Below are 72,089 nucleotides of genomic sequence, written 5' to 3'. Positions count from 1 at the left end.
TATTTTTGACAGATTCTGTTCTTCGTGTGGTGTTTGCTTATTTTGATGAATCTATGGCTAGTAAAATAGTTTATAAATCATAGAGAAGTTGGAATACAGTAGGTTTAACACCGATATAAATAAAGAATGAGTTCATTACAGTATCTTGAAGTTGTGTTTTGTTTTGTTTCGCTAACGAATCTCACGAGATTTTCTACTTTAAGTTTTGTGTTGTGAAGTTTTCAAGTTTTGGGTGAAAGATTTGATGGATTATGGAACAATGAGTGGCAAGAGCCTAAGCTTGGGGATGCCCATGGCACCCCCAAGATAATCTAAGAACACCTAAAATCCAAAGCTTGGGGATTCCCCGGAAGGCATCCCCTCTTTCGTCTACTTCCATTGGTAACTTTACTTGGAGCTATATTTTTATTCACCACATGATATGTGTTTTGCTTGGAGCGTCTTGTATGATTTGAGTCTTTGCTTTTTAGTTTTCCACAATCATCTTTGCTGTACACACCTTTTGAGATAGACACACATGATTCAGAAATTATTAGAATACTCTATGTGCTTCACTTATATCTTTTGAGTTATATAGTTTTGCTCTAGTACTTCACTTATATATTTTAGAGCATGGTGGTGGATTTGTTTTATAGAAACTATTGATCTCTCATGCTTCACTTAGATTATTTTGAGATTCTTAAATAGCATGGTAATTTTCTTAAATAATCCTAATATGCTAGGTATTCAAGATTGATAATAAAATTTTCTTATGAGTGTGTTGAATACTAAGAGAAGTTTGATGCTTGATGATTGTTTTGAGATATAAAGATGGTGATATTAGAGTCATGCTAGTTGAGTAGTTGTGAATTTGAGAGATACTTGTGTTAAAGTTTGTGACTCCCGTAGCATGCACGTATGGTGAACCGTTATGTCATGAAGTCGGAGCATAATTTGCTTATTGATTGTCTTCTTTATGAGTGGTGGTCGGGGACGAGCGATGGTCTTTTCCTACCAATCTATCCCCCTAGGAGCATGCACGTAATACTTTGCTTTGATAACTTGTAGATTTTTTCAAGAAGTATATGAGTTCTTTATGACTAAGGTTGAGTCCATGGATCATACGCACTTTTCTTCCTTCCACCATTGCTAGCCTCTCTAATACCGCGCACCTTTCGCCGGTATCATAGACCCACCATATACCTTCCTCAAAACAGCCACCATACCTACCTATTATGGCATTTCCATGGCCATTCCGAGATATATTGCCATGCAACTTACCGCCGTTCCGATTATTACACTACAAGAAATATGTCAACTTATGACCTTCTGTCGTCAGTGACCCTGGAAGAATTGGTCATAAATCTATGACCATTTTAGATCAATTGGTCAAAAGTTGTTCGGGGGGCTCCAAACCCTAAACCATTGCGACCATTTTGGTCAGAAAGGTTGTAATTTCCTTACACAAAATGGTCATAAAGCAGACAACACTAGTCCGATGCCTTATTTCTAGCTGATCATGACCAATATAGATGGTCATAACCTTATAAATTGTGGTGGGTTGCTATGACTAGGCGCCACCTCATCAGTTTTGCCTATGTGTCATGTCCATGTGGCAGTTTTTGCCCTAGGTTGTGAAGCAACCTATATTTCTGTCATTCCCAAAATTCCCAAAAAATCTCATAAATTCTTTGGGTCATATATTCATCAAATATGTAAAATCTTCCTTGCCTAGTTCAAAACTAATTCAACAATATTCATTTTTTCCTATTCTGTTCACAAAAACACTTTATGAAGGAAGTGCTATTTATATATTCTTGATATCCCTAGGAATTTTTGGGCACTCTTTTCTATCCAAATCATTACCGCATGACAAAATTCAGCTCCATTTGCCAGCAAATCTTCCTCGGCAAATTTCCAAAGTTTTTGTCCACCTAGAAGCATTGTGAAGGAAGTACCTTTTTTATATCTCGAAATGACATGAAATTTATACAGTTCCTTCATATGCCCAAATTATCACCCTCCTCCAAGTTGCAGCTCAGTCAAATCATCTATGTGAGCCCAGGTTCAATTTATATTTTATGGCCAAATTGGCACGTTGCAAAGCAAGTGTTATATAGACCCCTCCTATTACCCTCAAACTTTTCGGGCACGCTTCCATACCCAAATCATTGCCACATGATAATATTCAGCTAAATTTTCCTAGTAAATCTTTCTCAGGAAATTTCCAAAGTTTCTACCTCGAGAGAAGCTTTGTGAAGTAAGTACTAGCTAGGCTTACCCAAATGATCTGAAAATTTACCAGCGCATGATCATACCTATGTAACTTACCTACACCAATATTTAGCTCATTTAATTCATCCAATCTCTCTCACTAGTTTTCCCAAGTTTTTGTCCATAGAAGAGCATTGTGAAGGAAGTACTACTTTGGCATGTCCAAATGGTATGAATTTTCTACAATGCTTTCCTATGCCCAAATAACCATCCTCCACTAAATTTCAGCTCAATCCATTCATTATTTTGAGCCCAGCTTCAACATTCATATTTTTGTCCAGTGTGGTACTTTGCAAAGCAAGTACCACCTAGGATCCTCCTTTTGAGCTAAAAAATTGTGAAGACATTCTCCTTAGTAGATGATCATTCTCAGCTAAAACTCACGCCCATTGGCCATGTGCATTTCCCGTACCGCTATTCAAACACTTGGCTGCTTATTCATGTTTGAGCATCGATCGGTCTCCTCGTGAGAATCTTATGTTGTGATTTTCTTCCTATCACCTACCTGGGGAGTGCCCAACCCACTAGACATGTCTAGGCTGCCCAGAACACATGGCAATGCCACGGTCACGCGGTGACCACGCGGCGGGCATGCGAGTTTACGTGCTCTAGAGTTGGGGGCCTCGACCACCACCCAAACCTCGACGTCTCGCCACCAAACCATGTATTTATGATTAAATAGGTACTTATGTAACTAGAAATGATTTTTGGACAAAATAAATAGAAAACTATGAGGCAGCTGCAGTTCAAATTTGACCCGCTTCCTGCTGAATCAACGGGAATTTGTCTTTTTCACCAGAGGTGGATCAAAACTTTTGACACCCAACCATTTTGTCAATTGTGCATTATATATGGCCTAGTATTTTATAAAATTGATTAGGTCCAATTTTGCAACAAATATATGGTAGGTCCTTCACAAAAAAACTCATTTTGGGCACTCAGAAAAATGGAAAATGAATTTTTCGTGCAAAGAAAATGAAAACTTCCTTAGGCAACATTGTTTGGAATTCCAAGATGCACCCTTGTGCACAATATGAGATCATTTGAACAAACTATGCCATGAATGTGGCCATAAGATTGATCATTTGGCTTGAAAGCCATGAATCTTCACGCATGATAGCTCATTTCTGAGAACACTTTTTTTAAAAGAATTGCCGTATTACAAGTTTATTATTTTTCCTGGGAATTTGGCCATATATAATGACACAATGCGAAGGTTTCCCAATTTTTTGATTTTTTTGAACTTTTTATGCCCGTTTCAAAATGTGGTCAAAACGGCGGGAATGACCGTTCCTAGCTAGTGGTTGAATCTTGAATTTTTTTTGGTGTTTCTCTGATTAAATAGATACTTATGTACCTAGAAATGATTTTTGGAAAAAATAAAGAGCAAACTACGAGGTAGCTACAGTTCAAATTTGACCCGCTTCCTATTGAATCGGCAGGAATTTGTCTTTTTCACGAGAGGTGGATCAAAACTTTTGACACCCAAACATTTGGTCAATTGTGCATTAAATATGTCCTAATATTCTATAAAATTGATTTGGTGCAATTTTGCAACAATTATTTGGGAGGTCCTTCACAAAAAATCCTCCTTTTGGGCACTCAAAAAATGGAAAATGGTTTTTTCGTCCAAAGAAAATGGAAACTTCCTTAGGCAACATTGTTTATCATTCCAATATGCACCCTTGTGCACAATATGAGATCATTTGAACAAACTATGCCATGAATGTGGCCATAAGTTTGATCATTTGGCTTGAAAGCCATTGATCTCCACACGTGATAGCTCGTTTCTGAGAACACTTTTTAAAATAATTGCCGTATTACAAGTTTGTTATTTTTCCTGGGAACTTGGCCACATATAATGACACAATGCGAAGGTTTTCCAATTTTTTGATTTTTTTTGAATTTTTTATGCCCGTTTCAAAATGCGGCGGGAATGACCGTTCCTAGCTAGTGGGCGAATCTTGGAATTTTTTTTGGTGTTTCTCTGATAAAATAGATACTTATGTACCTAGAAAAGATTTTTGGAAAAAATAAAGAGCAAACTACAAGGCAGCTACAATTCAAATTTGACCCGCTTCCAACTGAATCGGCAGAAATTTGTCTTTTTCACCAGAGGTGGATCGAATCTTTTGACACCCAACCATTTGGTCAATTGTGCATTAAACATGGCCTAGTATTTTAGAAAAATGATTTGGTCCATTTTTACAACAATTATTTGGTAGTTCCTTCACAAAAAAACCTCATTTCGGGCACTCAAAAAATGGAAAATGAATTTTCCATGCAAAGAAAATGAAAACTTCCTTAGGCAACATTGTTCGTCATTCCAATATGCACCCTTGTGCACAATATGAGATCATTTAAGCAAACTATGCCATCAATGTGGCCATAAGATTGATCATTTGGCTTGAAAGCCATTGTTCTCCACACGTGATAGCTCGTTTTTTAGAACACTTTTTTAAAATAATTGCCGTATTACAAGTTTATTATTTTTCCTGTGAACTTGGCCACATATAATGACACAATGTGAAGGTTTTCCAATTTTTTGATTTTTTTGAATTTTTTATGCCCGTTTCAAAATGCGGTCAAAACGGCGGGAATGACCGTTCCTAGCTAGTGGTCGAATCTTGGAATTTTTTTGGTGTTTCTCTGATAAAATAGATACTTATGTACCTAGAAAAGATTTTTGGAAAAAATAAAGAGCAAACTACAAGGCAGCTACAATTCAAATTTGACCCGCTTCCAGCTGAATCGGCAGAAATTTGTCTTTTTCACCAGAGGTGGATCGAATCTTTTGACACCCAACCGTTTGGTCAATTGTGCATTAAACATGGCCTAGTATTTTAGAAAATTGATTTAGTACAATTTTGCAACATTTATTTGGTAGTTCCTTCACAAAAAAACATCATTTCGGGCACTCGAAAAATGGGAAATGAATTTTCCGTGCAAAGAAAATGAAAACTTCCTTAGGCAACATTGTTTGTCATTCCAATATGCACCCTTGTGCACAATATGAAACCATTTGAAAAAACTATGCCATGAATGTGGCCATAAGATTGATTATTTGACTTGAAAGCCATGAATCTTCACACATGATAGCTCATTTTTTAGAACATTTTTTAAAACAATTCCCATATTACAAGTTTGTTATTTTTCCTGTGAACTTGGCCACATATAATGACGAAATGCGAAGGTTTCCCAATTTTTTGATTTTTTTCGAATTTTTTACGCCCGTTTCAAAATGCGATCAAAACAACGGGAATGACCGTTCCTAGCTAGTGGTTTAATCTTGGAATTTTTTTGGTGTTTCTCTGATTAAATAGCTACTTTTACACCTAGAAATGATTTTTGGAAAAAATAAATAGCAAACTATGAGGCAGCCGCAGTTCAAATTTGACCCGCTTCCAACTGAATCGGCGGAAAGTTGTCTTTTTCCGGAGAGGTGGATCAAAACTTTTTACACCCAACCATTTGGTTAATTGTGCATTAAATATGGCCTAGTATTTTAGAAAATGGATTTGGTCCAATTTTGCAACAGTTATTTGGTAGGTCCTTCACAAAAAAACTCATTTTGGGCACTTGGAAAATGGAAAATGATTTTTTCGTCCAAAGAAAATGAAAATTTCCTTAGGCAACATTGTTTGCTATTCCAATATGCACCCTTGTGCATAATATGAGATCATTTGAACAAACTATGCATCTTCATATATGATAACTCGGTTCCGAGAACACTTGGCTTAAAAGCCATTGATCTTCATACATGATAACTTGGTTCCGAGAACAGTTTTTAAGACATTTACTGTAGTCAATGTTTATTTTTTTCATGTAAACTAGGTCAGATATAATCCCACATTGCGAAAGTTTTTTTGTTTTTTTGAATTTCTTTCAAAATGTTGTCAAAATGGCGGGTATGACTATGAGTCTTCGGTCACCGGGAAGGTGACGACGACAAACTCCTCGCTCGCGACCACCTCCTCGATGCCCTGCTCTTCTACGTGCTGAGGTCCTTGCTAGCAGCCTTGCCGGATAAAAATCCAGAGCTTCTTGATTCAGTATTGCCGCCCCCGCCCCCGATCGCCACCTAAAGCTAAAATGATCCACACACACGGGATCCGACGACCCTCCTCACCGCCGATGACCAAGAGGTCACCGGCGGAGGGGAACCGTCGAAAGACGGCGCCAAAAGAGTCGGTTCTCTTAGCCAAAGAGATTTGCACTTTATTTTCAGCCGGTTACGACCTACTTAGATGGTCATGGACGTCGCACACATGTACTCTATTTTGATTGGTTCAGAGGCATGTCACGCGGATCATGGATCGAGCACCATCCGATCCACCCGGATCCAACGGCAGCGCTCCCTCCTCACCTTCTCAACCCACCTAGCCCAACAACCCACAAGCCACAGCCCGCACTCCTCCCTCGTCCCCCGCAAACCCTAGCGCTCCCCGATCCCTCCCACCTCCCCTCCCCTCGCCGCCACCCACCCCTCCCCTCGCTCTCCTCCATCCCTCCCTCCCCTCCGGCAAGATCCAGCGCGCTCCAAGATCCCCATGCTCTGCTCCTTCCTCCCTCCCCTCCAGCAAGATCCAACGCGCGGCCTCCCTCTCCTCGATCCAGATCAAGGCAGATGCTCCCCATATCCGTCTCGATCCACCTCCCCCTCGACTCTAGCCGCCTCCCTCGGCGCCACCCTCCCCGCCACCGCCGCCGCATCCGCCAAGCCCAAGCCCGCGCCCAAGGTGCCGATCCGACGTCCCTTCTCCCCCGGCACCGATCTTCAAATTACTTGCTTGTCTGATCCACTTTTTTTGGGTTGGATTTGCACCGGCAGGCGAGGTCCATGGACGACATTGACGACGACGACGACGAGGAGGAGGAGGACGACCAGGACATGCGCGACCCCACCCCCAAGCCCGACGAGCTGGACGAGGAGATCGTCGAGTCCGACCTTGAGCTCGACAACGACGGCGTCGTCCACCCCGACCACGACGACGCGCCACAGAAGGTCCTTCCCCTGCTCACCCCCATCTCTGTTACCTTGTTTCCATCGCTGCTCCACTCTGCTCTGCTAGTGTAGATCCGCAGCCAAACTCCCATCGTAGCAAGCGGCCCTGTCGCGGGATCACAGTGGCCTGACCGGATGCAGGAAATGTGCCAATTTCTGTTGGACCTTATACAGCACATGATGCTCTTTTCTTTTTTCCTTTATTAGTTCCTCAAGCTTAACTGCCCTGTTACTGTTCTAGGAGTAGTCTTAGTTGATGCTCAGAATTTAGTTGATGCTCAAAATTCTTCACAGTACTATATGCGCGCGCATGCGCCTCTCACTTTGACCGGTGCGCTAGGGCATGGCGCCGCTGCATGGCATGGTAGCATGGCTGTTTTTGTTTCTTTGCATTTGTAGTACCACGACCACAACAATGGCCCTTTTATTACGTTGGCCAGTACCCAGTAGGTAGTAGAATATGAGCCTGTTGGTTGCGTATATATATAAAGCAGCTTGCGCCCGTCAAGATTTGCACTTGTTTTTTACACTCCTATAACCTATTGCATGAGGGGTAGTTTTATATGCAAGTGGGAACTGCACCGCATGCTAGTTATCAGTAAAATGTTGAGATGCATGCGCGTCAAGATCGTGTGGCTGATGGCGAGATCCACCGCACATATGTATGATGTATTATCGTTTGTTGCCTGACATGACAATGACAATGACGCTGGATTGGAATGGATGCAGGTGGGTGGCCGAGGAGGACCACATCGTCAACTTTCCCACCGTGCGCCTCAAGGGAGGCATGCCCATCGGGTCACCGCCAAAGACTAGCTGTCTGTCAATCGGACCACCGTCCTTGATCAACTCCCCGCGGCAGTCAAGCCAGCCATGCATATACATGATGCTGCTGCTACAAGTATGGTATCTTCCATAGCAAGGTTGAAAGGATCCTTAAAACAAGCTAGCTAGGCAACATCTGATCTGAGAGTACATAGTTATGGGCATGCATGTATAAGTGTTGTAGGGAAGGGTTAATTAGCCATGGAGTAGTTGCCAATAACCTCTTTCTATTTATGGAGTGTAAACAAAATAAGAGCCCACATACACTTGCATCTTTTCTGAACATTCAGCCCGTCCTGTTTAGTCGAACGAAGAAAAAATGCAAGGACACCAAAAGGTGTGTAGATACACAGATAACAAATATGTGGTTCCATACTAGTTGGAACACTTTTCGCTTAAATGATGTGCATGACAGATTTATCCAGCCGCTGCACTTTACTGAACAGTTGTTTCCTAGACATGTTGGGTTTTTCAAACCTTCTCTTAGGAGTAATTATACTTGTTAACTGCTGTCCTTTTGCAAGAAAAAGAAAAGCTGCTGTCCTGAATGAATGTAAAAATACTATAACAAGCCCTTCTTTGTTGCATTTAGGGGCATTGCAAGGCACTGCAATTACCTCAGAGATCTACTCTTGGCGCTGATTAGCTACAGAACCAGAAGGCCATGCTGTATTTTTATTGTAGACCGTGATGATCATGCAGAACTAAATGGCAAGTTCTTCTGTACATTGTTCTTTGATATCCAGTTTTGAATTAAAGTTGCATCGATCTCTAGCTTTGACGCCGCGTTGTGATCTAATCTGGTGCGTGCAGGCGCTGCGGGCTAAGGACCTGAACGAGATGTTCCTGGTGGTGGACGCAGAGGCGGCGCCCATGGAGGACGCCCCTCCACCACTGCTCCGACGCCATCTAGGTCTTCTTACCTTCAGTTTCTTCTTCTTCCCTTACCCTCCATTCCTTTGACTGAGATGTGATGTGGTTTCCTGCCATGAATGAGCAGTTGTTGCCGGATGGATGTAGGACGACCGACCATGGATGAGCAGCAGCAGCACCCCCATGGTGAGCCCCTCCACCCAATTGTTCCCCTCTGCTTTCTGTGATGCTAGAGTTTGGCCTCGGTTCCATGGCTGATTACTTGTTGTACGCCATGTTGAGGACCGAGTGTTTGAGCTGATTTGTGTTGTTGGTGGTCATCTAGCTACTGATTTTCTGCTGCAAGTTAGAATGCATACTGTTCTGTGTTGTAGAAGACTACTAAATTATCTAGTTTGCATCCCTTTGATGTCATGTATGCTACTGATTTGTTGCAGGTAATTAGAATGTTGTAGGTTCAGTACTAACATGGCATAATCCATTGGAATAAATTAGATGGGAATATATCTAGTTTGTTAGTATAAATCTGATTAGTATGTTTGCTGCCATTTTGTATAAATTAGATGGGAATAAATTAGATGGGCATAATCTATAACAAGCCCTAATTGAACGAATCAATCTGATTAGTATGTTTGCTGCCATTTTGTTAGTCTACAGAAGCATATCTAGTTTGTTAGTCAGCCACTTTTTTGCTAGAACCATAAATCCGGATGCATGCTGATTATGGTCTGGTCTGTTAAATATGTTCTGCTGTTGCTTAAAATTTGACTGGATTCTGAATGTGTATCTGCTGGTGTGTATCTGCTGTTGCCTGGATTCTGAATGAACATGTCAGTATACTATATACCCAAAAAAACATGCTTACAGTTCTTTTCATTTCTATGATCAATTTAGTTAGAGTTGCACATGTCAGTATACTATATACCAAAAAAATCCTAGCTAGTGAGAACATTTGTCACTCCATGAACACATACTGGTTAGTGTTAGTCATACTATTTATCTACATGGCATTTGATGTCAATTCTTGCTTATAAGTTATTGGATCACTCCGTGAACACATTCTTATTCTTATATTTTCATTCTTATACTTTGCACAGGTGAAGTGTGAATCCAAGGCCGAAGCTGTGAATCATATCAACAAAGAGGAGCATATTATGTGTTGTAATTGTACGCATATCTGGGTTGTAGTACACTGAATTGTAATAGACTAATGTAGTCTTGTTTTGGACGAATTTCATTTGCTCTCTAGTCTGTTCAAAACAATGATTGTGTATGTGATTTGAATACCCATGAAATGGAAACCTGACAAGAGGGTCCAAGTTATAATGGTTGTTTGACAAATTTCGAAATTTCTGACATGTGGGACATATTTTGAGATAAGCATGACATGTGGGACTGGCTTACTAGTGGTACCCCAATGTATAATGGCTGAAACTAGAAAAATCAATGGACTAAAAAGGCTACGGCCCAAAAATAAAATGGCTTAAATGTTGGGCCTGGCCCATGTAGTTGACCAAAATTAATCAAGAAAAAATATATAAAAAGGCCGAATTGTTGGGCTAGGCCCATGTAGAAAACCGAATTGGACCGGGCTGAATCTTGTGCCACATCAGCTTGCCACGCTAGATGCCTACGTGGCCTGGGGAGGTTGCTAGTGACCAAAACGCCACAGTAGACGTATTTTGGTCATAAACATCTTCGACCATTCCAGAAGAAAGGTCGCTATAGTCAGTTTATGACCGCCAGCTTTTGACCTTCTGTTTTTGGTCACAAAAAGGTCGCAAATGAAAAACCATGACCTTTCAGTGACCAATAGTGGTGGTCACAAGTTGACATATTTCTTGTAGTGTTATGACATGCTCCATCATTGTCATATTGCTTTGCATGATCATGTAGTTGACATCGTATTTGTGGCAAAGCCACCATTCATAATTCCTTCATACATGTCACTCTTGATTCACTGCATATCCCGGTACACCGCCGGAAGCATTCACATAGAGTCATATTTTGTTCTAAGTATTGAGTTGTAATTGCTGAGTTGTAAGTAAATAAAAGTGTGATGATCATCATTATTAGAGCATTGTCCCAAGTGAGGAAAGGATGATGGAGACTATGATTCCCCCACAAGTCGGGACGAGACTCCGGACTAAAAAAAAGAGGCCATAAAAAAAGAGAAAAGGCCCAAATAAAAAAGGAAAACAATAAAAAAATGAGAGAAAAAGAGGGAAGGGACAATGCTACTATCCTTTTACCACACTTGTGCTTAAAAATAGCACCATGATCTTCATGATAGAGAGTCTCCTATGATATCACTTCCATATACTAGTGGGAATTTTTCATTATAGAACTTGGCTTGCATATTCCAATGATGGGCTTCCTCAAAATGCCCTAGGTCTTCGTGAGCAAGCGAGTTGGATGCACACCCACTTAGTTTCTTTTGTTGATCTTTCATATACTTATAGCTCTAGTGCATCCGTTGCATGGCAATCCCTACTCACTCACATTGATATCTATTGATGGGCATCTCCATAGCCCGTTGACATGCCTAGTTGACGTGAGACTATCTTCTCCCTTTTTGTCTTCTCCACAACCACCATTCTATTCCACATATAGTGCTATGTCCATGGCTCACGCTCATGTATTGCGTGAAGATTGAAAAAGTTTGAGAATGTCAAAAGTATGAAAAATTTGCTTGGCTTGTCATCGGGGTTGTGCATGATTTAAATACTTTGTGTGGTGAAGATAGAGCATAGCCAGACTATATGATTTTGTAGGGATAACTTTCTTTGGCCATGTTATTTTGAGAAGACATAATTGCTTAGTTAGTATGCTTGAAGTATTATTTTTATGTCAATATTAAACTTTTGTCTTGAATCTTTTGGATCTGAATATTCATACCACAATTAAGAAGAATTACACTGAAATTATGCCTAGTAGCATTCCGCATCAAAAATTCTGTTTTTATCATTTACCTACTAGAGAACGAGCAGGAATTAAGCTTGGGGATGCTTGATACGTCTCCAACGTATCTATAATTTTTGATTGCTCCATGCTATATTATCTTCTGTTTTGGACATTATTGGGCTTTATTATTCACTTTTATATTATTTTTTGGACTAACCTATTAACTGGAGGCCCAGCCCAGAATTGCTGTTTTTTGCCTATTTTAGAGTTTCGCAGAAAAAGAATATCAAACGGAGTCCAAACGGAATGAAACCTCCGGGAACGTGATTTTTGGAACGAACAAGATCCAGGAGAATTGGACCCTACATCAAGCAACCAACAGGGATGCCACGAGGTAGGGGGCGTGCCTACCCACCCCCACCCCCCAGGCGCGCCCTCCACCCTCGTGGGGCCCCTGTTGCTCCACTGACGTACTCCTTCCTCCTATATATACCTACGTACCCCCAAACGATCAGATACGGAGCCAAAACCATAATTCCACCGTCGTAACTTTTTGTATCCACGAGATCCCATCTTGGGGCCTGTTCCAGAGCTCCGCCGGAGGGGGCATCGATCACGGAGGGCTTCTACATCAACACCGTAGCTCGTTTTGGATCTCAATACAATGTTCTCCCCCTCTCTCGTGGAGATCTATTCGATGTAATCTTCTTTTGCGGTGTGTTTGTTGAGACCGATGAATTGTGGGTTTATGATCAAGTTTATCTATGAACAATATTTGAACCTTCTCTGAATTCTTTTATGTATGATTGGTTATCTTTGCAAGTCTCTTCGAATTATCAGTTTGGTTTGGCCTACTAGATTGATCTTTCTTGCAATGGGAGAAGTGCTTAGCTTTGGGTTCAATCTTGCGGTGTCCTTTCCCAGTGACAGTAGTGGCAGCAAGGCACGTATTGTATTGTTGCCATCAAGGATAACAAGATGGGGTTTTTATCATATTGCATGAATTTATCCCTATACATCATGTCATCTTGCTTAAGGCGTTACTCTGTTCTTATGAACTTAATACTCTAGATGCATGCTAGATAGCGGTCGATGTGTGGAGTAATAGTAGTAGATGCAGGCAGGAGTCGGTCTACTTGTCTCGGACATGATGCCTATATAGATGATCATACCTAGATATTCTCATAACTATGCTCAATTCTGTCAATTGCTCAACAGTAATTTGTTCACCCACCATAAAATACTTATGCTCTTGAGAGAAGTCACTAGTGAAACCTATGGCCCCCCGGGTTAATCTTCCATCATATTAATCTCCCAACACTTAGTTATTTTCTTTGCTTTTTTTACTTTGCTTTTATTTTACTTTGCATCTTTAGCATAAAAATACCAAAAATATTATCTTATCATATCTATCAGATCTCACTCTCGTAAGTGACCGTGTAGGGATTGACAACCCCTTATCGCGTTGGTTGCGAGGATTTCTTTGTTTTGTGTAGGTGCGAGGGACTCGCGCGTAGCCTCCTACTGGATTGATACATTGGTTCTCAAAAACTATGGGAAATACTTACGCTACTTTGTTGCATCACCCTTTCCTCTTCAAGGGAAAACCAACGCAGTGCTCAAGAGGTAGCAGTTGACATACCACTTGAAGACTGCATTGAACCTCTCACTTTGTTGTGTAGACTGCAAGAATGGAAAAATCTATTCCTGAAGTAACATGGCACCCAAGTGTTCCTATATTTGTACAGATTCTCAAAATGGGTGTGTGTAATTATCTCATATTTCATCATTAACACAACCCAATTCTGTTCAAACTCATCTGGTGTGAAACTGAAATCAACGCAAAGGTTGAAATCTTCAGACAATCCCAGGTTTCGACCTAGCAACCATCCAACTTTCTCTTGAGCTTTTTTCATGATGTACCACCGACAACATCGGTGCACGCTTCTAGGAAATATGTTCTTTATGGACTCTTTCATTGCCACATCCTGATCAGTAATGATGTTATCCGGTGCCCTTCCATTCATAGCCTCTAGGAAAGCTCCAAAAACCCAATCAAAGCTGGTCTCCATTTCCTGCCTCACAAACACGCAGCCCAACATGAAAGATTGCCCATGAAAGTTGATCCCAATGAACGGAGCAAAAGGCATGTTGTACATATTGGTCATGTAAGTTGTGTCAAAGGAGACACAATCATGATATACCTCCATATAAGGTTTCTGTGCCAAGCCATCCACCCAAAAAAATGTTTTCTGCCCTCCCTTCGAGATCATATTTTATCTTATAGAAAAAATCTAGATCATCTTTTTGCAAGTCTTTAAAATGTTCAATTGTCTCAATAATGTCCCCCTCTTTCATTGAGTCCCTGGAGAAGCCATCACATAGGTTTGTTATTGCTTTAGGTCCATACGGTACATTTAGCTCCGAGCCATAAAATTCTGACATGATATGCATCATACAGCCTGCAGGAAATAAAGTCAAGTTAGATAGTTGCACACTTCAGAAATAACAGTTGTAGATTAAAGAACAATAGTTGCACAACTATTGACATGTGGTTGCCATAGAACTTATTTTTCATTGTTTACCCCCTTTTTATTCCATAGTGCAAAACATTTTAGTTATTTTTGTCTATCATCAGTTGCAGAGATATGAACACTAGTTCCAGAAAAGAAGGTTTACTTGGATCAATAAGGAACATTAGTTTGAAGAATGAATATTATGGAGTTGCCATCAAAACTATGAGCATTTTTTAAATCTATATCTTATTCAATCAGCAAGTAGTTCCAACTTTGTGTTTTCTTTGTGGGAGTAATTTTTTCACAAATACTCAAGCCTGGTTGCACAACACACTGTATGTACTTGCACAACCCCCTGCTGCTAGTTGCACACTTGACATAGGAGAATTAAACAATATAGTCTAAAGTTTGAAGTTTTTGGGAGGTGAATGAGAACACACCTGAAGTCAGGTTGCAGTTGTAGAGTATCTCTAGGAACCTCTTTTCCTCCCACGGTATACCCATGTGAGATCGCAAGTATTTGGACAGCGAAGGCTTGGCGACCAAAGGATGATCATGATCACGGACAAAGTGGGTTACTTCCCACCGCCCATCCTTCAATTTAACCAGCATTTTTGCCTTACATTGTGTTTGCTTTATCCTTTCTCTCTTGCGCTTCTTCTTATTCTTATTTTTTCCACTCTCCTCTCCATCGAATACTGGCACTTCTTCCATTTCATCTTCTTCACCCAAAGGTTTGGGGTCTGGTATAGGATCTAGCACAGGTGGCAACTCAGCTCCTACATTATCCTCTTTTGGTTTCCTAAACTTGTTACATGCAAATTGCTGTTTCTCCAATATGTTGGTATAAGCATTCCTCTTTGAAGTGTTCATCTTAACAGAGAAACCCATCTTTAGGGCATAATCATTGTAATACCCTTACCACCCTGCAGAGTATCAAATCTCGTCCCAACAAACGGCTCCATTGGCTGAGAACCAGCCTCATCTTCCTCCATAGCATTTCGATCACCACCAACTACCCCTGCCCTTAGTTCTGTTTCTGTAGGTCCTGCCACTATGGTGTTTTTTTCCTCAAGTCTATAGCTTTCTGATTGCATGTTGACATCAACATCATCCATCAAACCATGATCTTGATTTGGTTGTGTGAAAATCCCTGGTTGTACAAACTCAACATCATCATTAGGAAACTCATTGAGATCGGGAAGCAACGCATTGAGGTCTATCATCCTTGAAAGCTGCTCCAACCTGCATTTTGTTTCAACAAAAAAGTCATCAACAAGCTGTATTGGGGCATAGTTGCTAGCAAAATTAGGCATGAATTTAACACCGTTGCACTCATTTTTATTGTTTTGAAAACTGCAAGTATTTAGTTTTTACATATAGGAACAAGGATTTTGCACATTGTTACGTTTCTCCAACTTTTCAAGCTTGAACATTCTAGCAATAACTAGCAACTATAGTTAGGTGTTTTTTTCTTCAGATACAACTTTTTGATAGTAGTTGAACAAAGGCAGCACAACATTTGCACAAATGTGTCATAGAATTGCACAAACTTTCCATACCAGTTGGACAAATTGTGAGCATCCCAGTCACACAAACACAAGTTTGACAAAATTTATCATACAAGCTGGATAAAAATGTAGCATACCAGTTGCACATAAGTAGTATCAAAGTTGCAACAAGCATCATAGTAGTTGCACAATATAAGAACATTCAGGCAGTAGCTACATTTTATTGACCATCTATTTTTGTTTATGTATCTACAACGTGCAGGTCTGACGAGAAGGGGATGGCATGATTTCTGCAGATCAATGCAAGTGAACATATCAAGCAAGGTCTGCTACAGCAACTTGAAAGATAGAACCAAAATCAGATTTCAACTATATTTTTCTATAGCTATTTAGTTAGATTTGCATAGTTAGAACAATGGTTTGATGGCAGTGTGTTTCAGATTGTGATGGCACTGTGTGAACCTATTTTTCTTAAGACCTATATTTGCAGATTATATCAGAACATATCGTATATTGTGCGTCATCATATATTGGTTGTTTTCTTCTAGATTTGTCAAGTTCCTACCAAGTTTTTTATTCATGCCTTTTTATTTTTTTTCGTTTTCATAGTTTGTGCGTATAGTTCGATGCTACAACTGAGTTAGTTCACAAAATAGGTTTAGTGTTGCATAATCTACTGAGTTGGCATATAACACTATTTCAGTTAGCTACTTTATCTGGCTTAGTTGCACAGAAGCAACCTACTGGTTGCACAATTTCTCTTCAACCACACTATGCATGATTTGTTTGATTGTTGACGATCAAATACATGAATCAAAGATGTGTGCAACAAAATCAGTACAAGGGCAATTCTACAAGAGGAATCAGGAAGAACAAGGGCAAGTCTACAAGAGGAATCAGGATACTCACCTCTGGATTCCCTCTCTCTTCCTCCAGGTATGGTTTTCCTCTTTTTTCCCTCCTTTTGATCTGGTTTTTTCTTGCTCTTCCTTCTGGTCTCTAAGCCCTCTTCTCTTCTCTTTCTTTGTTCCTGGGAGCCGCCATGTTCTTCCCCCCGGTGATGAAGGATTTCACCCCTGGGCAGATACTTCTTTCATGGGGAAGAAGTAGAGGAAGTAGCCTGGGGGCAGTTGGCCTAGATCCAACACACGAAAGGGGTGGGAAGGGCGGGCTCGGTCGCGGGTGCACGTGATCCCATGGCCAGCTCTCCCCGCGAGCGGTTTTGGGTGCTTTCCTGATCGATAGCGAGAGTTTCATGCGGGGGGTGGTGGGTTCCTTTTTCGGTTCGGGGGGCCCAAGTGGTTTCCTTTTTGGGTGGGCGCTTGCTAGCGATCCCAGGGAGGCCGGGTGCCCGCTAGACATGTCCAATATAAAATCGATCATTTAACCCTGCTTTGGGTGGCGTCATGAACCTTAGGGATGGCCCCGCATTTCAAGAGTTTATGTAATCCTTGATCAAATCAGGTAGTGATAAAACTGACATGTCAAAAAATAATTACTAGTACCACCTTGAGCCAATAGAAGAACAGAAGGAACATGAACTAGGCCACTAGGGCTGTAGGGGCAAGCACATAGTGGCTTATCATCTGACGATAGTGACTCGGTTGATACTAGAGCTGAGGAAGGAAGATATTCAACATCCCACTATAATTGATGGATCAATTGTGGGTGTGGTTGATGGAGGTGGGGGTAGTTAACCCTCTGAACCCTGCTCTTAGGATCTAAACAATTCACAATCTTTCTGAGGCAAGTGTGAGGCTTCAAGAAAAATTTAGGTTGGTTGAAGATCATATGGGAATTGACCAACCTGCAAGGGTGAGTGCAAGACTAGCTCAAGAAGGAGTGGGCCATGAGAGAATTGCTAACAGGGCTACATGAAGGATGGCTACTCGGAACATGGAATGTTATAATTTTTCATTTGAAAATTATTTCTATGTTCTCTCCAATGATGATATCAATGTTAAAGTTTTAGAACTATACATGTGTTGGTTATTTGCATGTGTATACTATTGATGTTGTTGGAGATTTAGAGATGGCGAGATTTAATTTACATCATAAAATCACTAATGAAGTGGAGGAGAAAACTAGCCTTGTTAGAATTTTGGACTGGGGAGATAAATTAGATGATTTCACAGCAGTAGTCTCTAGATCTAGTTTGAAAAGGAAAAAAACTATGAAGGAACTGTAGAACAGGGTGAAGAAGAATCACATACCCATGGCTATTGGGAATGCGCAGAGAAGGAGCATGTTAAATAAGAAGGTTCATGGTGGTGGTAAGGTTGCACAACCCCATCCTTTGTATGGGAGCCTAATTGCAACCAGAAGTAGGAATTAAAATAGCAGGTATCAATGATAGGACTCATTTGCAACTGTAGAGGTTGTGGTAAGAAATGTTTAGTTACTTGCTTGCATGAGATTTTTAAATATCAGGAGGTTGATTTTCTGGGAGTTGCATGAAACTATGAAAAAATATTATTCACCTAGATTTTTTAGGAAAGTTTATACTCTTGATCAATTTTCTTGGCACTGGATTCCTGTTGTGGAAAGATCTGGTGGGATTCTGGGTGGTGTTGAATCCTGTAGAGATTTAATATCACCAGCGCATTCCAGGGTAAGTACCATATCAAAATCCAAGTGTTTGACATCAACTTCATTTGCATTAGGCTATGATTGTTGTGTATGGTGTTGCCCATGAGAAAGATAAGAGGGATTTTTTAGTGAATTAGCCGGGATTTTTATGGTGTTGCACTTATGCCTATGAGTTGAGAGAGAGAGGGGGGGAGCTAGAGGGGGAGAGAGAGTTATGACTGGTGATACATATATTTGGTCCAATAATCATGATAATCCCCACTTTGGAAAAGTTGGATATGCTGCTTATGTGCTATGGTTGGAAAACATTTCCCCCTTAGCCTCTTGATAATCCCCAAGTGTAAGGAATTGTCTAGCATTTTCCAAAGTGGAGGTGGTAAGTATGGAGTGTATATATCCCAAGCGAGCTAAAGTAGGAATCATATTCTCTCAGGTTCTATTTGTCAATGATACAACCTTTCGGACACCGAATGTTTGCTTTTCCTAGACTCTCTAGATTCAAATTAATTTGCTAGTGCAAAGGAGGCAGTGCAAGATTATAGAGTACAACTAAAGCCACGGTAGGTACTGGAGTTTAAATATGCAATGCAGTAAAAGATAACAAGTGTGGGGTAGTGGCGATGTGTGTTGCCTGTCCTAGGCCACTGGCTACGATACTATAACTGATAACCACACATTCAATTTTATATGCGAGAGAGGCCTATGCTAACATGCAGCAAAATCCATTGATTAACATGTTCTTATGGTTGGAACCCCTAGTAAGCATCCACAAATACTATGTAATTCATCAAGGTAACCCAATCATAGGATTAAGATCTATGGGTCCTCTTTGTCACATGCTTTGACTCCTACACTCAGGTTTGATAATTTCTCGGGTTGGTGCCCTGTTGCTTGGTTCGTCTGGTTTGGCATTACCTTGGCCAGGATGTGGTCATGTGATGCTCCTTAATGAACTAACACTACTGCAGGATGGTCCAAACGCGACACTACGATCAGAGACCCTTCGACGAAACTGTGTGCGATGCCATAATCGCAAACGGGAGTGTAAAAACTGTCAAAAAGGTGCAAAACGTTTGCGATGACGGATGCATCAAACACGGTTCAGATTTTAGTTGCGTGTGCGATGCAGGGCATACGGTTCAGTTCAATTAACTGTTTGTGAAGAGGAGGAACAAAAGAAACAGGGAACCAAATGAAGGTGTGTGCGATATACAGCATACGGTTCACTAGGATGAACTGTGTCTGATTAGGTATCACAATGGAAACGATTCAACTAAACAAGATGTGTGATACGCGACAAATAGGTCTGTAATCAGAAATGTGTGCGAAGACCAATAATAACACAAACGATTGCTGCTACTAAGCCATGTGATTTGCTCTGTCTACGGAAGAATAACATGTATATATATAACAAAAATAGACATCCAATTACATAAGTGACTATACAGATCATTCGCACACACCTCAATAAACAATTGCATGCATTCTAAAGTAGGAGAAACGATCGTATAGCCATCTACTTCTTGTGACGCTCCCAGCACTGCTCTGTGGCTCGATCCCTCGTCTGGGGCAGGAAGAAGACACTTCCTCATGTCAACGATCTGCCTATACATCTCGTAGCTTGTGTATGCGTCCTTGGCCACGTACTTGACATGTTGTTCATCCAGTCTCTCATGCCACACACTGTGCCAGGCGTTCTTATCCTTCTTGCTCTTATTCTTTGTCTTCATGTAGTAGGGGTCGATGATGGCCGAGGCGAGGTCAACCAGGGAGTTCAGTTTGTTTTTGTCGCTGCCCCAAACCTTGTAGTGGTGCTGGATGTTGACAAGATTCGGGCATTTCAAGCCCGAAACCTTGAGCGCTTTTAGATCGTTGGTGGTGTCCACCGTAGCGAAACTGTAGTTGGAGCTATTGATAAACCTGGAGAAACGCTCGCAAGGCCTTGTGGCAAGGTGGTAGTGGTAGACAAGGACGTCATGTCGCACACACAACTGGGCGACGACAACCTTCTGATCATGCCCGGCACGACCGATGGTGTACTCGAGGTCGAAGCCGACCACTTGGTACTTGTCCTCGGCAAGGAACTGCTCCATAGTTTGGATGGAGCTCTCCACCGAGACAGGATCGTTCGTGTACACCATCGAGAGGGCCTTCCCCCTCACGTGGGTGTCCACTACGTGATGCGTGGTGAACTGCCCGCCGTTGTCGTCGTCGGCCGCTGGGAGCGCCATTAGAGCCATGGGGATCGCCATTGGAACCGCTGGATGTCCTCTCTGTATGTGTCGTCGTGGGTGTGCTTATTGTGTCGTGTGATGCGAGAGATGAAGGTAAATGGTCGTAGGAATATATGGGGGCCGGGCGGCCTGGATTCTCGGCCCGTCCGCATGGCAGTTTTTGCAGCGGGTAACTGCATTGTTGCGCCGCGCCCTGCGCAACCGCATGCACACGAACGTGTGTGATCGTGCACCGGCCCCAAACACTGGCAGCACGTATGGAGGGACGAGGGCAGAGCACCTGGAGGGATGCGAGAGCAGAGCGTGTGTGGCGGGATGCGAGCAGAGCACCCTACGGCCACCTAAACCGCAAGCAACCGCACGCATAGAGTAGTTGAACACGCAGGAAATGGTCGCCTACAAGCCGGCCGACAGCTGCGTCGCTGCGTAGAGAGCGATCATGTGCTACTACCTCTGCCTTGGTCTATAGTCCCCTTTATATTCCATGCCATACTTTGCCCTCAAATTTAACCAACAAAATGTTAATGCATGTTATAAAAATTATATAATTGGGAACTATGTTGAAATACGAATCCAACTATATAATCTTTGGCGACATGCACTCGTATTTTATTAGTTCAATCATACTTATAAACCAGGATGGGATACAGTGGGTAATTAAATCGCAAATGTGTTTTTATTAACCGTATGTGTACGTGGCCTTTCGTCCTCCTCTCACACGTCTTGTCACCTCGCTGCCGCAGACGACTTACAGCGCAAGCTTGCGCAGCGCGCGGGGGCGTTATTTTGGCCAAACGGTGGCGCCAATGAATCGTCGGTGAGCCCGTTCCCACACAACCTCGCGGGTTCCTGGGCAAGCTTGCATGCCTGCAGGTCGACTCTAGAGGATCCCCGGGTACCGAGCTCGAATTCGCCCTATAGTGAGTCGTATTACAATTCACTGGCCGTCGTTTTACAACGTCGTGACTGGGAGCTTATCTGATCTACTTCTCCCACAATCGCCAATGGCTCCGGTCCGTCGTCGTTGCTCAGCCACTCCGCCGTCATAAGAGGACAGCTCCAGCTGGGAGGCTACACCACGGCGGTGTCTCAGTCCCCAGCATAGTGTAGTGCGCGTGGTGTCCCTGTTGGGTGTGCATGGAACACGCACCACATGCTCCACCGCCGCTGCCCGTCGGCAGCTGTTTCCAGCCGCCGTTGCCGCCACACCACCGTCGAAAGCCAGGGCCATCGCCCGCTTCGCCGCCGTGGCCCGAAGGCGGGAGGTGGCCGTCGTGGCCGCCACGCTAGTGCCGGCCACCGTGCCCATCACCCGCTCCGCCACCACAGCCCGAAGGCGGGAGGTGGTGGTCGTGGCCGCCACCCCATCATCGGTCGCCATGGCCGCCAGCCCACCGTCGACCGTCGAGCTCATCACCCGCTCCACCACCGCCGCTCGAAGGCGGGAGGCGGAGGTGGATGCCCGCACATGCGTCAGCGACCTTGCATGCTATACCGAGTTCCTGCGGGAGGAGGAGGAGCACCTCATCGAGCACGCAAAGAGCCTTACCGCTGCCGTGGCCGCGGCACACGCCGCCTCAGAGGCGAGGAATCAGGAGATCTACGAGGAGAACCGCCGCTTCGAGAGGGTCGTCTGGAGCGGCAGAGGGTGTTCGAGGTGAGCGTCACTGAAGCTGCAGCAGCGGCAGGCACCGTATTGCAGTTGTCCAGCTCGTCAGTAGGCTTCTCCTCCTCTGCCTCTTACTGAGTGCGCTCGGTAGAGGAGAGGCAGCCGGAAGTAGTACAAAGCCCCTCCATAGTAGTAGTTGTAGTATTTAGGGGATATTTTGTTCAGTTCATCTGACTATAGATGTGGTGGAACTTTACAACGTACTTAAAATTAGCTAGTATATAAAGTAGAACTAGTTATTTCAGTACATGGTTGGCAACAATTGGTGAAATGTTTGGTCGGTTCAGCTGTCGAGTTGAACTGTTTGTATAAAGAACGACTGCTTAACCTATGAATGAAATCTATGCTTAATTACTGAATTTTAGTTGCAAAAATTAGATACTGCTAGTGATTTTTAGCTTCATATTTTGACAAATCGCAGTATTACAAGGTTGACAAATGGCAATGTTACTAGATCAATAAATGACAATCTTTCCAGTTTGACAAATGGCAACATACCCAATATGACAGATGCAAATCTTACCAAATTGTTTGTAAGTGGTTGCACATAGGTCATCCAAAAGAACTGTTTGCGTTGAAGAGATGCACAAATCCTGCTCTCACTTTGCATGCGGGTGTTTTATCTAAAACGTTTGCGATCAAGAGCCGCAAAAATCCTGCTCGGCACATTTTCCCTTGGCTTCTTGGGGAAGCTGTCAGTTTGCATATGGGTGTTCTAACTAAAATGTTTGCGATGAGTATTTTATATTTAAAAACCATTGACATTTTTTTCAAAAGAAAATTGTTTGATAAGTCTGTACATTAAGAGAGAAAAACGCAAGTTCGCTCAAACCTAAAAAAATATTTCCGGCGGCGGCGGAGGCAGCGTGTCGCGCCGTCGTTGTCGTTGTCGTCCTCCAGGACGCTGTTGTTGAAGTCTTCAATACAGCACAGAATGTTTTTCACTTGTAAATCAAACATCATGTCGTCACTCGATCGACGGCCAGGGCACGGGAGGACGGCAGCTGGCGGCATTGAGAGGTAGCGGTCGACAGCGGCGTCCCATGCCGCTAAGGGGGGCGCGCACAGGGGCATGAGCGTGGCTGGTGCAGCCAAACGCACGAGGACTGGCGCAGCGGTGGGTGGAGGGGCACGCATGGGCACGGGCACGGGTGCTGGCGCTGGCATGTATGCTACCTCTTGAGCAATGCGTTGGTTTTCCCTTGAAGAGGAAAGGGTGGTGCAGTAAAGCAGCGTAAGTATTTCCCTCGGTTTTTGAGAACCAAGGTATCAATCCAGTAGGAGACCACGCGCCAGTCACCTCGTACCTACACAAACAAATAAGAACCTCGCAACCAACGCGATAAAGGGGTTGTCAATCCCTTCATGGCCACTTGCAAGAGTGAGATCTGATAGAGATGATAATAATAAGATAAGTATTTTGGTATTTTTATGATATAGATTGAAAGTAAAGATTGCAAAATAAAATAGATTAGAAACTTGTATGATGGAAAATAGACCCGGGGGCCATAAGTATTACAGTGGGTGAACAAATTACTGTCGAGCAATTGATAGAAAAGCAAATAATTATGAGAATATCTAGGCATGATCATGTATATAGGCACCAAGTCCGCGACAAGTAGACCGACTCCTGCCTGCATCTACTACTATTACTCCACACATCGACCACTATCCAGCATGCATCTAGAGTATTAAGTTCATAAGAACAGAGTAACGCCTTAAGCAAGATGACATGATGTAGAGGGATAAACTCATGCAATATGATATAAACCCCATCTTTTTATCCTCGATGGCAACAATACAATATGTGTCGTTTCCCTTTCTGTCACTGGGATCGAGCATCGCAAGATTGAACCCAAAGCTAAGCACTTCTCCCATTGCAAGAAAGATCAATCTAGTAGGCCAAACCAAACTGATAATTCGAAAACGCTTGCAAAGATAAACCAATCATACATAAAAGAATTCAGAGAAGATTCAAATATTGTTCATAGATAATCTGGATCATAAGCCCACAATTCATCGGATCTTGACAAACACACCGTAAAAAGAAGAGTTACATCGAATAGATCTCCAAGAGAATCGGGGAGAACTTTGTATTGAGATCCAAAGAGAGAGAATAAGCCATCTAGCTAATAACTATGGACCCGAAGGTCTGAGGTAAACTACTCACACATCATCGGAGGGGCCATGGAGTTGATGTAGAGGCCCTCCGTGATCAATGCCCCCTCCGGCGGAGCTCCGGAAAAGGCCCCAAGATGGGATCTCTTGGGTACAGAAGGTTGCGGCGGTGGAAATAGGGTTTCGTGGTGCTCCTGGATGTTTGCGGGGTATGTGAACATATATAGGAGGAAGAAGTAGGTCGGTGGAGCTACGAGCGGCCCATGAGGGGGAGGGCGCGCCCCCCTGCCTCGTGGCCGCCTTGTTGATTGCTTGACGTCCACTCCAAGTCCTCTGGATCACGTTTGTTCCAAAAATCACGTTCCCGAAGGTTTCATTCCGTTTGGACTCCGTTTGATATTTCTTTTCTACGAAACACTGAAATAGGCAAAAAACAGCAATTTTGTATGGGCCTCAGGTTAATAGGTTAGTCCCAAAAATAATATATAAGTGTAAAATAAAGCCCATTAACATCCAAAACAGATAATATAATAGCATGGAACAATCAATAATTATAGATATGTTGGAGACGTATCAGCATCCCCAAGCTTAATTCCTGCTCGTCCTCGAGTAGGTAAATGATAAAAACAGAATTTTTTGATGTGGAATGTTTTCTAAAATATTCTTCAATGTATTTTTCTCTATTGTGGCATGAATGTTCAGATCCGAAAGATTCAAGATAAAATTTTATTATTGACATAAAAATAGTAATACTCCAAGTATGCTAATCAAGCAATCTATCTATTATATACTTAAGACAAGAGGCAAACAAGCTATTGCATTTATCCACATATGTTAATATTATTTGCACCGTTTGATTTGAAAATTAATGGCTGAGATTTAGAAGTTTTTACGTAACATGCTAATATATATTTATCAGCTTATTGGACCTGCATGTTGTCACGTCTGTGCAACATCTTTTTTTAGTGGAATCTAGGAAACGTAATCATCTAGATGTAACTAAGGAATTTAGGAAAGAATATCCAGCTTTGGGAAAAAGGGGACCACGTACGCCTATGAAATTAAGGCTTCACAAAAGAAACAGGTACGCCTATGATTTAGTGTCTAATAAGGCTTCACAAAAAAAACAAGTGTATGTATCATGTACGGAGACAAATAAAAGAACCTCATCTGCATCAAGGACAAGATGTCGCTTGGCCACTAGGTGAAACATATGGACAAAGTTGTGGGAGAAGGCCACCATCCTCACCCAAAATCTTCAGTGAGGCCGACCCTGATGCACCTCGACGTTGGCAACAACATATTGCTTGAGGCTGACATCGGCGCCATTAACGCCGCCGTGTTGAACAGTCATCTGGCTGGCCTCTAGACACTGGACTATGTCCCGCTAACTCGCGTCATCGTCGTCATCGAGCAGCCAAGAACCTCCTGCTGGAGCGCCACCGGTTTGGACGGCAATTGCTTCCCCAAGCACAACAACAGGCACGTGAAGCACTGTCGGATCAAGAACAACATAATGGCAGCATGGGAAGAAGAAGAGGATGGGAACAGGCGATCTCGCGAGGCCGCTGAGCCGCCGGGAGCAACGCAAGGACAATGGTGTGGGAGAAGGCCATCATCCTCACCAAGAATTGCAAGATTTGCGAGGCCGAACTAGATGCACCTGGACCTCGGTGACAACACGCTACCTGAGGCTCGACACCAGACTCTGTGTCGAACAGTCATCCGACATGTGGCTCGAGACCAGACTCTGTCCCACTATCTCGGCTTCATCGTTGGTCTTCGAGCAGCCAGGAAGCTCCTTCTGGAGCGCCACCGGCTCGAATCCTCGGACGACAATCGCTTCCACAAGCACGACAATAGGCACAGCAAATCAGTGTCAAAGCGAGAGGAACGTGATGGCAGCGTGGGAAGAAGAAGAAGAAGAGGATCAGAACAGACGACCTCGCTGAGGCCGCTGGTGCAGACCGAGAGCAGTTTGTGCGGTAGTGGATGCGCTAGCGCGTGGTGGCGAGCTGGAGGAACAGCAGCTGACGTAACATCTGCTGTGGCGGCGTCCCAAGTAGGAGCGGCTCAAAGCACGGCGATATACAAAGCTTCCATCGTGAATCACTCCAGCAGCATGAACGATTCTGTAGACTGTGGTATTACAGAATGTCTAGGTACCGCACGCGCATTTTGGATGTGATTAATTATTTTCAGAGTAAGGATGCGTTGGCCTTTTCCTTTTTGTAAAAATGTTAAAATGGATGAGCTTCCAGGTAAAATTAATCTATTTTCAAATGTCAAAACTTTTGAACTTTTTTCTCATGTACACATTTGTTTTCTGTGTGTGTAAATTTCCATGAAAAGTTGGTGAGATTTGTGCGACATACTGAAAACAATTTTATTGATCACAAGGTTGTGTTTTCTGGAACATACATAAAAATCAAGCATAAAACTTTTTGTGCAATTTTACACGTACTTGAAGCTTGATGACTACGCATGTAGACATGGAGACTCTAAATCACGTAAAGCTATATGTTTTCCATAGACTAGACGAATTGGACGTGACCATAGGTGAGCAACACAAGAAATATGACGAAAAAACTTGAGGGTTAAGGAAGGAAGGAAGAACGATGTGCAACAAAAGTATGGTCTATTAGTGTAGAGTAGAGTAAGGCACTTTTGCTATCAGCAATACATACTATAAGATACATATGAGCTTGATGATGTGCAAAACCGACAACACGAAATCATATGGCAAAAAATTAGGAAGGACCACGAATCACAAGTGCTTTGCACATAATGGAATAGTAAATTTGTGCATAAACTTATTTGTTTTATAAAACTAATCAATTGAGTATATCATTGATAAGGCTGGAGTACTAGCGAACTCCACCTCTCTATCAATGTACCTAACCCATATTCATCATACACCTACTTCAATGACATATGAGTTGGGGTAAGCAAAGCATGATTTTAAAATCAGGTCTGATGCACTCATTGAAGGAGGGAAATTGGACAAAAAGAAGAATAGCAAGCGACCCGAGAATGCTACTACATTTGTTTCTTAATGACGATTACCGATGTAAAGAGGAATAAAGACGCAAGAAAATGATTTACACATTTGAAATGTACAGCCACACTGAGGTAGCCTCGGATGCTTACATTGTGATAGCATTTAAATCATTACTTATAAATGTGCTTTATTATCAAGATATCATATTTAAATTTCAAGTTTGTTATTACCATGACATAATCTAAGACCCATTATTGTTGAGTCCCCGTTTAGTGGGGCAGAACTAAATAACATTTAATGGTATACTATGGAGGTTTCACCATGAGGAAAACAAATACTTAAATGCCAACACATTGTTGTCTCAAAATAGTAAATGATAAAGATCTAGCCACGCAAATGCGTGGGTGGACCCGCTAGTTATGTCTTATCGAAATACCATAGCCAAAGAAAACTTATCCCTACAAAGTCATATAGTTTGGCCATGCTTCATTTTCATCACACAAAATGCTCTCATCGTGCACAACCCCGATGACAAGCCAAGCAATTGTTTCATACTTAGCCTTTCAAAGTCTTTCAACTTTTACGCAATATATGAGCGCGAGCCATGGACATAGCACTATGGGTGGAATAGAATATGATGATTGAGGTTGTGTGAGAAGACAAAAAGGGAGAAAGTCTCACATTGACGCGGATAATCAATGGGCTATGGACACTACAAAAAAAGACACATACGTGACATTTTGGGCCGAACGAAATTTTTTTTCTGTCATACATATGACACTTCTATGACGATAATTGTGACAAAACCCGGTATCATCATAGATGTGGTGGGCTCCTACTTCTATGACAAAAAATCATGACAGAAAATGGGCTTTTCGTCCTGGGCGGGCCGGAGACGCATCTGCATGACATTCTTTGGGCCGTCCATGACGGAAAAAACCGTGGTAGAAGCGAGGGCGAGGAAAATTTCAGGGAGTTCCTGGTTACGGTGGGAGGTCAGAGGCCGAGCGATGCGCGTTTCTCTCGTACACGTACGCGCGTGTGTGCGAGGCGTTGGCTCTAACTGAACCCGAGCGAGGCGTTGAGCTCTAACTGAACCCGAGCGATTGCACTGCAGGCTACGTGTTACTGAACCCGAGCGATCGATCGATGGCTGTTAACTGAACCCGATCGAGCGATTCCTTCGCTACTGCTGCTAACTGAAGCCGATCGATGCTGCCTCTGGATGAGTAGTGAGTGTTGTGGGGGGGGGGGGGGGGGGGTGAGGGGGGGGGGGGGGGGGGGGGGGGGGGGGTGGATGAACAGTTCCCGGTGGGGGTGGATGAACAGGACCCCGTGGTGTTGCCTCTGGATGAACAGAACCCCGATTGATCGAGCCGGTTGGGGCTGGATGAACAGGACCACCCCGTGGAGGGCACGATGAACAGTAGATGGTGGAGGGCAGGATGAACAGTAGCACATGGAGGGGTGGTTGAACAGGAGCCCGTGGAGAGGGCTGGTTGAACAGTAGCCGGTGGAGTAGCGCGCGGTTGAGGCTGGATGAACAGGAGCCCGTGGATAAACAGTCGCAGGTGGAGGCTGGAGGAGGTCGACGGTGGATAAACAGTAGCTCGTGGAGGCAGGAGGGGGTCGACGGTGGAGATGAACAGTATCCCGTGGAGTCACGTTTTGTGGTACGCCACACCCCTCTCGATGAACAGGACCCCCGTTCTAACCGTAGCGCTCCAACACAAGTCCGTTTCGTCCGTTTTGCGGTACGCCACACCCCTCCCGATCAACAGGACCCCCATTTCGACCATAGGAGTTCCGTTTCCTGCGTTTTGCGGTACGCCAGACCCCTCCCGATGAACAGGATCCCGTTTCGAACGTGGCCGGTCGAACACAAGGCCGTTTCCTCCGTTTTGCGGTACGCCAGGCCTTGTTTCCATCGCCTGTTCCGTCCAAGCCCTCCCGATAAACACGACCACGCATTCCGTCCCGACCCAGCCGGTTGGCTCCCACGCATTCCGTTGCCTCCCATGAACATGACGCATTCTGTTGCCTCCCCATGAACACGATGCATTCTGTTGCCTCCCCATGAACACGACGACGACGTTGTTTCTCCATTCCGACCCAGCCATGTACACGAGCCCTGGCCGTACATATGCGCGAGTAGGCGTTCGAGACCCCGCCCGTATGTACACATATGTGGCCGTATTTTCTTTCTTGCACCCTGGCCGCTGTACGTACGTGTACATGCTACGTGCGCGCCTCTACTACGACACATGCGCGCCTCTACATCGACCAGTATGTACGTACACATTCGCGACCAGAATGACAACGCTACGTACGCTTCGACCAGGTGGGTCCCGACTGTCAGGCACTTCCTTGCCTGTGAAGATGTAGCTAGTGGGTCCCAGTAGTCAGGGGGCGAATCATTTTTTTTGCCCGGACGCACTTCCTTGCATGCGAAGATGTAGCTGGTAGGTCCCAGCAGTCAGGGGGAAACGTTTTTTTCGTGAAATACAGTGGCCCGTCCGGTGGGTCCCAGCTGTCAGGTGGAGGAATCATTATTTTCCGCATAATAAGGAGGCACTTCCTTACTACGGCCATGGACCCAGCTGTCAGCCTCTCCACGTATAGTCCACGTCCGATGGAAGTTGTTCCTTGACCACGTTGACCACGCCGCGCCGAGAGCACCAGGGCGGTGGACGACGGCGAGGCCTAGGAAGGGGACGACACGGAGGCAGGGAAGACTCGACAGTTGTTTCCCACGCGGAGGGGAGTATGATTGTACGAGGGTTTACTAGTTCGTCTGTCATCGCCGGAGAATAACAGCAGGTGTGGGTGAGTAGAGGGATGGCTAGGCCAACGATGGGAGTACGGTCGGGCGGTGAGGCCTGTGCGGCAGCACAGCCAGCCGCGAGGAGGAGGGAGCAGGCAGTCCCGCCGGCGCTTGTTTGAGTGGCTGGAGCAGGAAGACCAGAGATTGAAGAAGCACGACGGCCGTTGGATGGACATCCAACAGTCAGTGCTTGTGTGTCAACCTTTTTTTAGGAAAGCCTCAAATCTATGGAAAACAGCATACAACCCATCTGCCATTATTTCTAATAATTTACAGCCCATTTGCTAATTCTTAAGGTTTTTTTTGGAGCCCATATTCTTTTTGTTAGCATTACAGCCCATATTGTGGCAACGGTTAAAAAATTACACGAAATTTTGCATATTTCGGTGCGGTCTGAACTGTTTTTAATCCCGAAATTTTGACTCACATTCAAACTGATTTTAAAAACAAATGTATATCAATATAAAATCCAACAAATTCTCCACGAATAAAAATTAATGTAATTTAAAATCTTGAAATGAAAAAAAAGATATTTGAAATTAATTGCCAGTTTGATGTGTTTTAAAAATGTACAACCCATTTCTCATTACTAATAGGCCATTTTCTCGGCCAGCCGAATGAAAGCTCTCCTCGTCTTGAAAGATTTGCAGCCCAACAGGCCTAACAAAGCGACTTACTTGGCAAATCACAAAAAAATTGGGCTGTGGCCGTGGACCCAGCTGTCAGCCTCTCCACATACAATACTCTTCTGATGGAAGTCGTTCCTTGACCACGTTGACCACGCCGTGCGGAGAGCACCACGGCGGTGGACGATGGCGAGGCCTAGGAAGGGGACGACGTGGCAGTGGAAGCCCGCGCGGAGAGGACTACGAGGGTTCACTGGTTCGGCTGCGGTGTGAGGCTGTCGTCGCCGCAGGGCCTGGCCAGCGGTGGGAATAGTAGGGGGGTGGTGAGGCCTCTGCGGCAGCACAGCCGGCCACGGGAGGCAGGAGCATGCGGCACGACCGGCGCTGCTTTGGGCGGCTGGAGCAAGAAGACTAGATGTTGAAGAAGCACTACGGCCGTTGGATGGACATCGTATGGTCACTAGAGCTAGAATCGTTCATATTGACTAAGTTGACAAAGCCATTCGTCCCCGTCAACTTAGTAGGCCCACAAGTCAGCCTCCCAGCAAGGTGGGTCCCAGCTAGCCGGGTGAGTATTCATTTTTTGTGCGTAATAAGGAGGCACTTCCGGTGGGTCCCAGCAGTCAGGGGGAAACAATTCTTTTCGCAAAATACCGGTGGCCCGTCCGGTGGGTCCCTGCTGTCAGGTGGAGGAATCATTATTTTCCGTGTAATAAGGAGGCACTTCCTTGCTGCCGCCGTGGACCCAGTTGTCAGCCTCTCCACATATAGTCCACGTCCGATGGAAGTCATTCCTTGACCATGTTGACCACGCCGCGCTGAGAGCACCAGGGCGGTGGACGACGGCGAGGCCTAGGAAGGGGACGACGCGGAGCCGGTGAAGACGCGGCAGTGGATGCCCATGCGGAGAGGAGTATGACGGTTCACTCGTTCGGCTGCGGTGTGAGGCTGTCGTCGCCGCAGGGCCTGGCCAGCGGTGGGAATAGTAGGGGCGGTGAGGCCTCCGTGGCAGCACAGCCGGCCATGGGAGGCAGGAGCAGGCGGCACGACCGGCGCTGCTTTGGGCGGCTGGAGCAAGAAGACCAGAGGTTGAAGAAGCACTGCGGCCGTTGGATGGACATTGTACGGTCACTGCAGCTAGAATCGTTTATATTGACTAAGTTGACAAAGCCCTTGGTATGTCAACTTAGTAGGCCCACAGGTCAGCTTCCGAAACGATGCGCCCCAGATGTCAGGGGGAGGAATCATTTTTTGGGCGGGTGAAGCTAGAATATCCGAGATTGAAGAAGAAGCACGGCATCCGTTGGATGGATATCCAACAGCCACTGCTGCTAGAACCTTGTGTTGACTATAAGTTGACAAAGCCTTGCATACACGTCAAGTCTGTTTTTTAGGGGACGCGTCAACTTAGTAAGGCCAGAAGTGTGTGGCAGAGAACTTATAGCCCATTTGAGATTTGTAAGAATGTGTAGCCCATTTTTGAATTCTAATGGAATTTACTACAGCCCATTTACAGTTTGTTAAAAGTACAGCCCATTTCAACCAACCGTTCAAAACAGAATTCAATAAAATTTCCCACATTTTGATGGGATCCGAAATATTTTTATACCAAAATTTCTAGTCAGATTAAATACAATTTCAATATAATTTTATATTACATAAAAATCCAACGAAACATTGCGCCCGCAACAATTAATGAAATTAAAATTTTCAATATCCAAAAATAATATTTTATAAAGTAATCACGTGTTTGGTGCATTTTTTTATAGTTTCTGCCCGGTTTTTATAATTACATCCCATTTATTATTTCTTAAAGCCCATTTTTTGTTAAGCCTAATGCATCCCTCCTAGGAAAGATTTGCAGCCCAGTGGGGCGGAGAATAACAACTTGACCTTGCCTGGGTATTCCTAAAAAAAAGTATAGCTGGGCTAGCCATTTTCAGCTTGAAAAAAATTAATATCTGGGCTGGATATCTAGCCTGGGCTAGACGGGCCACAGCCCGCCCAGTTAATACCTGCAGCGATGTTTTCGTTGTTGTTCAGAGGAGAAAAATTAATATCTGGGCTAAACATCGAAAAACTCTACAGTGCTCACACCTCAAAAACACAAATACTGCTCGAGCTGCTTGGTCCCAGCTGTCGGCCGCTTCTTGTGCAATTCTCTCGTTTATTGACTACTACATAGGTTGACAATGGTGTTGGACCGTGATGTCAGGAAACCAGGGGGAAGCAAAATAAATTACTCCCTTTTTGTCTCGTTGTCTCCTGTGGAAACCCCTTTCCCCCCTTTTTTTGCTCGGGCAAGGACCAATGCATGCAGCATGTCCATGCAGTTATTAGGCAAGAAATAAAAGCGCTTTGCATGCTATGAATTATGATGGCCTGCATGGGTAGCTAATAAGGCATCCTCTTAACTGCTGTGATTAAATGTTGTGTTTAGAAGAGAGAAATATTTTTCTTTTCCACCAATCTGCTTGTACCTAGGTCGTGATGCACCTTCTAATACGACTTATTCACCTAGACAGAGGGAGTATAGTTTTATACATATATATATAATAAGGAGGCACTTGCGTACGTGAGGCTATGGACCTGGTGGGTCCCCATTGTCATCCTCTCCAAGTAAAGTCATCTCCTCGCCCGCGCGCGCTTTCCGCCCGAAATAGTCAGCGCCGCCCGCCCTGCTTCCCGGTGCAGGCGATTGCTCCGCCTTCAAACAACACAAGTGTCCTCCGTCCGTCCATATGCCGCCCACATTAATGATACGCGGTTGTCGAGGCAGCTACTCCGGCGCCACATGTCCGTCCCTTCGCTCGCCCACCATTGCTATATAAACTGCTGCGCCGGCCATAGCCGCAGTCATCCGCATTCGTTCCCTTTCTCCTGTCCACACCACTACTGCCCACCATGGCTTCCTCGCGCTCCAGTGCTCTTTGGGACAGGCGGATGACGGACCACAAGGAGATGGCAGTCATTGCTGCCGACCGGCTGGCCGGCAGGCAGCCGGAGGACGGCGACGTCTCAATGGAGAACATGGTAGTCGACGATCCGGCGCCAACCCCCTCCTCCGCGCCATCCTCGCTGGTGCATTGCACCATGACCATCAGCGAGGCCCGTGCCCAATATATGGACAGTGTGAGGCAGATGCGTCCGGAGCAGTTCCGGGAGGCGCAGGCCAACGCTGCCTACAACCACCATCTCCTCCAGGAGCACCTGCAGACGGAGGAGCAGATCGCCGCGGAGCGGGCGGAGCAGTAGGCGCTGCTCGACTCGTACCCGCTCCGCCCGCAAGGGCCGCCTCGAGCGCTGGCGGTACCGCATGCGGGTGGCGAAGGCTGCGGCCGCCTACAAAGAGGCTAGCAAAGAGGGAGATGAAGCGTGCGAGGCGCTGTTTGGCGAGACCGAGGACGAGGCAGAGGACAATGATGGCTCGGACTAGTCCCCGCTCCACTGGCGTCGACGAGGCCCTGCTCCGCCGAGGCCCCGCGGTGCCAACAACGAGGCAGAGGACACCGCCGGCTCCACCGAGGCCCCGCCCCGCCAACAACGAGGCAGAGGACATCACCGGCTCAGCCGAGGCCCTACCCTGCCGGCAACGCGGGGAAGGATTTCCACCGCTCCGCTGAGGTGCCGCCCGCTGGTAATGAGATAGAGGACATCGCCAGCTCCGCCGAGGCCCCGCCCCGCTGCCAACGAGGCCGCGCCACACAGAAAACGAGGAAGAGTAGAACACGGTAGGTCGCCGCCGCTCGGGTCCAAGTAAGGCCACCGTTGCTACCCTCCTGTTGAAGCCAAGCTAGGCGGGTTGCTCATTTACGGCCGGTTAGCTTCTTGGCAGCGACGTGGAGTCGGGGAGTTCTGCTAGAGAATAAAGCTGCTTCTACTTAACTGCTGGTGCAGTTGGCTGACTGACACATGGGCCCAACAGGCCACATGTTAGTTACGCAACTACACCTGCAGTTAAGTCACGGAAGCTTCTGTTTGGCTCAGTAGGACACAGGTGGGTAGCTTCAGTTAATTAATTATACCTCCAGCGCACCCCTTTTTAGTTGAAGAATGTATGGAATGTAATGAAATCTGGCATGTTTATATGAAATCCGACCGTGTATGAATGAATTTATTTTGATTAGTTCGAATTCCTGTATCACTGGCATTGGATGAACATGCAAAAAAATACGTACTAGCATTATTCCTAGGGTGATCACCTCGTTTGCAGCAGCTTCACATGTACTCCCTCCGGTCCTTTCTAGTCTGCATACAAGTTTCGTCTGCAGTCAAAGTATCTCTACTTTGACCAATCTTATACAAAAAAGTATGCACTTTCACAATGTGCGAAGTAAAAAGGAATAGAAGGAGTACAAAGAGTTTGAGCAGCTTTTTAGCGTTTCTGTACATTGCAATCAAACACACAGGCCTGGCAATTCATAGAGAACATTCAAAACAATCGATGATTATGCATCTCAGTGACTCACATGTCAAAGGCAATATTTACTTCACAACTAAAGAATAAAGAAAAATTGATCGACGCTGCTGACAGCAAAGGGCGTCCCATTCGAAAATATCAAATGCATGTCTTGCTAAAATCAATGAGCAAAATTTGACAAGGTTGTCCCATTCCAAAATATCAAATGCCTACGATTGTGGAATGGGCAGGGTTTGCCATCAGTTCGGACATTGACATGACACCTCGTGCTAAATAAACCAGTTGTTCTTTTTGTGCAGTTCCACCAAAATCAACCAAATTCGCGCGTAGCTTGTATGATTTCGCCCTTATATGTTGCAACGCCTTGAACTTATCGGCACCTCCTATCTTGTGGTGGAAATGAATGATTCGATGTATTCATGAACATTTTGTGCAGTTCCCATTGAAATCAAGCTGAGCACCCCTGTTTGCACAAATACAAAAAAGTGATTAGTATAGAGCAAACTCTACTATGAATTGACAGTTTCAACAGGCACATACATGGTCCATGTAGAGCACACTTTTAGAAAAATGGAACTCACCAGAAAGAATCCTAGAACAACATTGTACTCGCGCATCACAGCAAAAAAATGGAGATTTTGTCAGTCCTTCTGAGCTGAAGTTAGTTTGGTCTTGTGGGGAGTAATGTAACCATCCTTCAACTGCTCCTTCTGATGATAAGATAGACAGGGCTTCTTCATCCTGGCATAATCGGAACTAGTCACTTCACGTACTCCATATTCTTCTTCAGAGGAAGATGATCCTGTTATGCAAAGACAAGAGGACTACTAAATGCTAGCATCACTGTTTTCTCGAAAAAAAAGGAAAGGAAATATTTAAAACAGCACAGATGAAGCACTTCTCAAGGACAATACCACTTTTTCATGACAGTATCTAAACAATAGCACAACACCAATAGAGATGACAAAGCTCAATCATATGGATGAAATCAGTGGGCGAGTACCAACCTTTGTCAGGAGGCTTATTGTGTAGAGCATACAGATGAAGCAATTCTCCGGAACCATCTGTTGCTATCTACGGTGGTCGCCATGCTTACTATATACTCCTCGATTAGTTTAATGTTTCCAACATCTTCTTGTGCAGTTCCACTAAAATATATGGTATCTTCAAAGAAGATCCCTGTTTGCACAAGTAGAGATAATTACATATTACATTAAGAGTGGCATCAAATAAGTGGCAAAACAATTGCTCGTTCCAGCCATAGCAATAAATTAAGATGCAAAACTATATCATTACTTGCGTCATCACAGTTCCAGTGCTTCATTACAGCACCGGGAGTTGATTTTTTTTCTTCCCCTTGTTCTTCCCCTTCATCACTTGGTTCAATAACAAACAAGCTTCGCCTTCAATGTAAGATTTGGCATGTCAATTAGGGAGCACAAGTATAGTACTAAACTTAATTTTCTGATGAAAGTGGCAAAATACAGGCCAGCAGTTGTGAAATATCCTTATCTTACCTCAATGGATATTACGGTGCACATACAGATTGGAAGTCTTGTCTCCATTTGTGCAGTTCACTAAAATCAAGCAACATTATCGTACAAGTAGCACAACATATGAATGCACACTGCAGAATCATGTGAAAGAAGGCTAGTACTCACCTCTCATGATGCGGAATTCAAACAACTCACAAGAAGAAGATCTGAACCAAATTCGCCTTAACGGATAGGAAGTAAGATCTCCTCTTGTGCAGTTCCACTAAGATCAAGCAATAAAGCAACGTTGTCGGTGTGACATTTTGGTTGAACTGCACAAAACACTCTTAAAACAAAAGTGTTTTGTGAAGTGCAACAAAAGGTCACAATGGCAACAAGGTGAAGCAGATAACCCTGTTTACACAGAGGTGCAAAGGAAACAATTAGTGGTCAATAACGGTGGATGACACAGAAGCCAACAAAAAGAAGCATCTACCTTATCTAAATGGGAAATAAAGCAAGACAGTAGCATTTCTCAAACGGTGGCATTGATTAATATTAACATAGAGATTATATTAACAATAAAATTCGTTAAACATGTAATTTGCTTTTAATTGTGGCATTGCATCAATTTTTCAGCGGCATTATTAGAGGGTGTTTGTTTACAGGGACATTTTGGTGTAGGGACTAAAAAAACTCCGTGTCAGTCCCATCTAAACCAAAGAAGAGGGACTTTTAGGGACTAAAAGTGGGCATTTGGGACTAAAGAAAGAAGACCCCGAGGGAGTCTTTTTGGGACTTTTTCCAACAGTTGCCCCTGCCACGCATCGCACCTTGTCTCTATTAGTTCATTATTAGGGGTAACATGGTCTTTTAGCATGTCATTTAATAACCTCTAGTCCATGTTTAGTCCCTGGAACCAGTAGGTAGGGACTAGGGAGTTTTTAACCAAACAGGGCCTTAGATTAACAACAGCTAATGAGTTGCACGGGACAGTGGAAGCACCAGCAGCATGTGCATCTACCGATGTACTGTGGTCATGCACAGTCTATTGCAACAAAGAACAAACAACCAAGGAGCATATTTGTGTTGGTCCCAGTTTTGTTATCTTTAGACGCCTTTCCCTATGTGAGCGCAGCAAATCTAGTCCTGCTCAAACTCTACAGCCTTGTCCCTTCCTTTCCTTTTTGAACTAGTACTTTCGCCCCTTCCTTTCCTCTTTGAACCACGTCCTAGATTTATGCAATACAACTTTCCCCACTACTTTCCCCCATTCCTTTCCTCTTTGAACCACGTCCTAGATTAATGCTATACAACTTTCCCCCTTCATTTCCTCTTTGAACCACGTCCTAGATTCATGCTATATACAACTTTTCCCACTACTTTCCCCCACTCCTTTCCTCTTTGAACCACGTCCTAGATTCATGGTATACATGCAGCTAGAGCAATGCATGTGGAGTAAGCAAATTATACCTTAAGGTTCTTAAGGCGTGGTTCGGTGGGCGATGGGATGGCGGCAAAGAAGAAGGGGTTTGAGGCCCTCCCACGCCGCCGCTAGGTGGAAAGTGAACAGCTGTACCGGTAGTCCCTCGCCGACGGCGACAGCGTTAAGCCTCCTTCCCTTCCCGACGGATGGATCCTGCCGGCTCTTTAAGCAGCAGTGAGGGGAGAGAGAGGCCAACGAAGTCTTGTTTAGATCTGGAGAGGGCGAGAGAGTGTGAAGAGAGCAACTACAAGCGCTGAGGCTCCAGCGGGAGACGGCGGGAGAGTGTGAAGAGAGCAACTACAAGCGCGGAGGCTCCAGCGTGTATATATATACTAGAGAGAGAGTGTGAAGTGTGCAAACCCTAGAAAACATTTTGACCAGTCAAAGAATCCTCCTGGCACAAATTATGCTCAAGTGTAGTTATCGAACCCGAGACCTCAAGTTTGATGAGTGAACAGGCTAACCAGCTACACAGCCCTTCCGTTATGTTCAACGAGAGGGAAATAACCTTTTATACATTCCTGCATTCGTGTGACAAGCATGCCGTGTTTTTTTGTGTGTGTGGAAGTCATTGGGATTTCAATCATAATCATGTCAGGTGGCTTTGGTGGTAAGACTATCCACAGTGGTGCAGAAATAATGCAGCCTTAGTCACCTTAACTCTCTCCACGTAGTACGTTGGGTCCCACCAGTCAAAGGGTGAAACAAACAAATTAATAAGAAAAATTAAAAGCGCCAGTGGTGTATCTTACCTCACACATCTCGCTACTGCTCGGGAACACTATCCAATTGATCCCTCTGTTCGCTCACGTACTATTTTCACTGAATCTTTTTTATAACATGCACACAAATTTTGGGCACTTGTATTCGAATTAAGTCAGTGTGCCACCGTATCTCGTATACTTACTACTCCCTCCGTCTAGGTGTAATAAGTCACGTTAGAAGGTGCAACGGGACCAAGGTGTGTGTGTGTGTGTGTGTGTTTAACACCATGTGTGTGTTAGCGAGAGCGACAGATCGACCTACTCCTACAGAGAGATGTTGTGTAGTGTACGATTTTAGCCACGAGAGTCGGTGCATCCTCTCGTTTCCGGGCGTGTCCGGTAGGGACATGCGGACAGCTGCCACGCCCGCTCCTGACAAGCCTGGCCCACCCAAAGCCCCTCCATCGCCCGCGCGCGCTTCCCGCCCGAAACGGTCAGCGCCACTCCAAAGAATCGGTGCCGCATTCATGCTCGGGCAGAGCGGACGCGACCTCTCACTGGCGCAAGAGTGATGGTTGCTTCGTCCATCCAACTTACTGCTGGGTCTATGTGATTTGACGGCTCATTGGTCTTTATTACTGAGGTGGTAGGACTGCTGGATGTCCCACGCTTTCGGCAAAAGGAGGTATACTACTACTAGATTACAATTTTCTCCATTCTTACAGCGGAGGCGTGCAAGAGCAGTGAAAACACGCAGGCTCAGTGATTACATGGCCCACCTCACACTATCACCATGCGACACCTAACTCTTTACATAGTACTCCCTCCGTTCCTAAATATTACTAGATGAGTCCCCGCGCATTGGCGCGGAACAACGGTATATCTCTCTGCGCAAAATTATCGATTTCATAGAACAAAAAAACTCTATAACCGCATGACAAATGTGGTAGCCAAACTAAATAAACTCCCATCATCATTTAGATCATCCCACGTAAGGAAAAAAGATCAGCCAACTCCTACTGCATAATGGGATTATATTTTTCTTTTTGACATGTTAATGGGACTTAAAAGCTCACTTACATGCATGCTACCGGTGCATCCTTGCATGCAGACATGTTGATGTGATTTAAAACCCACTCACATGCATGTGGCACGGTATTTCTGCATGCTTGCATGTGGCTTAGTGCGGAGCCTCTCAACGTCAAGATCAGACGGCTATTATGGACTGATTTACTTCATCTAACGGCTACATCAATTTTGATGACGTGGCTCAAGGAGAGGATAGAGAATTCCTAGTAGTGGGGGCTAGCTATTACTAGTAGATATAAGTCTTTGTAGAGATTCCACTACATACAGAACAAAATGAATGAATCTACACTTAAAATGCATCTATATACATCTGCATGTGGTTCATGGTGAAATCTCTACAAAGACTTATATTTAGGAACGGAGGAAGTACTAGTATAGTACGTACTGTAATTTATCAGCGAGATAAATTTGTACAATGCTATGAAGCTTCCAGCTTCTGTTACATGTATCTTGCGTCCAAGGTTGCCCGTTGCAACATTTCATCAAATACAAAGGAGACTAACATGCATGCTATTGCATCTCAATGATTGATAGATCATAGCAAATATGTACTCCCTCTGTTCCAAAATAAGTTTCTCAACTTTGTGCAAACTTTAGTACAAAGTTGTACTACTACTAAAGTTGACACTTATTTTGGAACAGAGGCAGCTAAAGAAAAAACGATCCATGCAGTCCCTAGCCCTTGAACCGTGAACCCTGACCAGGCTTCAATTTGCTGGCAACGTTCGAGCTTCCTAATAAATGAAGTTTGCAACCTTTTGACCATCGGATCATTTTGTGCAGTTTCACCAAAATTGAGATGAGCGTCCCTGTGGCAAAGAAATTGCACATGCATGATTAGAATAAGATTACTGGGACTAGTTGATGAGACATAAACTCATCACAAATACAGTACGTAGAAGCCAGTAGAGGTATGTGCGGGGCAAAGAAGTAGAGAAATATCCACAGGGAGTGATGTGGATAGCTGGAGCAGTGGTGCAAGCCGGCTGTAAAGGGAGTTGTACCTGAGGAACGTAGCTCAACCTTGAGGAGGGCGGCGGGAGGCGGCAACTGCCCACGTCACGGCAGTGAGAAAGGGACGAAGGCAACCTCACCGGCTTTGTGAGAGAGAACAGCGGGGACCCCTGATCGGGACGTGCCGACAGTGGGTTTTTGCCGTCGGCGACGGCCACCGCATCTACACTAAGCATCCACCCCTTCCCCAAGCGGACGTGATCCACCGGGATGTTAGAGATGTGGCCACAGTCGTTTTGTGCGGGAGAGTGTGAAGAGAGCAACTCCAGCAAGCAACTGTGTAGGCTTGCCCGTCCTGACTATGTATATAGTGGAGCGGTTTCCTTTTCTCTCCATATGAACCTATCATATTGCGTACGTGCCACTAAAGAAAAAAACTTTATTTATAAATGACGCGGCACCTACTACTCGTTCTCCTATAACCTTGCGCTTGGCATCTCCAAATATTAACCTTGAGATTGGCTCTTCGCCTCTTCGGGAAGTCGAGCAATAATGGTAGTGCAGTATATATCGTTCTGGCTATATGAGAACGAATGAATTGCTGCACGTCCACCACGTGGGCGAGGGTCGAGGGGCGAGGGAGATTGCTACATACGGAGCAAAATGAGTGAACCTACACTCTAAAATACGTCTATATACATCAGTGTTTGGAGTATGTACTAGTAGTTCATATTGAAATCTACTAAAGGACATATATATTCCAAACAATATGATATAATCTCTATAACCAAGGTAGTAGGGACGAGGAGTAAACGGAGGGAGTAGTAAATTTTTCTCCTCGTCCTACGAGCCACCGCGCGCATGGGCGAGGGAGCGGGCGTAAGGCGTAGTAAGCAAGCTTCACCTCATCCTGCGAGCCACCGCGCCTGTGGGCGGGGGAGACGGTGTACTAAGCAAGCTCCTCCTCGTTCTGCGAGTTGACGGGACACATCAAAAGTACTCCAGTGTATAGAGCCTTGCCTCTAAGGTAGGCCCCACATGGTTTGCCTCTTTTTTAACATAACACGTCAAGTCGCAATTTGTTTGTTCACCCGTTTTAGACGATCCTCCCTCCACCAAGTGGACAACCAGTACACGTGCCAAATTACCACGTGGGCTGCCTTTTTGTACAGAAATGGGCTCCACCGTGTACCCGCGCGGGTGTGGTTGGGAAAGAGACGGGAGTACGTGCGTCATGCATGCACCTCTTCTCTTCGTGCACGTCCCCCACCTACGTGGGTGTGTGTGAGAGATACAAACCGCGTTCGTGAGTGTTTTTTGTTTTGGGGTGGGGGTGGGGTGCGGGGTTGATTTCGTGAATTATTTGTGGGAATATGTGTCAATGACATCTCAAACAAAATTTTGCATGCAATGTGTGTGAAATGGAGGCCTATCCATATCATACATAGAGGGTCGGGCAATCCACGAGAAGAGAGGGAGGGGTCATAGCTATCGATAGAGTCGAAGAGAGGATCAAGTGGGTGGGTGCGAGATCGATGAAGAGAGCCATCGAAATTGTGTGTGTGTACAAGTCAAAGATATAGGGCGACTGGCCTACCAGAACTTTAGAGGGCACATGTCAAGTTTGTGTGTGGCAGGGAGACATGACTAGAGCGCTCGATGTATCGGTGTGTGTGGGGGGGAGGGGGTGGTGGGAGGGGTAGGCAGAGGCCTAACTATAGAGGTAGGACGACTCGTATATGTGTTGAGAAGGAGAGACCTAGCTATGTCTTGAGGAAGATCGGTCGACATCCATACATAACTGAAGGACGGGAAATATGATGGGAGAGAGAGAGAGAGGAGAGAGAGAGGGAGGGAGAGGGAGGGAGAGGGGTAGAGTGCTGGATGGGTGATGGAGTTGCTTCTCGAAGATGGTGGGAGAGGCCTACTAGACAAACTGAGGGTGGAACTGCAATGTTGTCAATAAGAGTGGGGATGTGTTTCTGTGTGTGCCTGTGCGTGATAGATCTGTCGGGACGCATCCATGGATGATGAAGGGGAACCATGTGTTTGGTAAGCAAACCTAACTAGATCGGTAGATCAATTGTTGTTTGTCGGAGGAAGGGAGAGACACAACTAATGAGGTAGATCGATTGACGTGTGGGTAAAAATGAGTTATAAGGACCTAGCTAGCTATATATATAGCGAGAGATCGGTCGGTGTACGTCCATTTGTTAGAGGTAAATAAGGCCCAGCGAGACGGATAGACAGAGAGAATGGAGCTAGGAGGTGGTGCGAGAGGCCCAACTACTAGCTAGATAGGGGGAGGAGTGTGCGGTTGTGAGAGCGATGAAAAGAGGGGCGAGAGTTTACACGTGTGTCTGACCGTATGACAGACACGAGGCAAGGACACATAAAAGAGGAGATTGAAGGTGTGTTTGTATGTTGTAGGCAGGCATCGCTGGAGAGGTTTATCGATCGGTGTGCGTCGGAAAGGAGTTGTGGAGACTCTGGGAGAACGACCTAAAGAAAAAAATGAATGTGCCCGGTGGATAGAATGCCGAGGGAGGGGGAGGGCGAGGAGGACATGTGCATGCACGAGAGAAAGTTAGTGGTAGCTACAAAGGTTAGAGGATTGTGTGCGTGTAAGAGACTAACAAAGATCATAATTTGATATGAAAGCGGATTCATATATTTGAATAGGAGATCATAGTGTTTTAAACATTTACACGTGATGTGCACATGTTATACCATAATGTGATAATGCATGGCGTTTGCAACTCACAGCTAAATGCCGAACAATCTAAACCATACTATACATCAAACAATCTCACATTTTATTTGAATTTGTGATAATGTGTGGTGTTTGTAGCTTACAAGTAAATATCGAACAATCTAAACAATACTATATATCGAACATTCTCACATTTTATTTGAATTTGTGGTAATGTGTGGTGTTTGCAACTCACATCTAAATACTTGTAGGCGTAGGGGGCGGGGCACCATACATAATGTGATAAACACATTATACATATGAGACATGGTTTAGATTATGAAGATCTAGCTAGAGCTAGAAATGTAATGTGATTTGAAATCAAAATAAAGTGGATTCAAATAATCTAGTTCGAGTTCATATAGTGCACATAGTTCATATGTAACTCGAGACTAATCATGTGGTGTGATGTGAAGATAATACACAAACGATGGTTTAAATTGACAATAATGATGATTGTAGATCTTATTAAAACAGAGAAACGAATTCAAATGCTTTGACTTCACAACAATCATTACTGTAGATCTTATTCAAATAGAGAAACGAATTCAAATTTAGTTCATATTGAAGCGGTAGTATATACGTTTGGAATGCACTAAAACGTTCATTTGAGTAGTAGGTTGCATGCATTATACACGTAGCGAAATATTTTAATTGAACATAACATGAATTCAAAGTTTTGAATGACATTTGTAGGGCGCATTGATTTGGTACAGTACACATTAGGCTTGTCCGGAAATTTCAACCCGCGCCTTGTTAGCCCGAAATATTTAAGATATATATTTGTCTCGTTGTGCTCCGACAACTCCCTCCATCTCAACCCGCGCCTTGCTATTCCGAAATTACAACGCACGCGAAAACTCCCACCTCCTATGAAATCCCGACATCGAAATGCCCGTGGTACCCCTGAACCGAAAGAACCGCCTCAAATCGGTGGGGGTACTTTCGTAACTTACCCCACATTTCGGACAAGCGCGTCTCTAAGCCATGGTTCCCCACTGTCATCCCATCCGCCCACCCATTCTACACCGAGGCCGCGAAAACCCGCGACAAAACCCCACACCCTGCTCCGTCTGCCACCCAGCCGGAGCCTCTTCCCCGACGACATCGTCCACAGCAACACCTCGACGTCCCCCATCCACCATACCAGATGAGGCTCTGTCGTCGATCTCATCGTCCCGCCGGTTCAGCCACCGCGTCCTCCACCTCCAAGGAGCTGCCCTGACGTATCCCTCGTCTTTCGCGCCACCTCCATTCCCACACCTCCGTCTTCAGCTGCACCACCGGAAGAGCATCATCATCACCGTTTCCTCGGATGAAGTTGCGGCCTAATCGGCGCCACCAAAGAGGTTGTACACTAATCGCCGCATTTTCTTCTTGATTCGATCTCACGGTGCTGCCGGCGCCCGGTCCCGAGCCGACACAGCGCGGCTCCATCCACGGCGGCGTCGCCGTCCACTTCCTCCATGGCGTCGCTCCCTCGGCGGCGATGTCCACATCAGTAGGACCTGCTTCTGCTTTAGCTCTCGCCTGCGCTGCTGCTCTGCTCTTGCTCTCGGTCCCTTGCCTGGTCTGCTCTTTCTATTGCTCTTGCTCGCGCTGCTGCTCTCGCTCTTTCTCATGCTTGCGATGTTGCTCCGATTTAGCTACACTTCACTCCGATGCCGCCGGGGTGAAGGAAGAACCAGCCGCAGCGGGGAGGGGGGCTCGCTGGAGAGGTACCCCACTATCTATCTTAGGGTTCAAGATGGGGGTGGTGGTCACCAGCGATGGCGGGGCGTTGGCGGGGCGGTGGCGTGAGGATCGCCGGAGAAAAAAGCTCGGCATGGCGGGACCTAGAGGGATGGCCGGGGCGGCGGCGGACCGGCGGTGGGGAGTGTTTTCGGGGCGGGCGGGGCGGTGCACCGCCGGTCGCGGGCGGCGGGGGGCTGCTGTTTGGCCGGCTCAGGGGGGTGGAGGTTGAAGATGAACCGCAGGCCCTTGATTTCGTATCGACCAGAGATGAAAAAGTCAGTCGACCGATGTGTAGCCTCACCTTGCTAGTGCGTTCAATTTCGACAGCAAAATTCAAGTTCGACAGCAAAATTCAGTTTCGACAGTTAAGTTCAGTTTCGACAGTTAAGTTCAGTTTCGACAATTAAATTCAGTTTCGACAGTTAAGTTCAGAGATGAGCGGCTGATGTATTTTACATCTATCACTTTGTGTTTATGTATTTTACGTCATGTATTAGAGATGCTATTAGAATTCCACTCAGGTTAACATTGTTCGTTGTCTCTCTTGTCCTGCTTCAGCCTCGGCGTTGTACAACTCACCGGAGCTGCTCCAACGACGAAACCCTCCATCACAGCGGAGCAGTACTTCGGGCTCCATCTCCAGACGCCTAAGATCCTCTTCCCCTCCTCCGACAGCCAAGTTAGCCGGAGCATCCTCACCGGCCAACCCAATCACGCTGAGATCGACATGGCTTCGCCAAAGAGGTTGTACACTTGTTGCATCTCTTTTTTACTCTACATGTTATATATATTGTCCACTGAGCACATGGATTTGTTCCTTTAGTGTCTCCTTGAAAGAAAAAACGTAGGAATTTTAATTTTCACTTGTCCTCCTTTTCAAATTCCTATTCATGAAGCACAAGACTAAGAGATAGTAGCATAATAGCATTATAACCGTACATTTTCTTGTGGTTTGACTTAATCTCACCATGCTTCTTTGCATCCTGTTATCTTCCAATTATTGTGAATTAAACACCCAGATTGGAAGAAATCCTGTGTTTTTAAATTCTCTGTTTTGCACGTGCATTCCTATCCTATTCCTGTCTATTTCCTATCCCTGCATTGTTGGAATCCTCCAATTCAAACAAGCCCTTACAGAATTACTTCTCTTACAGATAGTTGTCAAAGAAAACCTTGCGTGGTTTGTCCCGCTCCTGCCGCGCCGTCGTCCACCCCAGCTCAGCTGCTCCAACGACAGAAGGGTCCAACACAGTAGGGATCCGGCCTCCAGACTGTCTTTCGCTGCCTCAGATCTTCTTCCCCGCCGCTGGCAGCCATGAAAACTGCACTACCATCATCAACCGAGCAGATGACCTCTAGGACTGCACGGATCCGCAAGAGAGGGTGCACTCTTTCGTGTGTGCTTACGTTATGCATCGCTTAATATTACATGCTACTTTATCGTCCTGTTCACCGATTAGACTCTGAGTCAGCTCCAAACTAATGGTCAAACTTGAGTTTTAAATGGTTGTGGGGTACATATCGGGGCCGCTATCAATAGTATCTATCTACTATCTGGTTAATCTCCGGTGTCTACTATGAGTTTCATGTTGGGTGGGAAACAAACAGTAAAGAAGCCATTATTTGTATTTTTTAACTGAAGCCTTTATCTGCCTGCTATTATTGGTTTTGGGTCTATCCACAGGTTGCTACCATCACTCTGGATTTCTGCATGCACTCCTTACATAATCTCACTATGTTTTATTCCTATGCATGACAGTTATTGTAAACAATGGAACTGAACATGTAGAGCAAAAGAGACGAGCCTTGCGTGGCAATAAAATTTTATGCAGACGTCGCTCCATGGTAGGCGCAAAGGCAGCCCCCCTCCACGCATTTCGGATTGTAATCAAGAGGAAGATATCTGTTCTGAGGGGGATTCAGAAGGAGAAGACAACTCCTATTTACCCCCTGAGGTCTTCGCTCTAACTTGGCATGCTGATGTTGGTTATATCATGCATATGGTGTCTTGCATTGCTTACTTTATACATCAAATATGTCATCTGCTTAGTTTAGACATCCTTTGTGCGAATGCCATCTGTTTAGTTTATTCATCGTTTATGTGAATTATGCAACGCCATCTTGTTTAGCCAGGCATCATATATGTGAATTTTGCAATGCCATCCTGCTTAGCCAGTCATCTTATATGTAAATTATATCAGGCCATCCTTTTTTTCGTTACGTATTACATTTGTCAACAATGTTATTACATTCAACTGCTCTTCGTGTGCATCAGCCATTTGACACGGTGATGGCACATTCTGGAGTGAAAACAAGGTCTTCAGAGCAGACTATGCTATCTGACAAAGCGCATAACTCGCTGGTTACAGATAGCTCCTCGGAGGAGGATTCAGAGACAGATGACCAGTCCTATCCCCCCCCCCGAGGTGTATGCTCTAACTTGGCAGGGTTATGTTGCTCATATCGTCCGTATGGTGTCTCGCATTGCTATGTCATTTGATTAGTTTAGACATTCTTTGTGTGAATGCCACCTGTTCAATGTCTAATTACCATATATGTGAATTATGCATTGCCATCTTGTTGCAAGACATTATATATGTGAATTATACAATGCTATCTTGTTGCAAAGGCATTATATATGTGAATTATGCAATGCCATGCTGTTTAGCCAATCATCATGTATGTGAATTATATCATGCTATCATTTTTTTGTATTACGTGTTCCATTTGTCGACAACGTTTGTATATTCAACTATTCTTCCTGTGCATCAGCCATTTGAAGCGGTGATGGAAGTATCTGGAGTGAAAACAAGGTATTCAGAGCAGACAATGCTACCTGCTGAAGCAGACATCTTGCTGGTTACAGAGAGCTCCTCAGAGGACGATTCAGAGATTGATGACCAGTCCTATTTTCCCCCTGAGGTCTATGCTCAAACTTGGCAGGGTTATATTACCCATGTCATGCATGTTGTCTTGCATTGCTTAGTTTTTACATCATATATGGATTGCCATTTGCTTACTTTCTTACTATATAAATCATATATTTGAATTATATCATGCCATCATGTTTACATAGTACATACACATCATCTATCTGAATTCTGGCATGGCAACCCATTTAATAAAGACATCATATAGTTATATCATCTCATCCTGTTTAGTGTTTACAGTCATCATATTTTGAATTATGGCATTCTATCCGTGAATGTATGTGAATTATGGCATGCCAACCTATTTAATAAACACATTATATAGTTATGTCATGTCATCCTGTTTACATAGTCTCATATTTTGAACTATCTCTTTCCATCTTTTTTAGTTAGCCATCATAATGTGAAATTGTGTCATGCTATCTTGTTTAGTTAGCCATCATATATGTGAAATTGTGTCATGCTATCCTGTTTGGTTAGACAACATAAATATGAATTATTTCATGCCCTCTTTTATTCCCCACTATCCATTGCACATGTCTATCACACAATGTCTATACTTTCAATTACTTTTCTTGTTTATCAGCCATTTGAATTGGAGAGCGTGATGGCAGTATCTAAGGGAGTAACAATACGGTCTTCAGAAAAGATAGTGCTACCAGTTGATGCAGATAGAACCACGATTGTACTTGCCCAAGGACCAGATCCACCACACATAACCCAGACTCTCGCAGATTGTACCCCTACCCAGTTGGACAGAGAACCAGCTACACCCCTTCTAACCCCAACCCCGGCAGATAGTAACCCAGTTCCAGTTGACACAGCACCGTCTCCACCACAGAGCACCCAAACATGAGCAGTTAGTAAGGGAACTGCAGTGCCCAAAGCACGAGGACCACCACTCCGAATCCCAACTCATCGCTTAAAGGAGAAGAAGATTTGTTCTCAGGTCAAGTTCTGTAGTTATGGTTCATACTCCTTTGCTCTTGCATGACTGTATTTACTCATACCAACTATTTTCAAATTTGAAGGATGGAATTGAAACTCCAATGGCGCAACAGGTATGTTTTAAACCTATTTCTTTAACTCGTTTGTTGTTGTAACCTGCTCTATGTTAATTTCAGTTTCAATTGAATAAACAGTTATGTTCTCATGTCATGCACATTATAAGTGTTGTTATTGCTCTATAGTTACCCACACTTATATTCTGTCTATTCTTCTTTGTCTTGAACAAATATTATTTGAACTGTGTCTCTATCTTGATTTGGCAACAAAAACTAGAATGATATAGACCATAAAGTGACCATGGTACATAGATATATGTTTGTTTCATGCTGTTATCCTATCCACTTTACTACTGAACTCATTTACCAAAATGAGTTTCATATACAACATGGTAAACATGTGATGTGTCTTCTTGTTTCTCTTTTAGAATGCGGACAAAATATTGGAGAATAGTACCGCGTTATCCAATGGTAAAGGAAGTAATGCAGATAAGGTTCAAGATAGTGAGACATCCCTGTTGGTCTCCAAGAAAGCTGATAAAAACTATCTTGACGACAGTGAGGGAACCCAAAAGTCCTGTCTTGATGTAGTGTTCAAGTTACTGGCCACTACTGCTGGCACAAGCGCTTCGAACTCGCTGCCTGAATCAGTTCGTCTTCTTGAATCTCAACTTCAAGTTGAAAGACATCGATCAGATGTGTACGACAGGAAGCTGAAGGACTGAGGAAGTCCCTACAGAATTCAGATGCATATTTTTCTGGTGCAACAGCAAGCGCTGGAGGATTTAAGCGCCAAACAAGAGAAAGTTAATAAGCATGCTAAGCATCTTGCCAGCATTATGGGTACTCAGGATATTGTTTCTTGAGATCTTCTGAAGTGGTTTTAGTTCTGGATTTGTTTTGCTGCGGCATTTATTTGCGCTGGTCGCCAACTCTGACAACCAGTGTATATGATATGCTGCTTTGTTCCCTATATTTGCACTGGTGGCGAACTTTGATGCCCAGTGGATGTAATATGTGTAATAGCTATGATAGCCTAGCGTTAGTTGCTTGCTTATTTATTTCCTTGTTGTCTTGTTTATTTGTTTGCTTGTAGTCATTGCAGTTCTTTTTCCGCGGTTAGCTAGTGGCTGCAATAACCTATTTTTTAAAACTAGGCCACAATAACCATGGGCTAATATTTACTGTAGTGACACTGGGCCTCCTACTGGCCATAGAAACAGTGGGCCTTCTACGGACCATAGAAACAATGGGCCTTCTACGGGCCGTAGAAACAATGGGCCTTCTGCGGGCCGTATTATCAATGGGCCTTATACGGGTCGTGTAATCGATTGGCCAAACATGGGCCAAACAGACTACATTATGGCCGTAAACGGGCTAGAGTTGGAATCGTCCGTTCATGGACCGACCATAACGGGCCATCATTAATAGGCCGTATTTGATGACTCTATGAAATCGGCCCAACGTATTAACGGACCACAAACGGGCCGACTGTAACCACGGGCTGAATTTGGCCCACAAGCAAAAAATGATAGTAACGGGTCGTAAGTAAACGAATGCTGGAAATGAGCCCAAGAATAAATGGGCTCTGAGAAGGCCGAAAGATAACATGGGCTGGAAACGGCCCAACGGAATAACGGGCCGTTAATGGGTATAAAGTGATACACTGTTCATTACGGGCCAGTTTCACCACGGGCCGTTAATGGGTGTAAAGTGACACACTGTTCATTACGGGCCAGTTTCACCACGGGCCGTTAGTAGGCCAAGAGTTACATAGGGCCTCATATGGGCCAAAAGACGTCATGGGCCATACATGGGCCAGAAGTGAAAACGGGCTGGAATCATATTGGATGGCCCAGATGACGCTACTGGAACTAATTCGGATAGGGCGTAACGGGCCTTGGGTTAGCGGGCTATAAATGGGCTATATTCGAACAGGCCGTTAACAGGCTTTCCATGGGCCGGCCCGCCAGCTTTTTACCAAGTCAAACGGGCCGGCCTTTTCACAGGAATGGGCCTCTGTTGGGTCGTGCCATGTGTCAACGTATCATAGGCACCTTCCGTCCAATGAGTGGTTGACATCTGTCCCAACGATGATCCGACACGTGTTTCCTCCAGCCAATGATGATTTTACACGTGGAAAATCCCCATTGGTCGGGGCTATTAACGGGTTATCGGATCCAAAACCCGACCCGATAGCTTAACGGTGTTCCGTTACGGTGGATGCCACGTGTCAGTCACCCTTGATGAAAGCACTTCTGTGACGCGCGATTTTTCGTGATGGAAGTGGACACTTCCGTGATGATAATTTTGGTAATGTCATGGAACACTTCTACGACAGCACAGGTATGACTATCTTGATTCTGTCATAAATTTGTCATGGATGTACATGCATGACAGAAAACGTGACCTACTGTGACAAACACGTATCATCACGGAAGTGTATTTTTTGTAGTGGGAGATGCCCACCGACTGATGTCAATGCAAGTAGGGATTGCCATGCAACAGATGCACAAGAGCTATAAATATATGAAAGCTCATCAAAGAAACTAAGTGGGTGTGCATCCAACTCGCTTGCTCACAAAGACCTAGGGCATTTGAGGAAGCCCATCATTGGAATATACAAGCCAAGTTCTATAATGAAAAAATCCCGCTAGTATATGAAAGTGACTAAATAAGAGACTCTCTATCATGAAGATCATGGTGCTACTTTGAAGCACAAGTGTGGAAAAAGGATAGTAACATTGTCCCTTCTCTCTTTTTCTCTCATTTATTTATTATATATATTTTTTATTTGGGCCTTCTTTTTTTGGCCTCTTTTCTTTCTTTTTTTCTCTTTTTTTCGTCCGGAGTCTCATCCCGACTTGTGGGGGAATCATAGTCTCCATCATCCTTTCCTCACATGGGACAATGCTCTAATGATGATCATCACACTTTTATTTTCTTAGAACTCAAGAATTACAACTCGATACTTAGAACGAAATATGACTCTATGTGAATGCCTCCGGCGGTGTACCGGGATTGTGATGAATCAAGAGTGACATGTATGAAAAAATTATGAACGGTGGCTTTGCCACAAATACGATGTCAACGACATGACCATGCGAAGCAATATGACAATGATGATGCGTGTCATAATAAATGGAACGGTGGAAAGTTGCATGGCAATATATCTTGGAATGGCTATGGAAATGCCATAATAGGTAGGTATGGTGGCTGTTTTGAGGAAGATATAAGGAGGCTTATGTGTGATAGAGCGTATCATATCACGGGGTTTGGATGCACCGGCGAAGTTTGCACCAACTCTCAAGGTGAGAAAGGCCAATGCACGGTACCGAAGAGGCTAGCAATGGTGGAAGGGTGAGAGTGCGTATAATCCATGGACTAAACATTAGTCATAAAGAACTCACATACTTATTGCAAAAATCTACAAGTCATCAAAACCAAGCACTATGCGCATGCTCCTAGGGGGATAGATTGGTAGGAAAAGACCATCGCTCGTCCCCGACCGCCACTCATAAGGAAAGTAATCAAATAACACCCCATGCTTCAAATTTGTCACATAACGTTCACCATACGTGCATGCTACGGGACTTGCCAACTTCAACACAAGTATTCATCAATTTCACAATTATTCAACTAGCACACTTCTAATATTACCACCTTTATATCTCAAAACCATCTATCAAGCATCCAACTTCTCTTAGCATTTAAAATTTATAACCAAAGTGAATTACCATGCTGTTCTAAAGGACTCTCAAAATGATATAAGTGAAGCATGAGAGATCAATTATTTCCATAAAATAAAACAACCGTCGTGCTCTAAAAGATATAAGCGAAGCATTAGAGCAAAAACTATATAGCTCAAAAGATATAAGTGAAGCACATAGAGTATTCTAATAAATTCCAACTCATGTGTGTCTCTCCCAAAAGGTGTGTATAGCAAGGATGATTGTGGTAAACTAGAAAGCAAAGACTCAAATCATACAAGACGCTTGAGGGAGTCCTGGATTAGGGGGTCTCCGGACAGCCGGACTATATCCTTTGGCCGGACTGTTGGACCATGAAGATACAAGATTGAAGACTTCATCTCGTGTCCGGATGGGACTTTACTTGGCGTGGAAGGCAAGCTAGGAAATACGGATATGTGTATCTCCTCCATTGTAACCGACCTTGTGTAACCCTAGCCCCCTCCGGTGTGTATATAAACCGGAGGGTTTTAGTCCGTAGGACAACAGATAATCATACCATAGGCTAGCTTCTAGGGTTAGCCTCTCTGATCTCGTGGTGGATCTACTCTTCTAATACTCATATCGTCAAGAACAATCAAGCAGGACGTAGGGTTTTACCTCTATCAAGAGGGCCCGAACTTGGGTAAAACATCGTGTCCCCTGCCTCCTGTTACCATCCGCCTTAGACGCATAGTTCGGACCCCCTACCCGAGATCCGTCGGTTTTGACACTGACATTGGTGCTTTCATTGAGAGTTCCACTGTGTCATCACCATAAGGCTTGATGGCTCCTTTGATCATCGCTAGCGATGCGGTCCAGGGTGAGGCTTTCCTCCCCGGACAGATCTTCATATTCGGCGGCTTTGCACTGCGGGCCAACTTGCTTGGCCATCTAGAGCAGATTGAGAGCTACGCCCCTGGCCATCAGGTCAGATTTGGAAACTTGAACTACACGGCCGACATCCGCAAAGACTTGATCTTCGACGGATTCGAGCCCATGTCGGACGCGCCGTACAGTCTTGACGAGCATGATGTAACTCTGTCGTCGGACAGTATTCGGGAGATCGCGTCCGCAGCTACTCCGTCCATCAACCCGGAGCAAGTCACGCCATCCGAGAGCGGAGGGATGGACCCCGCCATCGAGGCCGCACTCTCAGTGGTGATAGAGCCGGATACTGACTTTACCCCTTACGAGAGCCGTGTCGCCAAACCACTGGATTCATCCACGGCCACGGACTCCGAGCCGCTCATATCCGTGCCCGTCGAGTCCAACTGGGCGTCGATCATGGAGTTCACCTCCACGGACATCTTTCAGCACTCACCCTTCGGAGATGTGCTAAATTCATTAAGTTCTCTCTCCCTGTCAGGAGAACCTTGGCCGAACTATGTCCGGCTAGAATGGGATGCGGGCGACGAGGAAATTCGCTGCCCACCCACCACCCACTTAGTAGCCACTGTCGACGACTTAACCGACATGCTCGACTTCGGCTCTGAAGACTTCGACGGTATGGACGACGAAGCCGGAGACGAATAGGATCCAGCACCCTCAGGGCACTGTACCCCCACCTCCTCATATGATATATACATGGTGGACACCCCCAAAGAAGCCAATGGCGATGAGAAAGCGGAGGATGACCCCTCCAAAAAGCAACCCAAGCGCCGACGTCAGCAGCGCCGCTCTAAGTCCCGCCACTGCAAGAGCAGTGCTACCGGCACAGGAGATAATAACACTCCGGATAGCGCCGAAGACAACAACAATCCCCTCCAGTATGGTGCAGAGCTAGAGGACGAACAAGCTAGCCCCCCAGAGCGGGCAGCAGATGGAGAACCGGAGGAGGACAATTACATGCCTCTCTCCGAAGACGAGGCGAGCCTCGGTGACGATGAGTTTATCGTGCCTGAGGACCCCGTCGAGCAAGAGCGCTTCAAGAGCCGGCTTATGGCCACGGCAAGTAGCCTAAAGTAGAAACAGCAACAGCTTCAAGCTGATCAAGACTTGCTAGCAGACAGATGGACCGAAGTCCTTGCGGCCCAGGAGCATGAATTCGAGCGCCCGTCCAAGAGTTAACCCAAACGCAGGTTGCTACCTCACCTCGAGGAGGAAGCATTGAAGCCTCATTCACCAGTGTACGATGCGGCTGACCGGCCACTACGCGGCCGAGCCAGAGAGGTGTTTCAGCCTAAAGTTCAGTCCGCGCTCCGTCGCCACTCAGTCAAAGATACTAAGGCCTGGGGCAACACCGAGGACCTGCAAGACATCTTGAACAGCAAGGCAAAAATCGCAAGGTCAATATATGGGACACGAACATGTGCGCCCACATGGGACGATGATCGTCGCGTCGGATACACCAAGAGTAAATCCGGCCGGGCCGAATACAGCAGACAAGACTCATACGAACTATGTCAAGATATAGCCCGGCACAGAGGCGCCGCACACCCCCTATGCTTCATTGATGAAGTTATGAATCATGAATTCCCGGAGGGTTTCAAACCCGTAAACATCGAATCATACGACGGCACAACAGATCCCATTGTATGGAGTGAGGATTTCCTCCTTCACATCCACATGGCCCGTGGTGACGATCTACATGCCATCAAATACCTCCCACTAAAACTCAAAGGACCAGCTCGGCATTGGCTGAATAGCTTGCCAGCAGATTCCATTGACAGTTGGGAGGATTTGGAAGATGCATTTCTTGACAACTTCCGGGGCACTTATGTGCGGCCACCGGATGCTGATGACTTGAGCCACATAACCCAGCCAGGGGAATCGGCCAGACAATTCTGGACACGGTTCCTGACTAAGAAAAATCAAATTGTAGACTGTCCGGATGCAGAAGCCCTAGCGGCATTTAAGCATAACATCCACAACGAGTGGCTCACCCGCCACCTCGGCCTGGAGAAGCCAAAATCTATCACGGCCCTCACAACACTCATGACCCGCTTTTGCGCGGGCGAGGACAGTTGGCTGGCTCGCAGCAACAACACATCAAGGAATCCGGATACCTCGGATACCAAAGACATTAACGGTAGGCAGCATCTTAATAGACCAAAGCGCCGCAATAATGGCGTTAACTCCGAAGATACGGGAGTCAACACTAGATTCAAAGGCTCTAGATCCAGTCAACGGAAAAAGCCATTCAAAAGAAATACTCCGGCTCCGTCCAGTCTGGACCGCATACTGGATCGCTCGTGTCAAATCCACGGCACCCCCAACAAGCCAGCAAATCATACCAACAGAGAATGCTGGGTGTTCAAGCAGGCCGGCAACTTAAATGCCGAAAACAAGGACAAGGGGCTGCATAGCGATGACGAGGAGGAGCCACGGCCGCTGAACCCAGGAGGACAGAAGGGGTTTCCCCCACAAGTGAAGACAGTAAACATGATACACGCAACCCACATTCCCAAGAGGGAGCAGAAGCATGCACTAAGGGACATCTACACGATGGAGCCCGTCGCCCCGAAGTTCAATCCATGGTCTGCTTGTCCGATCACCTTCGATCGCAGGGACCACCCCACTAGCATCCGTCATGGAGGATCCGCCGCACTGGTCCTAGACCCCATCATTGACGGATTTCACCTAACTCGAGTCCTTATGGACAGCGGCAGTAGCCTGAACCTGCTTTATCAGGATACAGTGTGAAAAATGGGTATCGATCCCTCAAGGATCAAACCCAGCAAAACCACCTTTAAAGGCGTCATCCCAGGTGTAGAGGCTCATTGCATAGGCTCAATCACATTGGAAGTGGTCTTGGATCACCGGATAACTTCTGAAGTGAAGAGTTAATCTTCGACATCATCCCATTTCGCAGTGGCTATCACGCACTGCTCGGACGGACAACATTTGCAAAATTCAATGCAGTGCCGCATTACGCATACCTCAAGCTCAAGATGCCAGGACCTCGCGGGGGTCATAACAGTAAATGGAAACACAGAACGCTCACTCCGTATGGAAGAGCACACTACGGCCCTTGCAGCAGAGGCACAAAGCAGCCTGTTCAGACAGACCACTCATTTGGCGTTACAGCCCCCGGACACCTTCAAGCTTGTCCGGAATAATCTGCAACAAGATCGCCTGGCGCGATCTACGCTCACCTAGCAATTCGGCCCCCGTCCCAGTCCCAGTGCAGCGACAAAATTCGTGTCGCGCGTACATAACTATGCATTGAAAATACCATGGACATAGGCGGGGGCACAATCAGGACACACCCCGCATTGTGGATTAACCACACCAGGGGCTGTATACCTTTGACATTCCCTCTCTCTTTCAGGGCCTAATTCTTCGGAAGGCCTTTCCGGCAGTTTGACGGTCGGACACATTCCGGAAGCAACAACGAGGGCGGCAAGAAGCTAAGATGAACACGGGAACCGCCAGGTGGTCTCTAGTAATACTTGATATACCCGCTTTTCACTATTATTGCGTAGCTTGCCTTGGATAGGACATTTCGAATTGTCCTACTTTACGCTTATTGCACTACTTGTACCAGTGCGCCTCGACGTATTATTGAAATAACAATGCATATTATTAATTTGTTATTGCATTATTTAAGTTTTTCTCTTTCTCTTATATGTCCATCTACGACATTCCGCACCTGCATGCTCGGGTACGGTCAGTACGCCAGGGGCTCTCGTTCACCCCATAATATGGCGCAAGAAGCCCGAACACTTTCAACAATGCGGCACCCCGAACTTATAGCATTATATATGCATCAGCTCCGAATCATGTCTTGGGTCAAATGTTGGGTTGCCCGGCTCCCATGCTTTGGTACCTTACGTTCCGCTATATCGACTAAGGTAGCGGTGGGAGAACTACTGCGATTGTGTCCCGGTTCTTCTGGATGAGCACCTCAGTAGAGAAAGCCAAAAAACTGACTGTCATGATAAGGCGAGAGACTGGTCGCTGTTCGAGAGGTCTCAAGTCCTAAAAGAATTTTTCGCTTCAGGCAAGGAGTCGGCCTTGTCCGGCTTAGGCGTGTATAGCGCCCCAAATTCGGCCCTCTAAATACCAGGGGCTTCGCCAAAAATTTAAAATCATAGACTTCTATGGCTAAGTGAGAGTGATAAAGCATTATAGTCTGATTGCCTGGTTCGTTGCGCTGAGCACTGATAACCCACAAGTATAGGGGATCGCAATGGCTTTCGAGGGTAGAGTATTCAACCCAAATTTATTGATTCGACACAAGGGGAGCCAAAGAATATTCTCAAATATTAGCAGCTGAGTTGTCAATTCAACCACACCTGGAAACTTAGTATCTGCAGCAAAGTGTTTAGTAGCAAAGTAATATGATAGTGATGGTAACAGTAACAAAAGAGTAACGAAAGCAAAGTAATGTTTTTGGTATTTTGTAGTTATTGTAACAGTAGCAACGGGAAAGTAAATAAGCGTAAACCAGTATATGGAAACCTCGTAGGCATCAGATCAGTGATGGATAATTATGCCGGATGTGGTTCATCATGTAACAGTCATAACATAGGGTGACACAGAACTAGCTCCAGTTCATTGATATAATGTAGGCATGTATTTCGAATATAGTCATACGTGCTTATGGAAAAGAACTTGCATGACATCTTTTGTCCTACCCTCCCGTGGCAGCGGGGTCCTAATGGAAACTAAGGGATATTAAGGCCTCCTTTTAATAGAGAACCGGAATAAAGCATTAGCACATAGTGAATACATGAACTCCTCAAACTACGGTCATCACCGGTAAGTATCCCGATTATTGTCACTTCGGGGTTAACGGATCATAACACATAATAGGTGACTATAGACTTGCAAGATAGGATCAAGAACACTCATATATTGATGAAAACATAATAGGTTCAGATTTAAAATCATGGCACTTGGGCCCTAGTGACAAACATTAAGCATAGCAAAGTCATAGCAACATCAATCTCAGAACATAGTGGATACTAGGGATCAAACCCTAACAAAACTAACTCGATTACATGATAAATCTCATCCAACCCATCACCGTCCAGCAAGCCTACGATGGTATTACTCACGCACGGCGGTGAGCATCATGAAATTGGTGATGGAGGATGGTTGATGATGACGACGGCGACGAATCCCCCTCTTCGGAGCCCCGAATGGACTCCAGATCAGCCCTCCCGAGAGGTTTTAGGGCTTGGCGGCGGCTCCGTATCGTAAAACGCGATGAAATCTTCTCTCCGATTTGTTTCTCCCCGAAAGCAGTTATATAGAGTTGGAGTTGGGAGGTCTCCAGGGGGGGCACGAGGTAGGGGGGCCACCCTCGTGAGAAGGGTGTGGGCCCCTGGTCTTCATCTTTGGCGAGGATTTTTTATTATTTATTGTAAGGTATTCCATGGAGTTTCAGGTCATTCCGAGAACTTTTGTTTTCTACACATAAAACAACATCATGGCAATTCTGCTGAAAACAGCATTAGTCTGGGTTAGTTCCATTCAAATCATACGAGTTAGAGTCCAAAACAAGGGCAAAAGTGTTTGGAAAAGTAGATACGACGGAGACGTATCAATTCCCCCAAGCTTAAACCCTTGCTTGTCCTCAAGCAATTCAGTTGAAAAACTGAAAGAAATAAAGAAAAACTTTTACAAACTCTGTTTGCTTTGCTGTTGTAAATACGTCAAGCTAGCATTCAAGTTTTCTGCAAAGATTATAACTAACCACATTTGCAATAATTCTCAGGTCTCATGATTACCCATATCAATAGCATAATCAACTAGCAAGTCATAATAATAAATCTCGGATGACAACACTTTCTCAAAACAATCATAATATGATATAACAAGATGGTATCTCGCTAGCCCTTTCTGAGACCGCAAAACATAAATGCAGAGCACCTTTAAAGATCAAGGACTGACTAGACATTGTAATTCATGGTAAAAGAGATCCAATCATAGTCACACCCAATATAAATTAACAGTAATGAATGCAAATGACAGCTGTGCTCTCCAGCTAGTGCTTTTTAATAAGAGGGTGATGACTCAACATAAAAGGTAGGCCCTTCGCAGAGGGAAGTAGGGATTTGTAGAGGTGCTGTTGGGGAACGTAGAAATAATTCAAAATTTTCTACATATCACCAAGATCAATCTATGGAGTCATCTAGCAATGAGGAAGGAGTGGATCTACATACCCTTGTAGATCGCGCGCGGAAGCGTTCAAGAGAACGGGGTTGATGGAGTCGTACTCGTCGTGATCCAAATCACCGATGATCCTAGCGCCGAACGGACGGCACCTCCGCGTTCAACACACGTATGGAGCAGCGACGTTTCCTCCTTCTTGATCCAGTAAGGGGAAAGGAGAGGTTGATGGAGATCCAGCAGCACGACGGCGTGGTGGTGGAAGTAGCGGGATTCCAACAGGGCTTCGCCAAGCGCTGCGGGAGGAGGGAGATGTGTCATGGGAGGGAGAGGGAGGCGCCAGGGCTTAGGTGTTGCTGCCCTCCCTTCCCCCCACTATATATAGGGCCAAGGGAGAGGGGGGGCGCAGCCTTGGCCCTTCCTCCAAGGAAGGGTGCGGCCAGGGAGGAGTCCATCCTCCCCAAGGCACCTCGGAGGTGCCTTCCCCCTTTAGGACTCTTTCTTTCCCTTATCTCTTGGCGCATGGGCCTCTTGGGGCTGGTGCCCTTGGCCCATACAGGCCAAGGCGCACCCCCTACAGCCCATGTGGCCCCCCCGGGGCAGGTGGCCCCACCCGGTGGACCCCCGGGACCCTTCCGGTGGCCCCGGTACAGTACCGGTGACCCCGAAACTTGTCCCGATAGCCGAAATAGCACTTCCTATATATAATTCTTTACCTCCGGACCATTCCGGAACTCCTCGTGACGTCCGGGATCTCATCCGGGACTCCGAACAACTTTCGGGTTACCGCATACTTATATCTCTACAACCCTAGCGTCACCGAACCTTAAGTGTGTAGACCCTACGGGTTCGGGAGACATGCAGACATGACCGAGATGACTCTCCGGTCAATAACCAACAACGGGATCTGGATACCCATGTTGGCTCCCACATGTTCCACGATGATCTCATCGGATGAACCACGATGTCGAGGACTTAATCAATCCCGTATACAATTCCCTTTGTCTATCGGTACGATACTTGCCCGAGATTCGATCGTCGGTATTCCGATACCTTGTTCAATCTCGTTACTGGCAAGTCTCTTTACTCGTTCCGTAACACATCATCCCGTGATCAACTCCTTGATCACATTGTGCACATTATGATGATGTCCTACCGAGTGGGCCCAGAGATACCTCTCCGTTTACACGGAGTGACAAATCCCAATCTCGATTCGTGCCAACCCAACAGACACTTTCGGAGATACCTGTAGTGTACCTTTATAGCCACCCAGTTACGTTGTGATGTTTGGCACACCCAAAGCACTCCTACGGTATCCGGGAGTAGCACAATCTCATGGTCTAAGGAAATGATACTTGACATTAGAAAAGCTTTAGCATACGAACTACATGATCTTGTGCTAGGCTTAAGATTGGGTCTTTGTCCATCACATCATTCTCCTAATGATGTGATCCCATTATCAACGACATCCAATGTCCATGGTCAGGAAACCGTAACCATCTATTGATCAACGAGCTAGTCAACTAGAGGCTTACTAGGGACATGGTGTTGTCTATGTATCCACACATGTATCTGAGTTTCCTATCAATACAATTCTAGCATGGATAATAAACGATTATCATGAACAAGGAAATATAATAATAACTAATTTATTATTGCCTCTAGGGCATATTTCCAACAGTCTCCCACTTGCACTAGAGTCAATAATCCAGTTCACATCGATATGTGATTAACACTCAAGGTCACATCCCCATGTGACTAACACCCAAAGAGTTTACTAGAGTCAATAATCTAGTTCACATTACCATGTGATTAACACTCGATGAGTTCTGGGTTTGATCATGTTATGCTTGTGAGAGATGTTATAGTCAACGGGTCTGAATCTTTCAGATCCGTATGTACTTCGCAAATCTCTATGTCATCTTGTAGATGCAGCTACTACGCTATATTTGGAGCCATTTCAAATAACTGTTCTACTTGGAGCTATTCTAAATTGTTGCTGCATTATACGTATCCGGTATCTCTACTCAGAGCTATCCGGATAGGTGTTAAGCTTGCATCAACGTAACTCTTTACGTCGAACTCTTTATCACCTGCATAACCGAGAAACATATCCTTATTCCTCTAAGGATAATTTAGACCGCTATCTGGTGATCTACTCCTAGATTACCTTTGTACCCTCTTGCCAGATATGTGGCAAGGCACACATCAGGTGCGGTACTTAGCATGGCATACTGTAGAGCCTACGTCTAAAGCATAGGGGACGACCTTCGTCCTTTCTCTCTATTCTGCCGCGGTCCGGTTTCGAGTCTTACTCAATGTTCACACCTTATAACACAGCCAAGAACTCCTTCTTTGCCGATCCATTTTGAACTCCTTCAAAATCTTGTCACGGTATGTATTCATTTGAAAGTACCATTAAGCGTTTTGATCTATCCTTATAGATCTTGATGCTCAATGTTCAAGTAGCTTAATCCAGGCTTTCCATTGAAAAACACTTTCCAAATAACCCTATATGCTTTCCAGAAATTCTACATCATTTCTGATCTATAATATGTCAACAACATATACTCATCAGAAATTCTATAGTGCTCCCACTCACTTCTTTGGAAATACAAGTTTCTCATAAACTTTGTATAAACCCAAAATCTTTGATCATCTCATCAAAGCGTACATTCCAACTCCGAGATGCTTACTCCAGTCCTTAGAAGGATTGTTGGAGCTTTGCATACTTATTAGCATCTTTCAGGATTGACAAAACCTTCCGGTTGTATCACATACAACCTTTCCTCAAGAAAATCGTCAAGGAAACAAAGTTTTGATATCCTATCTGCAAGATTTCATAAATAATGCAGTAATCGCTAATATAATTCCAACAGACTCTTAGCATCGCTACGAGTGAGAAAGTTTCATCGTAGTCAACTCCTTGAACTTGTCGGAAAACATCTTAACGACAAGTCGAGCTTTCTTAATGGTGATACTTACCATCATTGTCCTTCTTCCTTTTAAAATCCATATGTACCTAACAGCCTTACGACCATCAAGTAGTTCTTCCAAAGTCTACACTTTGTTTTCATACATGGATCCTATCTCGGATTTTATGGCCTCGAGCCATTTTGGAATCCAGGCCCACCATCGCTTCTCCATAGCTCGTAGGTTCATTGTTGTCTAGCAACATGACTTCCAAGACAGGATTACGTACCACTCTGAAGTAGTACGCATCCTTGTCATCCTACGAGGTTTGGTAGTGACTTGATCTGAAGTTTCATGATCACTATCATAAGCTTCCACTTCAATTGGTGTAGGTGCCACAGGAACAACTTCCTGTGCCCTGCCACACACTAGTTGAAGAGACGGTTCAATAACCTCATCAAGTCTCCACCATCCTCCCACTCAATTCTTTCGAGAGAAACTTTTCCTCGAGAAAGGACCCGATTCTAGAAACAATCCCTTATTGCTTTCGGTTCTGAGACAGGAGGTATACCCAACTGTTTTGGGTGTCCTATGAAGATGCATTTTATCCACTTAGGGTTCGAGCTTATCAGCCTGAAACTTTTCCACATAAGCGTCACAGCCCCAAACTTTTAAGAAATGACAGCTTAGGTTTCTCTAAACCATAGTTCATACGGTGTCATCTCATCGGAATTACGTGGTGCCCTATTTAAAGTGAATGTGGTTGTCTCTAATGCCTAACCCATAAACTATCATGGTAATTCGATAAGAGACATCATGGTATGCATCATATCCAATAGGGTGCAGTTATGATGTTCGGACACACCATCACACTATGGTGTTCCAGGTTGTATTAGTTGTGAAACAATTTCCACAATGTCTTAATTCTGTGCCAAACTCGTAATTCAGATATTCATCTCTATGATCATATCATAGTTCTTTTATCCTCTTGTTACGACGATCTTTCTACTTCACCCTGAAATTACTTGAACCTTTCAATAATTCAGGCTCGTGATTCATCAAGTAAATATACTCAACATCTACTCAAATCATCTGTGAAGTAAGAACATAACGATATCCACTACATGCCTCAGCACTCATTGGACTGCACACATCAAAATGTATTACTTCCAACAAGTTGCTTTCTAGTTCCATTTTACTGAAAACGAGGCTTTCAGTCATCTTGCCCATGTGGTATGATTTGCATGTCTCAAGTGATTCAAAATCAAGTGAGTCCAAACGGTCCATTTGCATGGAGTTTCTTCATCCATATACACCAATAGACATGGTTCGCATGCCTCAAACTTTTCAAAAACGAGTGAGCCCAAAGATCCATCAACATGGAGCTTCTTCATGCGTTTTATACCGATATGACTTACGTGGCAGTGCCACAAGTAGGTGGTACAATCATTACTATCTTTTGGCATGAACATGTGTATCACTATGATCGAGATTCAATAAACCATTCATTTTAGGTGTAAGACCATTGAAGGTATTATTCAAATAAACAGAGTAACCATTATTCTCCTTAAATGAATAACCGTATCGCGATAGACATAATCCAATCATGTCTATGCTCAACGCAAACACCAATCTCGATGGTAGAGGGAGCATGCGATGCTTGATCATATCAACATTGGAAACACTTCCAACACATATCGTCAGCTCACCTTTAGCTAGTCTCCGTTTATTCCGTAGCTTTTATTTCGAGTTACTAACACTTAGCAACCGAACCGGTATCTAATACCCTGGTGCTACTAGGAGTACTAGTAAAGTACACATCAACACAATGTATATCCAATATACTTCTATCGACCGCCTTCTCATCTACCAAGTATCTAGGGTAATTCTGCTCCAGTGGCTGTTCCCCTTATTACAGAAGCACTTAGTCTCGGGTTTGGGTTCAACCTTGGGTTTCTTCACTAGAGCAGCAGCTGATTTGCCGTTTCATGAAGCATCCCTTTTGCCCTTGCCCTTCTTGAAACTAGTGGTTTCACAAACCATCAACAATTGATGCTCCTTTTTGATTTCTACTTTTGTGGTGTCAAACATCGCGAATATCTCAAGGATCATCATATATGTCCCCGATACATTATAGTTCATCACGAAGCTCTAGCAGCTTGGTGGTAATGACTTCGGAGAAACATCACTATCTCATCTGGAAGATCAACTCCCACTCGATTCAAATGATTGTTGTACTTAGACAATCTGAGCACAAGCTCAACAATTGAGCTTTTCTCCTTAGTTTGCAGGCTAAGAAAATCGTCGGAGGTCTCATACCTCTTGACGTGGGCACGAGCCTGAAATCCCAATTTCAGTCCTTGGAACATCTCATATGTTCTGCGATGTTTCAAAACCGTCTTTGGTGCCTCAATTCTAAACCAATTAGCATTACGCACTGAACTATCATGTAGTCATCAAAATGTGTATGTCAGATGTTCGCAACATCCACAGACGACGTTCGAGGTTCAGCACACTGAGCGGTGCATTAAGGACATAAGCCTTCTATGAAGCAATGAGGACAATCCTCAGTTTACGGACCTAGTCCACATAATTGCTACTATCAACTTTCAACTAAATTTTCTCTAGGAACATATCTAAACAGTAGAACAGAAACGTGAGCCACGACATAATTTGCGAAGACCTTTTGACTATGTTCAGGATAATTAAGTTCATCTTATGAACTCCCACTCAGATAGACATCCCTCTAGTCATCTAAGTGATTACATGATCCGAGTCAACTAGGCCGTGTCCAATCATCACGTGAGACGGACTAGTCATCATCGGTGAACATCTTCATGTTGATCATATCTACCATACGACTCATGCTCGACCTTTCGGTCTCTTGTGTTCCGAGGCCATGTCTGTACATGCTAGGCTCGTCAAGTCAACCTAAGTGTTTCGCGTGTGTAAATCTGTCTTACACCCATTGTATGTGAACGTTAGAATCTATCACACCCGATCATCACGTGGTGCTTCGAAACAACGAACTGTCGCAACGGTGCACAGTTAGGGGGAACACCTTCTTGAAATTATTATGAGGGATCATCTTATTTACTACCGTCGTTCTAAGTAAACAAGATGCAAAAACATGATAAACATCATATGTAATCAAATAGTGACATGATATGGCCAATATCATATTGCTCCTTTTGATCTCCATCTTCGGGGCTCCATGATCATCATCGTCACCGGCATGACACCATGATCTCCATCATCATGATCTCCATCATCGTGTCTTCATGAAGTTGTCTTGCCAACTATTACTTCTACTTCTATGGCTACCGGTTAGCAATAAAGTAAAGTAATTACATGACGTTTATGTTGACACGCAGGTCATAAATAAATAAAGACAACTCCTATGGCTCCTGCCGGTTGTCATACTCATCGACATGCAAGTCGTGATTCCTATTACAAGAACATGATCAATCTCATACATCACATATCATTCATCACATTCTTCTTGGCCATATCACATCACATAGCATACCCTGCAAAAACAAGTTAGACGTCCTCTAATTGTTGTTTGCATGTTTTACGTGGCTGCTATGGGTTTCTAGCAAGAACGTTTCTTACCTACACAAAAACCACAACGTGATATGCCAATTGCTATTTGCCCTTCATAAGGACCCTTTTCATCGAATCCGCTCCGACTAAAGTGGGAGAGACAGACACCCGCTAGCCACCTTATGCAACTAGTGCATGTCAGTCGGTGGAACCAGTCTCACGTAAGAGTACGTGTAAGGTCGGTCCAGGCCGCTTCATCCCACAATGCCGCCGAATCAAGATTGGACTAGTAACGGTAAGCATATTGAACAAAATCAACGCCCACAACTACTTTGTGTTCTACTCGTGCACAGAAACTACGCATAGACCTAGCTCATGATGCCACTGTTGGGGAATGTAGCAATAATTCAAAATTTTCTATGTATCACCAAGATCAATCTATGGAGTCATCTAGCAACGAGGGAGGAGTGGATCTACATACCCTTGTAGATCGCGCGCGGAAGCGTTCAAGAGAACGGGGTTGATGGAGTCGTACTCGTCGTGATCCAAATCACCGATGATCCTAGCGCCGAACAGACGGCACCTCCGCGTTCAACACACGTACGGAGCAGCGACGTTTCCTCCTTCTTGATCCATCAAGGGGAAAGGAGAGGTTGATGGAGATCCAGCAGCATGACAGCGTGGTGGTGGAAGTAGCGGGATTCCAACAGGGCTTCGCCAAGCGCTGCGGGAGGAGGGAGATGTGTCATGGGAGGGAGAGGGAGGCGCTAGGGCTTAGGTGTTGCTGCCCTCCCTTCCCCCCACTATATATAGGGCCAAGGGAGAGGGGGGCGCAGCCTTGGCCCTTCCTCCAAGGAAGGGTGCGGCCAGGGAGGAGTCCATCCTCCCCAAGGCACCTCGGAGGTGCCTTCCCCCTTTAGGACTCTTTCTTTCCCTTATCTCTTGGCGCATGGGCCTCTTGGGGCTGGTGCCCTTGGCCCATACAGGCCAAGGCGCACCCCCTACAGCCCATGTGGCCCCCCCGGGGCAGGTGGCCCCACCCGGTGGACCCCCGGGACCCTTCCGGTGGCCCCGGTACAATACCGGTGACCCCGAAACTTGTCCCGATAGCCGAAATAGCACTTCCTATATATAATTCTTTACCTCCGGACCATTCCGGAACTCCTCGTGACGTCCGGGATCTCATCTGGGACTCCGAACAACTTTCGGGTTACCGCATACTTATATCTCTACAACCCTAGCGTCACCGAACCTTAAGTGTGTAGACCCTACGGGTTCGGGAGACATGCAGACATGACCGAGATGACTCTCCGGTCAATAACCAACAACGGGATCTGGATACCCATGTTGGCTCCCACATGTTCCACGATGATCTCATCGGATGAACCACGATGTCGAGGACTTAATCAATCCCGTATAAAATTCCCTTTGTCTATCGGTATGATACTTGCCCGAGATTCGATCGTCGGTATCCCGATACCTTGTTCAATCTCGTTACTGGCAAGTCTCTTTACTCATTTCGTAACACATCATCCCGTGATCAACTCCTTGATCACATTGTGCACATTATGATGATGTCCTACTGAGTGGGCCCAGAGATACCTCTCCATTTACACGGAGTGACAAATCCCAGTCTCGATTCGTGCCAACCCAACAGACACTTTCGGAGATACCTGTAGTGTACCTTTATAGCCACCCAGTTACGTTGTGACGTTTGGCACAGCCAAAGCACTCCTACGGTATCCGGGAGTAGCACAATCTCATGGTCTAAGGAAATGATACTTGACATTAGAAAAGCTTTAGCATATGAACTACATGATCTTGTGCTAGGCTTAAGATTGGGTATTTGTCCATCACATCATTCTCCTAATGATGTGATCCCGTTATCAATGACATCCAATGTCCATGGTCAGGAAACCGTAACCATCTATTGATCAACGAGCTAGTCAACTAGAGGCTTACTAGGGACATGGTGTTGTCTATGTATCCACACATGTATCTGAGTTTCCTATCAATACAATTCTAGCATGGATAATAAACGATTATCATGAACAAGGAAATATAATAATAACTAATTTATTATTGCCTCTAGGGCATATTTCCAACAGGTGCCAGAGCTCGGTTTTGAAATAGAGGTGAATAATATTTTGAGCGGTATACTTTCATTGTCAACATAACAACCAAGAGATGGCGATATCTTCCATGCTACACACATTATAGGCGGTTCCCAAACAGAATGGTCAAGTTTATACTCCCCCTCCACCAACAAACATCAATCCATGGCTTGCTCGAAACAATGAGTGCCTCCAACATACATCAGGTCCCAGGGGGAGTTTTGTTTTGCAATTATTTTTGATTTAGTTTGCATAAAGCATGGGACTGGGCATCCCGGTGACCAGCCATTTATCTCATGAGTGAGGAGCGGAGTGCACTCCTCTTGAGAATAACCCACCTAACATGGAAGATACAGACAGCCCTAGTTGATACATGAGCTATTCGAGCATACAAAACAGGATGATTATTTGAAGGTTTAGAGTTTGGCACATACAAATTTACTTGGAACGGCAGGTAGATACCGCATATAGGAAGGTATAGTGGACTCATCTGGAATAACTTTGGGGTTTAAGGGATTGGATGCACAAGCAGTATTCCCGCTTAGTATAGGTGAAGGCTAGCAAAAGACTAGGAAGCGACCAACTAGAGAGCGACAACAGCCATCTACATGCATTAAAATTAATAAACATTGGATGCAAGCATGAGTAGGATATAATCCACCATGAACATAAATATCGTGAAGGCTATGTTGATTTGTTTCAACTACATGCGTGAACATGTGCCAAGTCAAGTCACTTCAATCATTCAGAGGTGGATACCACCCTATCATACCACATCATAACCATTTTAATAGCATGTTGGCACGCAAGGTAAACCATTATAACTCATAGCTAATCAAGCATGGCACAAGCAACTATGATCTCTAATTGTCATTGCAAACATGTTTATTCATAACAAGCTGAATCAAGAACGATGAACTCATCATATTTACAAAAACAAAAGAGGTCGAGTTCATACCAACTTTTCTCATCTCAGTCAGTCCATCATATATCATCATAATTGCCTTTCACTTGCACGACCGAACGATGTGGATAATAATAAGAGTGCACGGGCATTGGACTAAGCTAGAGTCTGCGAGCATTCAATAAACAGGAGAAGACAAAGCAATATGGGCTCTTTTGTCAGATAAAGAACAATGCATATAAGAGCCACTTCAACAATTTAATCATAGTCTTCTCCCAACAAGCAAAAGAAGAACAGGAAATCTTTTTGGGTTTTCTTTTTAATTACTACTACAAGCATGGAAATTAAATTACTACTAATTTTTTTGGTTTTCCTTAAGGTTTATTAAACACACAAGAAGAAAGCAATAAAGGGAAATAAACTAGCATGGATGATACAATGAAAAAGTATGAGCACCGACATCTAGCAATGAGTGTGTGTGAACACAAATGTAATGTCGGTGGGAAATACGTACTCCCCCAAGCTTAGGCTTTTGGCCTAAGTTGGTCTATGGCCACGGCTGGCCTGGCTGATATCCATAATAATAGTTGTTGGGGTCTGATGTCTACTACACAACCTTCTTCTTGTAGACGTTGTTGGGCCTCCAAGTGCAGAGGTTTGTAGGACAGTAGGAAATTTCCCTCAAGTGGATGACCTAAGGTTTATCAATCCATAAGAGGCGTAGGATGAAGATGGTCTCTCTCAAGCAACCCTGCAACCAAATAACAAAGAGTCTCTTGTGTCCCCCAACACACCCAATACAATGGTAGATTGTATAGGTGCACTAGTTCGGTGAAGAGATGGTGATACAAGTGGTATATGGATGGTAGATAATAGTATTTGTAATCTGAAATAATAAAAACAGCAAGGTAGCAAGTGATAAAAGTGAGCGTAAACGGTATTGCAATGATAGGAAATAAGGCCTAGGATTCATACTTTCGCTAGTGTAAGTTCCCTCAACAATACTAACATAATTGGATCACATAACTATCCCTCAACATGCAACAAAGAGTCACTCCAAAGTCAGTAATAGCGGAGAACAAACAAAGAGATTATGGTAGGGTACGAAACCACCTCAAAGTTATTCTTTCCAATCAATCCGTTGAGCTATTCCTATAAGTGTCACAAACAGCCCTAGAGTTCGTACTAGAATAACACCTTAAGACACAAATCAATCAAAACCCTAATGTCACCTAGATACTCCAATGTCACCTCAAGTATCCGTGGGTATGATTATACGATATGCATCACACAATCTCAGATTCATGTATTCAACCAACACAAAGGACCTCAAAGAGTGCCCCAAAGTTTCTACCGAAGAATCACGACGAAAACGTGTGCCAACCCCTATGCATAGGTTCATGGGCGGAACCCGCAAGTTGATCACCAAAACATACATCAAGTGAATCACGTGGCATCCCATTGTCACCACAGATACGCACGGCAAGACATACATCAAGTGTTCTCAAATCTTTAAAGACTCAATCCGATAAGATAACTACAAAGGGAAAACTCAATTCATTACAAGAGAGTAGAGGGGGAGGAGAAACATAAGATCCAACTATAATAGCATAGCTCGCGATACATCAAGATCGTGCCAAATCAAGAACACGAGAGAGAGAGAGAGAGAGAGAGAGATCAAACACATAGCTACTGGTACATACCCTCAGCCCCAAGGGAGAACTACCCCCTCCTCGTCATGCAGAGCACCGGGATGATGAAGATGGCTACCGGAGAAGGATTCCCCCTCCGGCAGGGTGCCGGAACGGGTCTAGATTGGTTTTCGGTGGCTACGAAGGCTTCTGGCGGTGGAACTCCCGATCTATTCTCTGTTCTGGAAGTTTTAGGATACGACGATATATATGGGTGCAGGAAGTACGTCAGGGGAGCCACGAGGGCCCCATGAGGCAGGGGGCACACCCTAGGGGGTGGGTGCGCCCCCCACCCTCGTGGCTTCCTCGTTCCTTCCTTGACGTGGGGTCCAAGTCCATCGGGTGGCTTTCGTTCCAAAAATAACTTCTCTAGTTGATTTCGTTCCATTTCGACTCTGTCTGATATTCCTTTCTTCAAAACACTGAAATAGGCATAAAACAGCAAATCTGGGCTGGGCCTCCGGTTAATAGGTTAGTCCCAAAAATAATATAAAAGTGGATAATAAAGCCCAATATTGCCCAAAACAGTAGATAACATAGCATGGAGCAATCAAAAATTATAGATACGTTGGAGACGTATCAAGCATCCCCAAGCATCCATAAAACAGCAAATCTGGGCTGGGCCTCCGGTTAAT

Source organism: Triticum urartu, chromosome 2 (genome assembly GCF_003073215.2).
Source record: "Triticum urartu cultivar G1812 chromosome 2, Tu2.1, whole genome shotgun sequence".
Taxonomy (NCBI): domain Eukaryota; kingdom Viridiplantae; phylum Streptophyta; class Magnoliopsida; order Poales; family Poaceae; genus Triticum; species Triticum urartu.
Note: the sequence above shows the minus strand (reverse complement) of the source record.